The sequence below is a fragment of the Amblyraja radiata genome, chromosome 1 (assembly GCF_010909765.2).
Source record: "Amblyraja radiata isolate CabotCenter1 chromosome 1, sAmbRad1.1.pri, whole genome shotgun sequence".
Classification (NCBI taxonomy): Eukaryota; Metazoa; Chordata; class Chondrichthyes; order Rajiformes; family Rajidae; genus Amblyraja; species Amblyraja radiata.
Genome location: NC_045956.1, coordinates 61,903,674 through 61,974,263, shown reverse-complemented (window position 1 = coordinate 61,974,263; position 70,590 = coordinate 61,903,674). Strand labels below are relative to the sequence as shown.

Sequence of the window (70,590 nt, the reverse complement as noted above, 5' to 3'; positions counted from 1 at the left end):
CTTTTCCCAGGGACACATTCAGAGGCTGACATCGAGTGCTGCTGGAGGTTCATCAACTCGGTGAAAGACGCTCTTTGGTCTGCCCGAGCGTTGCTCACCACCCAGCAGAGCGAGATGTCCGTCAGGGAATGTTGCTGACTGGCCCACTGCAGACTGCAGGAGTACGTGCTAAGGGACTCGCTGAAGCTTGGTGCAGCCAACGCCAAGGCTCGGTGGGGGAGGGCCACAGTCTAGGGTCCTTCCGCTGCTGGACATGGGGGGCACGGTATGGTGGAGACGCCCCTCAAATTAAAAATTAAATTAAGGGAAGGTATCCCACGCCAGGGGGCCACATGAGTGGCACGGGTGGGGGACATTTTTGTGGAACTTAAGTGACTTATAAACGGTAACGGTATTGAACAATCTATAGCCGACGAAAATGTCAGATGGAATTTTCGCACTGTGTACACATTGTATATATTTATTACTTGGACAGGGGCCACAGAGTGGCACGGGTGGGGGACTGTTTGGTGAAATTTGACAAATGTTAAAAAATTGTATAGTCTCTGAAAATGTCGGATGAATTTTGTTTGAATGGTTCAGGAATTGTATATATTTATCAATTGAATAAAGTCTATTTTGAAATAAAAAAAAGGAGACGTGAAACATTATGAGAAGCATAGATAGGATAGACAGTCACTACCTTTTTCCTAGCGTGGAAATATCCAATGCTAAAGAGAATAGGGAGGTTGCGCGGCAGTCGAGGTCATGACCCGTGACCCATACTGTTGCTATGCAACGCCGTCTGGAGTACAAGCGGTAAATGTCAGGTAAGCACATACTATGGCTGTCAGTACAGCCGGCCCTTCTTCTGCCCCAGCATCCGGACTCCACACTCTTGCTCCAAACTCGCGGATCCCAGGTCATCTTTCCCCGTGGTCGGGGGGGGGGGGGGGGGGGGAGTAGGTTGGCGGGGGGTAGGGTCGGGGGGGTAGGTTCAGGGGGGGTAGGGTCGGGGGGGTAGGTTCGGGGGGGTAAGGTTGGGGAGGTAGGGTCGGGGGGCTAGGGTCTGGGGAGGGGGGTAGGGTCGGGGGGGGGGGTCGGCGGAGAGGATCGGGGGGTGGTCGTGGGGATGCCGGTGGGGGGGTGAGCGGTGCCGGTGCAGCACGGTCAGTGACTCTGGGTGGGTAGAGAGACCAGACTGTCCCCAACTCTGCTGCCGGACGTTGCCGGGTTTTCGTCCACGTGTATCTGCAGCTCCGCTCCACCCGGCCCCGTGTGTGGGCGCTGCCGACCCACAGCCAGTGACACTGCGGCCGCAGAGGGAGACGGGGCGGAAGGTGGACGTGGCTGGACAGCGCTGACCCCCGTGGTGCTTACACCTTGCTCTGGTTCAGAGCAAAGATACTAGAGCGCTCAGTCCCCCCCCCATAATTATTTACAGCGCAAAAATTGATCATTTCGGTGTTTTTTAACAGGTAAGAGAGTACACGTTTCGTGTTCTTTAGTAACTTGTCAGTTTCTTTGTTGAACTAAATTAAGGCGCATGTTGCAATCAAAAGCGCTTGAACAATTGGTTGGGAAGAAAGCCAAACTGTAAGAAAGACGACTGCGCCTCCTTTTCAAGAGCAGCCAGCTCTTGCACGGTCGGTGCCAAAGTCGGTGTGTATGTCGGAAGCTGCCTTGTCCTCCAGGCGGATTGAGCTGCTCCGTGCGTCACGCACTTTGACCCGATGACCTTACGTGCAACCCCTCTACAGTTACAAGGTGACGGGGAAAGTTTAAAGGAGATGTGCGGGCAAGCTTATTACACAGAGTGTAATGGGGGCCTAGAATGCACTGCCAAGGGTGACGTTGGAGGCAGATAGATATTGGCATTTGAGGCTTTTAGATAAGCGCATGGATCATGTACAGATCAGTTTAACGTGGCATAATGTCCGGCTGAAACATTGTGAGCCAATGGGCTTGTTGCAGTGCTGTACTGTTCTATGTTCTCTTTACACTGGCATCAGCCAATCTTCCCTGTCCCGCCTGCAACTGGTCCAAAACGCCGCAGCGAGACTCCTAACAGGCTCCCGAAAAAGGGACCACATCACCCCGATCCTGGCCTCTCTCCACTGGCTCCCTGTGCGGTTCCGTATAGGGGGGTTGCACGTAAGGTCATTGGGTCATAGGGCTCGACGCACGGAGCCGCTAAATCTAACGTGAAACCTCCCTATACATTTCAAGAACCTCCTCTATGTCTACAAAGCCCTCAATGGGCTTGCCCCCTCCTACATTAAAAGTCTTCTCACCCACCACTCCACCTCCAGGTCCCTCAGATCGGCCGACTTGGGGCTGCTGAATATTTCAATTCAACTTTAATGTCATTGCACAAATACTGAGTATCGGTACAACGAAATGCAGTTTTGCGTCAGTCCGTAGTAGTGCAATATAGAAATTTAAAAAAAAAAAAAAAAAAAAAAAAAAAAAAAAAAACCAGCCTGCCATAATGACTTTCGACCAGTGGCTCTAACACCCATAGCAATGAAGTGTTTTGAGCGACTGGTTATGCAGCACATCAAAAAGAGTCTACCTGCCGACCTAGACCCACTGCAGTTCGCCTACAGAGCCAACCGATCCAGAGGACGCAGTCTCAACAACACTGAACCTCGTACTGTCACACCTTGATCGGAAAAATACTTATGCCAGGATCCTCTTCATAGACTTCAGCTCTGCGTTTAACACAATCATTCCGCAGCAGCTGGTGAAGAAGTTGGAGCTATTGGGGGTTGATGCTGGCACATGTAACTGGGTCCTGAACTTTCTATCACAACGGCAGCAGTCAGGGTGGGCAGTAGGACATCAAAAACCATAGCCGTGAGCACTGGCTCGCCCCAAGGCTGTGTCCTAAGCCCCCTGCTGTTTAGTCTGCTTACACACGACTGTACTGCTAGACTCAATAACAACTTCATCAACAGGTTCGCTGATGACACAACAGTGGTGGGTCTCATCAGTGACAATGATGAGTCGGCGTACAGGATGGAGGTGGAGCTGCTCACAGGATGGTGCAAATCCCACAACCTCATTCTCAACGTGGGAAAAACGTGGTTGACTTCAGGAGGGCGGGAAAACAACACCATACACCTCTGCACATCGATGGAGCTGATGTGGAAAGGGTCAGCAGCGTGAAGTTCCTAGGACTCCACCTGTCAGATGACCTGATGTCCACAACCAACACCACAGCACTGGTCAAGAGAGCCCAGCAGCGACTACACCCTCTCCGAAGACTACGTAAAGCAGGTCTCCCCACTACACATCTACGAACTTTTTATAGGGGGACAATCGAGAGCACATTAACCAACGGCATCACTTCCTGGTTCGGGAGCTGCAAGGCGTACGAATGGCACCAACTTGACAGGATTGTGAAGACCGCCAGCAGGATTATTGGTGCTCCACTCCCTTTCTTGCTGGACATATACAGGAAGAGATGTATCAACAGAGCCATCTCCATCATCAAAGACCCCTACCACCTATCGCATCACATATTCTCCATCCTGCCATCTGGGAAGAGGTACAGGAGCATTAGCTGCAAAACCAGCAGGATGCTCCTCAGCTTCTTCCCGCAGGCTATAAGACTGTTAAACGGACTTTGCCCCCTGCCAAAGTATCGCGCACCAACCACCAACCTGGACAGAGCCACTGTCGTGCCGCTGCCGATCGGAACGCCTGTTGATGTTTAGTTGAGAGTAGTGTTAAACTTGTTCATGATATATGTATTTTTATTTCTATTTATTTTTTACTGCACACTGAATGGACACTGGTTTGAGTAACGTTTTTTTGTTTCCTCTGGGTATGTGAGTACTCAGGAAATAACAATAAAGATATACAATACAATACAATACAATATGTATGTCGTTTGTTTATACTATTCTTATAACAAATGTAAAGCACTTTGGCCAACGAGAGTTGTTTTTTAAATGTGCTATATAAATAAATGTGACTTGACTTGACTTGATGTTCTGGCCTCAGCAAGGTAGAGGTGAGTCTACAAGACCGCAATGGCATTGCCCTTGACAGCAGTTTTGATGACAATGTTGAGGTTAGAATGGAGTGTTGCAGAGCCACGTGTGGGAGGATGGAGTGGGTGGGAACTGTGGAGAAGTGTTGGAAGGAGCTGCTGGTTTACACCGGGCGGTGGTGGATATAGATCAGCTCCTCTAGTATCTTTGATCAGCTCCGCTCCGGGATCTTTGTCGGTGGAGGAGGTTTGCGGGACGGTCGCCGCTGTTGTGCGCGGGGTGATGACGCTGCTGGTGGGCCGGGCCGGGCTGGGCCGGGCTATAGGAGCTCTGGGCCCAACTGCTGCTGCTCAAAGATCTTATAGCATCTTTGCTGCTGCTGCTGCGGCTGCGGGCGGATCAACACTCACTCGCCATCCGTCCGCCCGCTTACTCGGGGTGGGTGATCGTCTCCATCGCTACTCCCGCCGCCTCGTTGTCCAAGGTAATCGCGGGGACGCGCGCTGCTGCTGCTGGGCGGCGACGGCGACGGCGGCTGCTCAACGTGGAGGGACCCGCCCTTCGGCCCATCACGTCTGTGCTGGCCCCGATGCCAGGCTGAGCTAGTGCCACCTGCCAACCCCCCGCCCCCTACCTCTTCATGTCCCTCAGGGTGGCACAACAGTTGCCGCCTTTACCTCCAGCAATCCCTTCCATTGTAGAACAGAGCCAGTTGTTACGTTAAAACAAACTATTCCTTCAACTTCAGCACAGCGGCGCAGCGGTAGAGTTGCTGCCTTACAGCCGCAGAGACCCAGGTTCGATCCTGACTACGGGTGCTGTCTGTGCGGAGTTACTATGCCCTCCCTGTGACCGCGTTGGTTTTCTCCGGGTCCCATCACACTCCAAAGACGTCCTGGTTTGCAGGTTTATTGGCTCTCTGTAAATTGCCCCCAGTGTGTAGCAAAGCTTATAGAGCAGAGCTCTGCTCTATAATCTTTGGTGTGTAGCGAGGGGATAAGAAATTGGGATAACATAGAACTAGTCTGAACAGGTTATTGATGGTTGGCATGGACCTGTTGGGCCGAAGGGCCTATTTACATGCTGGATCTGTATACTAAACTAAATTGCTGTCACATCTGCTTCCACCATCACCCCTGGTCAGTGCTATAATGCCTGTTTCCATAATACTAATTGGATTGAACCACACTGCCCAACCGTACCACTGCAACGATCACCGGGGGCAGCACAGTGGGGAAGCTGGCAGAGCTGCTATCAGGTTTTGATCCAGACCTCGATCGGTATCCTCCAGGTTCTCCTCTCTCATCCAAAAGATGTGTGGGTTTGCTGGTCAATCGCCCCCAGTGGGCAGGGAGGCGTACCTGCTTAACGTGGGCAAATGGAGTGAGCATATATTGGTATCTCGGTTGGCACAGATGTGCTGAAAGGGCCCATTTCTTAGCTGTATGTTTCTGAGGCAGGCGGCATGTGGGTCTTTATTGCAAAGAGCTTGGCATTTAAGAATAGGAATTTTTATTGCAGCTGGAGAGGGTTAAGTCACACTTGGTATACTGTGTATAGTTTTGATCCCCTATCCCACCACAAAGGGTAAAGTGGATCAGTGGTGATGGGAAAATGGCACAGAAGAATTGAAGCCAGCATAGATCAAACATGTTCATATTGAATGGAGACACGAGAGACTTTAGATGCTCTAGAATCATAAACAAAACACAGTGCTAGTCAGGCAGCCTGTAGAGGGAAATGGACAGACCATGGTTCAGATCAGGAACTTTCAGTCTATTTCCTTCCTCAGATGCTGCCTGACCCCCTGAGATTCTCCAGCACTTTGTTTTTGATTATATTGATCATACAATAGAGGGTTGTGGCGACCACATTTGAAGGGTTTCTCGGAAATGTACTAGTAATTTTTTTCCATCATAGCGTCCTACAGTAGGGAAATAGGCCCTTTGGCCCAACAAGCCCATGTCGACCAAGTTGCCCCATCTACACTAGTCCCAGCTGCCCGCTTTAGCCCATATTCCTCTAAACCTTTCCTATCCATGTACCTGTCCAAATGTCTTTTAAATGTTGTTATAGTACCTGCCTGGTCTATATCATCTCGAAACTCATAGACACAAAATGCTGGAGTAACTCAGCGGGACAGGCAGCATCTCTAGAGAGAAGGAATGGGTGACGTTTCGGGTCGAGACCGTTTTTCGAAACGTCACCCATTCTTTCTCTCCAGAGATACTGCCTGTCCCGCTGAGTTACTCCAGCGTTTTATGTCTATCTTCGGTTTAAACCAGCATCTGCAGTTACTTCCTGCACATCTGGAAACTCATTCAATATACTTCGTCTAAAAAGTTGCCACTCACGTTCCTATTAATCTTCTATCTGCAGTATATTGAATATCTGCCTGGGTGTGGGAATAGCGTGGATGGGGCATCTTGGTTGGCATGTTGTCGGGTCGAAGGGCCTGTTTCTGCATTCTGTGACAGATTTTATTTTATAATTTCTTAATTATAATTGTAAAATGTATTAATTTTCCCGTTTATTGTGATGAGGTAGCATACTGTTTTTGAAGTCCTGTCCACGATGGGATCTGAAGCACATGGCAAAGGTGTAGAATCTTCTGCAACCTTGATGGAAGATGAGAATTCGAAGGATTGCAAAGTGGAACGGAATGGAACCGGTGACTGCAAATCTATGGATGAGAAAAATCAACTGAAGGAGAATGAATGGAGCATTAGCAGAGGGGAACCCATATCAAAAAGACAGATGAAGAAGTTAATGAGGGAGAAACAATGGCATGACCAAAGAGATCAACGCAAGTATGTGTTTTCAGACAAGTATGTCTCCATTTCACATTCAGGAGTCAAGAGTGTTTAATTGTCTTATGTACCAAAACGGAACAATGGAATTCTTACATGTAACATCACAACGGGTTTGCAAGCACAGTACTCAAAAGATAATATAATAAACAAATATTTAAAAAGTTCAATACATAAAGAAAAACCCAATTTGTGCAAAACAAAAGTCCTTAGTGCAATCCAGGCAATCCGGAGTTTAGTTGGAGTTCATAGTGTTCAATAACCTGATGGTTGTAGGAGAGAAGCTGTTCCTGAACCTGGATGTTACAGTTTTCAGTCTTCTATACCTTGCCGGTTGCAGGAGTGAAATGAAAGCATGGCGAGGGTCATGCGAGTCCCTGATGATGCTGGCTGCCTTTTTGTGGCAGCACCTCCTATAGATCCCTTCAATGGTGGAGCGGATAGTGCCTGTGATGGACCAGGCAGTTTTTGCCTCAGGCCCCACGCAATTTTATCATAAACTGGACTGTGTGACCCGTTGGGGGTTGTGGGGACGGGGGGGTTGTTGTGGGGGAGGGGGGTTGTGGTGGTGTGGGCAGGGGGTTGTGTGGGGGTAGGGGGGTTGTGGTGGTGTGGGCAGGGGGATGTGTAGGTGGCGGGGTGGTTGTGGGGGCGGGGGGTTGTTGCGGGGGGGGGGGTTGTGGGGGCGGGGGCGTGTGGGCGTCAGTGTGTGTGGGGGGGGTGTATCTGGGTGGTGGGTGTGGGGGGAGAGGGGAGTGGGTGGGGGGAAGTTGTGGGTGGAGATGGTTGTGCGGGGGGGGGAGTGAGCTCGGAGAAATGACGGGGGAAGAGTCATGGGGGAGAGGGCGGCATCACTGGGGAGGGGGGAAGAGCCAGCGAGGGGGACCAGAGGGGCAGTGGCTGGAATGGGGACTCACAGCGGGCGCTGGTCGCTGGTCGTTCTCAGCCTTGATCAGAGTCTCCGCTTTCCATTTGGCGACATCTCCGACTCCGGGCTGGGTCTCTGACACTGGGCTGGGCTGAGTCTCCCATGCTGGGCTGGGCAGGGTCTCCGACGCTGGGCTGCTTGGGGCTGGGCTGAGCTGTCCGAAAGTCCGGTTGGAAACCTCCTCCGGCCATCCTCAGCTGCAGCAAAGACGCGATGGCGCAAGAAGGGGCGGACCGTCCCGGGGAGTGACGGGCAAGAGACTAATTCATGCGGCACTGTCTGGCAGGAGAAGAGATCGATCTGCGCACGCACGGTTTTTATGGTTTTTAAACCTCGCTAACTTTTATGTCATTCAACCGATCGGAACAAAACGGTGCACAGAACAGTGTTTAATACAAATTAACTAACTTCTTTCTTCTCACTCACTAACTGTAGAATTCCAGGTTTAAACTCATCACTGTTGACTGATCATTTTCTTCCTCTGGAGTTAGGCAGAGGCGAAAAGAAAAGAAACTTCAGAAGAGGCTTGAACGTCAAACTCGGAGCGAGGATGGAATTGAAGAATCTGCCGTAAAACGCCTCAAGAGGGATGTGACTCCAAGTAACATCCGTGTGGCACTGGACTGCAGCTTTGATAGTCTAATGACGTTAAAGGTGAGGAAGATTGAAAATAGCATAGTTAGAATTCACAGCTCTCCACAGCCTGGAGAGTTCACCATTGTAACATGCAGCTGTGTGAGACATTGGTTAGGCTACATTTGAGGTATTGCATGTATTTCTGATTCTCCCCCATTCCAGGAAGGATGTTGAGGCTATGGAGAGGGTGCAAAAGAAGTTTACCAGACTGTTGCTTGGATTCATAAGTTCTAGGAGTAGAATTAGGCAATTCAGCCCATCAAGTCTACTCCGCCATTCAACGATCCATCTTTCCCTCTAAATCCCATTCTTCTGCCATCTCCCCATAACCCCGGACACCCTTACTAATCAAGAATCTGTCAATCTCCATCTTAAACATATCCATTAACTTGGGCTCCACATCCTTCTGTAACAATGAATTCCACAGATTCAGCACTCTCTGACTAAAGAAATTCCTCCTTGTCTCCTTTCTAAAGGTATGTCCTTTTATTCTGAGATTTGGATTGTTTTGTGGAATGTACAAGGTTCAGGTGAGACCTAATAGAAGTACCTGTATATACAATTATGAGAGGCATAGATAGGGTAGACAGTCAGAACCTTTTTCCCCCATGGTGGAAGTGTCAAAGACTAGAGGGCATAGCTTTAATGTGAGGAGGGCAAAGTTTGAAGATGTGGGGCAAGTTTTTTACACAGAGGGTGATGGATGCAAGGAACACGCTGCCAGGGGTGGTGGTGTAGGCAGATGTAATTGTGGCGTTTAAGAACTTTTAGATAGGCACATTGAGTCCGAAGAAGGATCCCGACCCAAAACGTCAGGTATCAATGTTCTCCAGAGATCCTGCCTGGCCAGCTGAGTTACTCCAGCACTACGTGTCTATTTTGGTAAACGGGCGTCTGCAGTTCCTTGTTTTCAAAAAAATGTTTGATGTCTTGTGAAAGGAATAGTCAGAAATTAAAAAATCTCACTCTCTGCTCTTTTTCTCTTACCATTCATCATTGCACTATCCTATTCTCCATTGCAAGGATAATATCTCAGTGTTGCCTTTTGTCTGTTTAAAAACAGTGAAGTCAACAGATGATTTTCATAAATGCACTTCATGTCTGTACCCGAGTGTGCGGTGTCATCTCATTATGTTCTCCCGGTACTGAATTAGCTTTGTCCAATGTACTGATGAAGAATGCTGTTTGAACTAATAATGTGATGTCATCTTATAATGATTTCCATATTTGTCTTATTTTGATCCCTGGATCTATTTTGTAATTCACATAAAGGTAAAGTGTGTGCACAATGGTTAAAATTGTTTTATTTAATGTAGGATGTCAAAAAGCTGCATAATCAGATTCAGAGGTGCTATGCAGAAAATCGAAAAGCAATACATCCTGTAAAGGTGAGATTCTGTAATCAATTTCCATAACTTCTCTGGAGATCAGGGAAATGTCAAGTTGAATTTCACTAATGGCTAACTAACTAGGTGGCGTAGCGGTAGAGCTTGTTTACAGACAGTGTACTGTGTTACATTAAAAACTGCATGGACACGGTCACAGTGGACAAATGCATCCGGGTCTACCCCAACCAGAAGCCCTGGATGACCCGGGAGGTACAGCGGCTGTTAAAAGAGAGGAACACCGCTTTTAGGTCTGGCGATAGGGCTTTATACAGCACGGCCCGAGCTAACCTGAAGAGAGGCATCAGAGAGGCCAAATCAGACTACAGGAGGAAGATAGAGGACCACCTGGACAGTAACAACAGCAGGCAGGTGTGGCAGGGGATCCAGTATCTCACCAACTACAAGACCAACCTTGGAGCTGCTGAAGGTGACGCCTCGTTGGCAGAGGAACTGAACCTCTTCTTTGTTCGCTTTGAAGTGGAGCCACCCGAGACAGCCACATCACACCACATGGTCCACAGCAGCCTAACCCTCAAGATAGAGGAGCATGAGGTGAGGTGCACGCTGCGGGCCATCAATCCAAGGAAGGCTACTGGACCCGACGGCGTCTCTGGACGCGTGCTGAAGCACTGCGCAGACCAGCTGGCTGGAGTCTGTACGAGGATTTTCAACCAGTCTCTGGCCCAGTCCACTGTCCCACCCTGTCTGAAGTCCGCAACCATAGTCCCCTTGCCCAAAAAACCCCACATTTCCAGCCTCAACGACTACCGGCCAGTCGCACTCACACCAGTGGTGATGAAGTGTTTTGAAAAACTGGCCCGGGGTCACATCACATCACTCCTGCCCCGAAGCTTTGACCCCCACCAGTTTGCGTACAGAACGAATAGATCTACAGAGGACGCTGTAGCCACAGCTCTCCATGCTGCACTGTCCCACCTGGAGCAGCGGGGGAGCTACGTGCGGATGCTCTTTGTGGACTACAGTTCTGCTTTTAATACCATCCTTCCCCACAAACTGGGGGCTTGGGACTTCCACACTCCACCTGCATGTGGATAAATAGCTTCCTGTCGGGTCGCAGCCAGAGAGTCAGAGTGGGCCATCACACATCCACGGCCCTCAGCCTCAGTACCGGCTCTCCACAGGGCTGCGTGCTGAGCCCCCTGCTCTACACCATCTACACACATGACTGCACCCCCGCCCACCACAGCAACACCATTGTCAAATTTGCGGATGACACTACGGTGGTGGGACTCATCTCCGGGGGGGACGAGTACGCCTACCGGGATGAGGCGGAGCAGCTGACAGTGTGGTGTGGAGAGAATAACCTGCTCCTCAACACCTTAAAGACAAAGGAAATAATAATAGACTTCAGGAAGAATAAAACGGACATGGTACCATTAATTATCAGAGGGGACTGTGTAGAGAGGGTGGCGGATTTCCGCTTCCTCGGAATCCTTATTGAGGAGGACCTGACGTGGAGCGTGAACACCTCTGCGCTGCTGAAAAAGGTCCAGCAGAGACTGCACTTCCTGAGGGTGCTCAGGAAGAATAACATCACTCAGAGACTGCTGCTGTCCTTTTATCGGTGCTCCATACTGTGTATGCGTATGGTACACCAGCTGCACAGCGGCTCAGAGGAAAGCGCTCCAGAGGGCCATTGACAACGCCCAGAGGATTGTCGGCTGCCCTCTACTTACCTTGGAGGACTTACACAGTTCCCGCTGCATCAAAAAATCCCAGAGTATTATAAAGGACATTTCCCACCCTGTTTGAACTGTTGGCGTCAGGCAGACGGTACAGATCTACAAGGACAAGGACAAACAGACTTAAAAACTGTTTTTACCCCACTGCTATAAAGACATTAAATGTAGCCGCCAAGGAACGCAGGGGCGATACATACTAAGGGACTGTGGTACACTGTGAAATCGACAGAAGGATGTAGGGTTGGGTGTTTATGCGTGCTATTTTCATGATATTTATTTTAGTTGTTTATCTTTTTTTAATATTTTACCTTGTATGTATCGTTAGCTTTTAGAAATGTTTGAATGGTGCACTGACTGGCTGACATTTTTACATTTCGTTGTACATGGTTCATGTTACAATGACAATAAAGAAACTATTCTATTCTATTCTATTCTTGTGACCTACACCCGTGACCTGTGTGAGTTTTTCCGAGATCTTCGGTTTCCTCCCACACTCCAAAGGTTTGTAGGTTAATTGGCTTGGTATAAATGTAAAATTGTCCCTAGTTTGTGTAGGATAGTGTTAATGTGCGGGGATCGCTGGTCGGTGCAGACTCAGTAGGCCGAAAGGCCTGTTTTCACGCTGTATCTCTAAATTAAACTAAAACATCCAATTGTTTCCAGTACTAGGTAACCTTTACAGTTAATTTTACGTAATGCAGGTGAGATTATGAAAGCATTTACAAATAATAACATCATATCCCAAACTCAACAGGTCAGTTAGCATCCCTGGAGAACATTGATAGGTAACATTTCAGGTGGGAATCATTCTTTCGACTGATTATGGGGGCGGAAAGAAAGCTAGTAGTGGAGATTTGCAGGACTAAGCGTGGCAGGTAATACGTGGACGCAGGCCGGGGGGTGGGTGGGAAAGGTCAGATATAAAAGTAGACGGTGTGATGCAAGATTGAAATGTTGCAAAATGTGAGTCTAGGAGAAAGAAAGTAGGAGGAAGAGAGTGGGGGGGGGGGGGGGGGGGGGGGGGGAGGGGAGGAGGAGGGAGGAGAAATTCCTCCATGCTTCTGGATTTTCTGACATAACCGTGTATTAGGGATCTCCAGAAGTTGGTGTGAGTTCCACACTGTAGCCGCTACTGCAAGTGTTGAGTTTGTAATTCTCAGGATTTCTGAACCTTGTAGGTAGGTATTAATTCTGATTTTTCCTTTTTCAATAGATGTATTTAACCAGTCATAATGGACAGCTGAAGAAGAATATGGATGAGAATGATAAAGGATGGGTCAACTGGAAGGTATAAAGACAGTACACATGGAAAATGTTGTGATTGATTGGTCTGATGACCATGAGTCATAGTTTCTATCGGACTGTGACCAGACTCCCCACCACTGACTCCATCTACACTTCACGCTGCCTCGGAAAAGCAGCCAACATAATCAAGACTTGTCCCACCCTCTGCTCCTGTCTGGCAGAAGGTACAGGAGCTTGAAAGCGCGCACCCACCAGACTCGGGAAGAGCTTCTTCCCCACTGTTATCAGACAACTGAATAAGTCCTGCCTTAAACTAGGGTACTGTCCAATTCACCTCTACCCCATTGCAGACATTGGACTTTGTCTATGGAACTGATGCACTACAATGCTGAGAATTATATTCTGTACTTCTGTATCTTCCCCTTTGCTATTGTACCTATTGTATTTATGTATGGTATTATCTGGGCAGACGGGACTAGTGTAGATGGGCATCTTGGTCGGCGTGGGCGTTGGGCTCTAGGGCCTGTTTCCACTGCAAATTGACGAGGATGAATTACTAACAGTAATGACCTGCTTTGCAATTTAATATTTTTACTATATTATTTTTTTAGGGAATCACTGTTACTCCGAACCATTTCAGTGAAGTAATACAGAAGGAAGATTTGATTTATCTCACCTCTGATTCCCCTAACGTGCTAAATGAGCTGGATGCAAGCAAAGCTTATGTGATCGGTGGCTTGGTGGACCACAATCACCACAAGGTAATCTGCACCTTCCATACCCTGAAAGCTAGCATTCTTTGACCTTCCATACCCTGAAAGCTAGCATTCTTTGAGATTGGCAGTCCTTTGCAGTACTTTTTAAAGTGGCATGATATAAATGTTTAAATCTATTCTTAATGTTACAGTCCCACTTGAACAAAACAATGAAGTGGTTTGTGCCAAAGTTAAATGATCCTTGTTGTGTTTACATGACTGCCATTCCAGGGTTTAACATATGAGAATGCACTAAAGTTGGAAATCGCACATGCCCAGCTTCCTCTTGGAAATTATGTGAAGATGAATAGTCGCAAAGTCTTGACGGTTAATCATGGTGAGTAATGTAATGGTCTGTGACAAAGACACAACATAGTAAAATAAACAGTTGATCTTACAGAGGTGTACAAAATCATAAGAGGAATACTTCAGGTAAACGCACAGTCTCCTGCTCAGAATAGGGGAATCGAGAACCAGAGGACATAAGTTTAAGGTGAGGGGGAAAGGATTTAATAGGAACCTGAGGGGTCACTTTTTTCACAAAGGGTGGTGAGTGTATGTCACAAGCTGCTAGAGGAAGTAGTTGAGGCACATACTATCGCAAAGTTAAAGAAAGATTTTGACAGGTACATGGATGGGATAGGTTTAGAGGGATATGGGTCAAATGCAGGCAGGTGGGACTAGTGTTGATAGGGCCTGTGTTGGTCGGTGTGGGCAAGTTGGGTCGAAGGGCCTGTTTCCACATTGAATAACTGACTCCACAGCACAGGACCAGGTCCTTCAGCACACAATGTTTGTGTCGAAAGCCAAGGCAAACTCATATAATCTGTTTGTGCGTGATCCATACCCTCCCCACGCCCCTCCATTCCCTGCTTATCCATGCCTGCCATTTGGTCACCCTTGCGGTATGTTCCAGGAACCCTTCACGCTCTGCGTTTTTAAAAGGAAGCCTCGGGCATCTTTAAATTTTGTCCCTCTCCAATTAAAGCAACGCTCTCTAGTCTTGGACATTTTCACCCTGGGGAAAAAAGGTTCAGACAATTCTTCTTGTATTTTTATATACTTCTATCAGGTCTCCCCTGCACTCCAGAGGAAACAATCCAAGTTTGTCCAATCTCCCCCTGTCGCCATAGCTATTACCCTGTAATCCAGGCAGCATTGGGGTAAACCTCTTCTGCACCCTCTCCAAAGCATCCACATCTTTCTGTAATGGTGCGGCCAGTTATGCACACAATACTCCATGTGCAGCCCAACCAAAGTCCTGTAGAAGTGCATCAAAATTTCCGGATTTATATACTGAATACCATGACCAATGAAGGTAAGCATTCCATAAGCCTTCTTTACCACTCTATCTACTTGTGTTGCACTTTTTTCAATAATATGTAGAACATAAGGTGCTGGAGTAGCTCAGATGGTCGGGTAGCAACTCTGGAGGACATGTTTGGGGAATGATTTGTTGACGTGAGTTTTTCCAGCACTGGCAAGATTTCAGCAGCTGCTGTTGCTTGTCTCAATCTTCATTAAAATGTTAAATTCTGTGGCTCAGTGAGATAACAAAGGGACATGATTGATAGTTTGCAATAGCAATAGTCACGTAGAAAAAAGGAACTGCAGATGCATGTTTACAAAAAAAATCACAAAGTGCTAAAGTAATTCAACAGGTCAGGCAGCATCCCTGAAGAACATGGATAGGTGAGGTCTCAGTTCACTGAAGAATGGTTCCGACCCAAAACATCCATGTTCTCCAGGGATGCTTCCTTATCCAGGGATACAACTGAGTTACTCCAGTATTTTGTGTCTTTCTTTGGTATAAACCAGGCCCTTGTTATTACATGCTGCCTGACCTGTCGAATAACTCCAACACTTTGTCTTTTATATTAAACAATAGTCACTTGCTGTTTTAAACCCCCTCCAACTGGTGTCAATAGCTTGAAGAGTAGACACGAATAAAAGTTGGCCATCCTTTTGCCCGATTGTGAAATGGGAATTATTTTTGTCTTTGCAGTATTTGAGATCATCCTTGCGTACTTGGAGAAGCAAGATTGGGATAAAGCCTTTTTCACAATCCTGCCACAGCGCAAAGGAGCAGTCCCTGCAGGAGAGAGTGATGGCACTGAACAATACTGTGTTGGTGCTGACTCCGATACTTGTGACTCCTCAGAAACCTGGACTGCTGCATCAGAGACTTGTCCACAAGAAGACAGAAATCCCATTGACTTAAATTGCGAAGAGAAAAGCACAGCAAGTAAGGAAGATCAACATGGTGAAGTGTAGACCTTTCTCAAGTTGATTCGATATTTGACAATTGCTTTGTAATTTTATTTATTTGCGGACATTTGTATGGTTTAATGATGCAAACCAAGTCTTTCCATTTGGCTTCATAATCCATCTATTATCACATGTGATGTTTAAATCACAGTGAGTTCGGAGAAATATTTTTAGTAAACAAATTAAATGAATCCAAAGTATGTAGTCAAGATTCATCATTGTTTCTTTGAGTCCCCACAGAAATCTGTAAATCATTGTTGCAGTTATTGAAATGTTACATAGAACACAGAACAGTACATCACAGCAACTGGAATGCATTGAGTTCATCAGAGAGGGACTCGCTGTTGCCAACAATACTGTGTGCCTTCGCATTGTAGCTTGTTGTAGCGTGCAAGCCTTGTCTACAGATATCTATCTGTGTCATAGGCTCAAGACCTCAGCACCGTTCTCTTGGCATTCTTAATCGAATGATTGAATTTACCTCGATGGACTTTTTGCGTTGTTTGGGATGATTTGACTTGAATGCTGCAGTCCTGGCCTTCACCCGGGAATGGAGCTCACGGTTCATGCATGGTTTCTCGTTGAGGAATACACACATCGTCTTCTTTGCTACGCAGTCCTCTACACACGTGCCGATAAAGTCTGTGACAGCAGCGGACCCAATCTGAAGGAGGGTCCCAACTAAAAATTGTTTTGACTTGAGAATTAAGGGACTGAAGTTTAGGGGTAACATGAGGGGGAACTTCTTTACTCAGAGAGTGGTAGCTGTGTGGAATGAGCTTCCAGTGAAGGTGGTGGAGGCAGGTTCGTTTTTATCATTTAAAAATAAATTGGATAGTTATATGGATGGGAAAGGAATGGAGGGTTATGGTCTGAGCGCAGGTATATGGGACTAGGGGAGACTATGTGTTCGGCACGGACTAGAGGGGTCGAGATGGCCTGTTTCCGTGCTGTAATTGTTATATGGTTATTATATGGTTAAAAATGTCACCTATCCATGTTCTCCAGGAATGCCGCCTGACCCACTGGGTTACTCCAGCACGTTGGGTCCTCTTGTGTAAACCAGCATCTGCAGTTCTTTATTTCTACAGCAGTGACTTATTCATCTAGGTTAGCCACAAATTCCTTAAATATTAAACCAGTCCACTGACACAAAGCAGGCACGGAGGATGGACGTCCTCTGTTTCCCCAGATCAGCGCTGCACTGCACAGCTCTCCCCAACAGCACAAGGGAAACCTCCATGCAACAATGCTGGACCCATTCCAGTTCAAAAGTTCACCTTTGCCAGAACGTTCCTGGTCCCTCATTAGCCACACATTCTCCTGCTCAGTCCCACGTGGCACTAGAATTATTCCAGAGATTGAAATCATGGAGGTTCTGATCATGGAGGAGCTTCCGACAGGCGGCGCGCGGCAGAAGGACTCCCGACGGGCCGCTGCCAAACCCCAGCAGCAGGCCTGGCTGGACCGCCGTGGAACGGGGAAGCCTGCCTGGAGTGGGAGCTTCGTCTGACGTTTGCCCCCGGGGACTGGGAACCAAAGAGGAGAGTGGAGGGAGTTAGCAACGGCAGTGGACGCTGGACAAAGGGCCAGTAAGAAGAACCGGGGATCTTACCTTCAAAGTCAGCTGTGGGAGGCAACCCCTGGAGCACAAAGGCCGAGCGAAAAGAGAGATGATGGATTGCAGGATGATCCAAATGGAGGTGACTCCTACAACTGTGGCCAGCTGCAGCTGCGACTGAAAATGGCACCAAAACTCTTGCATGTGGACTCTGGGCTGATTCTATGCATTCTGTACTTAATCGGGGATTGTACTTATGTATGGCAATAATCTTACAGATCTGCAAAAAAAAGAATTTCACTGTACCTTGTTACATGTAATATTAAAGAACCATTCAACCTGTTGTCCTGAATTGCAAAGTCCTCCATCTGTCTCCTTGGCCACATTCTCCTCGTCTTCTGCGCAGTCCCACGTGACACTAGAAGTATTCCAGAAATTGAAAAACATGGAGGTCCTACCCTTTAATTTGCTGGAGACACAAGGACCTGTAGATGTTGGAATCTTGAGCAAAACACAAAGTGACTGGAGGAACTCAGTGGGTCAACAACATCTGTGGATGGAAATGATCAGTCTGGAAAAGGGTCCCTACCTGAAATCTTGTCTGTCCATTCCCTCCACAGAAAGTTCCTCAGAGTTCCTGCTGGAAATGTCAGCTTAGACGGTGAGAGTGGCTGGCCGAGAACTTGATGTAGTGTGTTGCGGTGACATTGCTCATGGCTGGTACTAAAATTATGGTTAGCATCCGTGCTTACTTTAGTTTAGTTCAGAGATACAGCATGGAAATAGGTCATTTGGCCCATCGAGTCTGCGCCGGCTAGCGATCGCCCATACACTAGTTCTATCCTCCACCCAAGGGACAATTTACAGATGCACAATTAACCTGCAACCCTGCATGTCTTTGGAATGTGGGAGGAAACCGAAGCACCTGGAGAAAACCCACGTGGTTACAGGGAGAACGTACACATTCAGCTCTTTGTGAAAAATGCATAATGTCTGGTTTAACACCCCCGGCACCAGCAACAACATCCACCACATAAGCTGAGGAGGAGGAGGATTTGAGACAATATTTACCTGGCAAAGTGACCTTGAGACCACCAGAGGAAGCAGGCACTCCAGAGCATCAGCCACTGAACGTTTTAGAATAAGGGATGGAACAAGTTCAAAAGTCTTAAAAGCAGTATTAGGCAATTTGGCCCATTTAGTCTATTCTGCCATTAAATCACGGCTGAGAAGAATTACCTTTGTTACATGCCAGTTTTAACTCCTGCTGCAACTTACACCCTACATCCGGGCTACTATTTGGGGGTCTGTAAATAACACCAATTAGTGTCTTCTTGCCTTTACAATTCCTCAAATCAATCCACAGTGACTCTACCTCGTCAGTCCCTATGTCTTCCCTCGCAAGGGACTGAATTCCCTCCCTCACCAGCAGAGCTACCCTCCTCCTCTGCCCACCTGCCTGTCCTTTCTATAGGATGTATAACCCTGAATATTAAGTTCCCAGGCCTGATCCTCCTGCAGCCACGTCTCAGTAATCCCCACAATGTCATATCTACCAACCTCTAACTGAGCCTCAAGCTCATCTACTTTACTTCTTATACTTCGCGTATTCATATACAATACTTTTAATTCCTTACGCATCTCACCTTTCACATCGATCCCTATTGCACTTGGCCATACGCTCCTATCCCTTTGTGAGCTTCCTTTCCTGTTAATTCTGAGGTCTTCTTGTGCTTTTTCTTCACCCTTGCTCTTCCCCTTCCGCCTTCCTTAAAAGGCTGCTGAAGCAAAAGGGCTACTGCAAACAGCAGTAAAACGTACATGGTAGAAGCCAGTCTTCAAACATAGTCGAAGAAGGTCGAAGGAGTTCTTCTTCATAGTCGTGGGAGGTCTTCAACATAGTCGTAGGAGGTCGTGCACATAGTCCTGGAAGGTCGTAGGAGGTCGTAGGTTACCACAACCTTGATTTTGTTTAGGTCGTTTAAGGTCGTCAGAGGTCGCGAATTAGGTCGTGAAAGTGAGACAGGGGCTTAAATCATAGCCTTCTCAAAGGCTTTCTGTTAAATGGGAAACAAGACTTATTTCAATGGGAAACAAGACTTAGATGGACTTCATCGACTTCACCACCAATTTTTATCCTGCACTCAAATTTACTTGGACCATCTCTGACACCTCCCTCCCCTTTCTTGATCTCACAGTCTCCATCACAGGAAATAGACCATTGACTGATGCCTATTACAAACCCACTGACTTCCACAACTATCTTGACTACACTTCTTCCCACCCTACTTCCTGCAAAGATTCTTTCCGCTACTCCCAATTCCTGCATCTATGCCACATCTGCATCCAAGATGAGGTGTTCCATACTTGGACATCCGAGATGTCCTCATTCTTTAGGGAATGGAGTTCCTATCTCCCATCATATGTGAGGCCCTCACTCGTGTTTCCTCAGTACCCCGCATCTCCGCCCTTGCTCCCCCTCCCCTAGTCACAACAGAGACAGTCACCTTAGTCCTTACCTTCCACCCCACCAACGTCGCACATAACACATGGTCCGCCACCTCCAACGGGATCCCACCACAAGCCACATTTTCCCATCTCCACCCCTTTCTGCCTTCCGCAGAGACCGTTCCCTCCGCACCTCTCTGGTTAACTCATCCCCACCCACCCCACCCCCTACCCAGATGCAACACCTGTCCCTATACCTCTTCCCTTGATTCTGTCCAGGGATCCCGACAGCCCTTTCAGGTTAGGCAGAGGTTCACTTGCACCTCCTCCAACCACATCTACTGTATCCGTTATTCAAGATGTGGACTCTTATACATCGGCGAGACCAAACACAGACTGGGCGATCGTTTCACGGAACACCTTCACTCAGCCAGCATGAACCTACCTGATCTCCCGGTTGCTGGACACTTTAATTCTCCTTCCCATTCCTACACAGACCTTTCTGTCCTCGGTCTCCTCCATTGTCAGAATGAGGATGATGCAAATTGGAGGAACAACATCTCATAGTTCACTTGGGCAGCTTACAGCCCAGGGGTATGAATTATGATTTCTCTCACTTCAGGTAGCCCCGGCATTCCCTCGCTCTCTATCCCTCCCTCACCCAAGCCACACTAGCTTCTCATTTTCACCCTAAAAACAGCTGACAATGGCCTGTTTCCTTTATCATCGTCACTTTTTTGCATATATTTTATTCATTGTTCTTTATCTCTCCACATCACCGTCTATATCTCTCGTTTCCTTTATCCCTAACAAGTCTGAAGAAGGGTCTCGACCCGAAACATCACCTGTTTACTCCAACTTTTTGTGTCTATCTTCAGTTTAAACCAGTATCTGCAGTTCCTTCTGACACTAGACTTAGATTTTTTTTTAGTTAATGTTGATAATGGAAAGATTTTGATATGTTGAATTCAATTTCTCACTGCAGTAAGATATAGCTTTAAGATTAACAAACCTGTTGAATGATGGATGGCGGCAATCAGTGCCGTTCTGTCAGAGTTCCAGCATCCTGACCTCCAGTGCTGCCTGTGTGGAGTATGCAAGTTTTCCCCATGAACACTTGGGGTTTCCTCCTGGTTTCCCCTCATCCCAAAGACATGCTGAGGGGCAAGTTAATGACTAATTGTACATTTCCCCTATTGTGGCAATGGCCTGATGGGCCGAATACCCTAATTCTGCTCCTATAAACTTATGAATGTCTGAGCGTGCGGGTGGTGTGAGGGGGGGGGGTTAAAGCTGATGGGTATGCCAGAGAGAATTTGTTAAGGGCTCAACAGGCTGAAGGGTGGCCTCTGTTTATGAACAATATGAAAAATGATGATCAAAGAATGTCAACTTAACTGCTTCACTAATATCCAACAATGATGGAGCCCCCTATCCCTATTTGGTCCACGTCGACCAGCGATCGTCCCATGCTCTAGCACTATCCTACACACTAGGGACAATTCACAATTTTACCGAAGCCAATTAACCTACTAAACCTCACATCTTTGGGATATGGGAGGAAATCGGAGCACCCAGGGAAGACCCGTGCGGTCACAGGGAGAACGCACAAACTCCGTACACACAGCACCCATAGTCAGGATTGAACCTGGGTCTCTCTCTCTCTCTCTCTCTCTCTCTCTCTCTCTCTCTCTGTATAGTAACAACTCTACAACTGTGCCACGTGCCACTGTGGACTCTTATCCAGCAAGTAAGTAGAGATAGTCAATGAATGCTGGTTCACCAGTACCATTCTCAATAACATGAACAAATTATTTAAGATTATTCTGAAGGTTGACAAAAGCAAGGACTTCCAAAGTAATTCCTGGCAAATTGTTTATTATATTGATATGTTCAAATAAGTAGGAACAAAAAATAAGTTTAATAATAAAGGAGAAATTAGTCAGAACCTTAAGGAATGTAGGAAGTCCACTGAAGTTGTTGCAGTAGTTGGTTTCATGTGATTAGTTTAGTTTATAGTTTAGAGATACAGCATGGAAACAGGCCCTTCAGTCCACCAAGTTCATGCTGACCATTGATCACCCGTTCACACTAGTTCTATGTTATCCCACTTTCTCATCCACTTTATACACACTAGGGGCAATTTAAAGAGGGCCAATTAACTTACAAACCCACAAGTCTTTGGAATGTGGGAGGAAACCAGAGCACCCGGAGGAAAACCGCGCAGTCACGGGGAGAATGTGCAAACTCCGCACAGACAGCACCCGAGGTCAGGATCGAACCCAAGTCTCTGTGAGGCAGCGGCTCTACCAGCTGTGCCACGGTGCCACCCACAAAGGGATATTTCCCACAGAGATTGTGTTAAGGAACACCAGATGTATCTTAGCAAGAACCATACATAGGAATTGTAATCCCTTTTGGTTTCTTAAGATGTATTAAAACATATAGGGCTAATGGACTTTGAACTGGAGTACTGAGGTTTAGTGATTAAATCAGTGAAAATCCAAATCCTTAAAATAATAATCCGAAGACACTGATTCAAATTCCAAAACAGTTATTGGGTGATTGAAATTCAGTGAACAATTGGAGTTACAAGTTTATATCAGTTGTGCTGATTATGATGATAATCTGATTGGAATACCAAGAAACATCTTGCCTTTAAGGAAATAAATCTGATGCCGTTTTAGATCTGGCTCCTGACCCAAAGCATAGAGAGTGAATATCCAATGAAATGCCCAAATGGATTGTCAGGATGGCTGCCAGCAATATCTTGCAACGTATAGGGATCGATATCTTATACCATGTAAGGATAGATAATAGATGCTAACAGCAATACCTTGAAAGAAAACTTTAACGTTAAGTGAAAAAAGACACAAAGTGCTGGAGTAACTCAGCGAGTCAAGCAGCATCTCTAGAGAACATGGATAGGTGACATTTAGTTTAGTATAGTTTACTTCATCGTCACTTGTACCAAGATACAGTGAAATGTCTCTGTTGTGTGCTAACCAGTCAGCGGGAAGACTATACATGATTACGATTGAACCACCCACCCTTGTTAAGACTGATTGTGGTGGTGGGGGAAAGAGGAGGGGCCAGGACAAAGTCTGGCAAGTGATAGGTGAAACCCCTCCTCACCTGTATCCACCTATCACTCATCAGGCTTTGTCCTGCACCTCCTCTCTTCCAATTTTCTCACCCCACTAATCAGGCTGAAGAAGGATCACTTCCCCATGTTCTCCAGAGATGCTGCCTGGCCCGCGGAATCCAGCACTTTGTGCCTTTCTTTTATAAACCAGCTTCTGCAGTTCCTTGTGTCTACATTTAACATTAATTAAGTGCTTGTGTTCCTGGAGCTGTGAGCAAGACATGCCATCTTTAATGACACAGTCTTGCTACGAGTACATAAGATGGTAACTACATTGCTATTTAAACATCAGAATTAAGATGCTTAAGGTATTTAAAATTCCTGCATTTCCATAGTACGGCAGAACATGCTTGCACCAATCCGTATTTTGATTTGGGAAGTTGGATGACATAATCCACATCAATGTTTCCATTATCTTCAAAAACAAAATTTACTGATAACAACTCTGTGAGCTTATTTGTTGCAACCAACTGAATTGGTGTGTTCTTTTTCTTCTATGTTTTATATAAATCAGTTCTACTATGACATAACTTCCCTTCCATTATAGGTGAAGAAGGCACATTGAGTACTTTCCTCATAGTTCCAAGTGCTTTTGGCTTCTTTGCAGCTTTGGGCGGCGTGCCTCGTGGGCAGGAACACGGTGACTTCGTTGTCTCCAGTACTTTCAAATCTTTTTTATCTGAAATATCACAAGTATAATAAATGGGTTACATAGTGATGGGTTACGTAGTGAGTCATAGAGAGAGAGTCATACAGTGTGGAAACAGGCCCTTTGACCCAACTTTCCCCACACCGTCCAACATGTCCCATCTATACTTGTCCCACCTGCCTGCGTTTGGCCCATATCCCTCTAAACTTGTCTTATCCATCTACCTGTCAAATTATTTCTTAAACGTTGCAATAGTTCCTGCCTCAACTACATCCTTTGACTGATCATTCCAGTCACCCACCATCCTTTGTGTGAAAAAGTTACCCCTCAGATTCCTATTAAATCTTTCCCCCTTCACCTTAAACATGTCCTCTGGTTCTCGATTCCCCTACTCTGGGCAAGAGACTCTGTGCGTCCACCCGATCTATTTCTCTCATGATTTTATAGGGCGGCACGGTGTCGCAGCAGTAGAGCTACTGCCTTGCAGCGCCAGAGACCTGGGTTCGAATCCTGACTATGGGTGCTGTCTGTACGGAGTTTGTACATCCTCCCTGTGACAGCGTGGGTTTTCTCCGAGATCTTCGGTTTCCTCCCACACTCCAAAGGCATACAGGTTTGTAGGCTAATTGGCTTAGTATAAATGTAAAATTGTCCTGATTGTGACTAGGATAGTGTTAGAGTGCGAGGATAGCTGGTTGGCGCAGACTCAGTGGGCTGAAGGGCCTGTTTCCGCACTGTATCTTTAAACTAAACTAAACTAAACTTCTATAAGATTACCCCTCATCATCCTGCACTCCAAGGAATAAAGTCCTAGTTTACTCAACCTCTCCCTACAACTCAGACCTTTGAGTCCTAGCAACATCCTCGTAAATCTTCTCTGTGTCCTTTCCAACATCAGCATCTTTCCTATAACATGGTGCTCAGAACTTTATTTTTTTTTTAATTGATTAACAAATTGGAAAATTTAAGACAGGGTAGTCGAAAAGGAGTTACCCAGTTGAATCCCAACATCCTAAACTGGGTGCGTAGTCCTAGGAGGACAAGGCTCTTTAAATACACATCCATGTTCAAAGGGCGAAGGATTCTAATACCCTTTTATGCAGTGTGATTTGTTTTGTCCCCCTCTCTCCAATACTTCTTCCAATTACTTTAAATCTATGAACCCTATTTTCTATTAGCTGTTCTGGAAAGAAAAGTACAGTAGATTTAAAGTTAGATCTTCAGAATAAAAGGACATATCTTCAGAATGGAGATAAGAATTAATTTAGCCAGAGGTTGGTGAATTCCACAGATGGATGTGGAGGCCAAGTTATTGGGTATTTTTAAGGCAGAGATTCTTGATTAGTAAGGGTGTCAAAGATTATGGGGAGAAGGCAGGAAAATTGAGTTGCGAGGGAAAAATAGATCAGCCATGATCAAATGGCGGAGTAGACTCAATGGGCTGAATGGCCTAATTCTGCACCAAAGTTTGGTTTAGTTCCGAGATACAACGTGGAAACAGGCCCTTTGGCCCACCAAGTTCACGCCGACCAACGATCACCTGTTCACCCTGGTTCTATCCTACACACTAGGGGCAATTTATAGAAGCCAATTAACCTACAAACCAGGATGTTTTTGGAGTATGGGAGGAAACTGGAGCACCCGGAGAAAACTCCGAGAAAACAGACAGCGCCTGTAGTCTGGATTGAACCCGGGTCTCTGGCGCTGTAGGGTAGCAACTCTAACGCTGCACCACTGTGCTGCCCTAAATAGTCGACTTGTCCTATAGTCTATATGGATTCTTCCCATTCACCCTGTTTAAGCCTTTCAAATGTGTATAATTCTGTCGCACCTCAGCCTCCTCCAATGAGAAATCTTTAAAGTCATAGCATAACTATCCCCAACCCCTCATTCCCACCATACACATACAGTATGCACACAATCCCCCAATCCCCTGCTCCTATTTTCAGTCCTTTAACTAATAAACAAAAGCATTCTAGATGCCCTTTTAATCACCTGCCATGCTACTTTGAGAATCCATGGACATCAGCTCAAGGATCTCTCCAAGGTTCCACTCATTATCTTCCTATTTATCATATTTTCCCTAGCGTGTTTTACCTTTTCAGAATGCAATTCCCCAGATCAAATTATATTTTAAATCTTCCACTAAACTGACTCAACCATCCATTTCTTCCTGTGATCTTGAGCTTCACAAATAATCCTTGCTTGTAAGTGATCCATATACAGTGCATTCAGAAAGTATTCAGACCCCTTCACTTGTTCCACATTTTGTTACGTTACAGCCTTATTCTAAAATGGATTAATTTGTTTTTATCATCAATCTACACACTATACCCCATAATAAAAAAAGCGAAAACAGGTGTGTAGAAATTTCTTTTAAGTAATTAAAAAGAAATAATTGAAATATCACATTTACATAAGTATTCAGACCCTTTACAGTACTTTGTTGAGGCACCTTTGGCAGTGATTACAGCCTCAAGCCTTCTTGGGTATGATGCGACAAGCTTGGCACACCTGTATTTGGGTAATTTCTCCCATTCTTCTCTGCAGATCCTCACAAGCTCTGTGTCAGGTTGGATGGGGAGCGTCGATGCACAGCTATTTTCAGATCCCTCCAGAGATATTCGATCGGGTTCAAGTCCGGGCTCTGGCTGGGCCACTCAAGGACATTCACAGACTTGTCACAAAGCCACTCCTGCATTGTCTTGGCTGTGTGATTAGGGTCGTTGTCCTGTTGGAAGGTGAACCTCTGCCCCTGTCTGAGGTCCTGGATGTTCTGGAGCAGGTTTTCATCAAGGATCTCTCTGTACTTTCCTCCGTTCATCTTTCCCTCGATCCTGACTAGTCTCCCAGTTCCTGCCGCTGAAAAACATCTCCACAGCATGATGCTGCCACCACCATGATGCCTGGTTTCCTCCAGACGTGACACTTGGCATTCAGGCCAAAGAGTTCAATCTTGGTTTCATCAGACCAGAAAATCTTGTTTAGGTGCCTTTTGGCAAACTCCAAGCGGGCTGTCATGTGCCTTTTACTGAGGAGTGGCTTCCGTCTGGCCACTCTACCATAAAGGCCTGATTGGTGGAGTGCTGCAGATATAGTTGTACTTCTGGAAAGTTCTCCCACCTCCACAGAGAAACTCTGGAGCTGTCAGAGTGACCATCGGGTTCTTGGTCACCTCCCTGACCAAGGCCCTTCTCCGCCTATTGCTCAGTTTGGCCAGGTGGCCAGCTCTATGAAGTTACAAAGTTTTTCCATTTAAGAATAAAATGGAGGCCACTGTGCTCTTTGGGACCTGCATTGCTGCAGAAATTGTTTTATAACCTTCCCCAGATCTGTGTCTTGACACAATCCTGTCTCGGAGGTCTACGGACAATTCCTTCGTCTTCATGGCTTGGTTTTTGCTCTGACATACCAGTCTATATAAGGTCCGGCAGTTGACAGTGTGTGTGCCTTTCCAAATCGTGTACAATCAATTTAATTTACCAAAGGGGGACTCTAATCAAGTTGTAGAAATATCTCAAGGATAATCAATGGAAACAGGATGCACCCAAGTTCAATTTTGAGTGTCATAGCAAAGGGTCTGAATACTTATGTAAATGTGATATTTCAGTTATTTCTTGTTAATTACTTTGTAAATTACACATGTTTTCGTTTTTTTATTATGAGGCATTGTGTGTAGATTGATTATAAAAAAAAAAGAATTTAATCCATTTTAGAATAAGGCTGTAACGTAACTAAATGTGGAAAAAGTGAAGGGGTCTGGATACTTTCTGAATGCACTGTATCTGCATGCCCTGCATATCCATGCACATAAACACCACGATTGTAGCTGCCTCCATCACCACCACCACCACCATTGACAGCGTGTTCCAGACACTCACCACTCTGTGCAAAAACATTTGCCCTGCACATCTCCTCTAAACGTTCCCCCTCTGACTTTCATCTTTGTCTAGTCTTTAACATTTCTACCCTGGGGAAAAGATCTCCCCTAAATTACTGAAGTTCCAGAGAAAACAATCCAAGTTTGTCCAAGTTTGTCTGAAGAAGGGTCCCGACATGAAACGTCACCCACCCTTTTTCTCCAGAGATGATGCCTGACCCGCTGAGTTACTCCAGCACTTTGTGTCTATCAAGTTTGTCCAACCGTTTTTTATAGCCAATTTCCTCTAATCCAAGCAGAATACCTCATAGAAACATAGAAACATAGAAATTAGGTGCAGGAGTAGGCCATTCACCCTTCGAGCCTGCATCGCCATTCAATATGATCATGGCTGATCATCCAACTCAGTATCCCGTACCTGCCTTCTCTCCATACCCCCTGATCCCTTTAGCCACAAGGGCCACATCTAACTCCCTCTTAAATATAGCTAATGAACTAGCCTCAACTACCTTTTTGTGGTAGAGAATTCCAGAGATTCACCACTCTCTGTGTGAAAAATGTTTTTCTCATCTCGGTCCTAAAAGATTTCCCCCTTATCCTTAAACTGTGACCCCTTGTTCTGGACTTTCTTCATATGAAAGTCCTGACATCCTCGTACCTTGTCTGCACACTCTCCAAAGCCTCCAATTTTTCCTGTTAAGGGTTAGGAGTAGGGGAAGCTGATATATACATGATGGATAAAGGAATATAAATGACTGTGAGCTAAAAAGTGGCTGGACAAGGCTTGTACGCAACCTAAACATCATCACGATGAGTCTGTTGGACAACATGGACTATTCTATGCATTTTAAATTAATCCACGAATAACACGGTCTCTGGAAGCAACCCATTAGTTGTTCTGGTTGACTTTAAATTACTCTGCCTTTCAGAGGGAAAATCGTATATGTGTCAGTGCTGAGACAGCTGTTCCACCAGGAACCTGGCGACATTTTAAGTTCATGATGTTGAAGATTGCAGATGTTAAGACCTCATCTGACAGGAGAATTTGTCCTGTTGCAAGAGAAAATGTACTCTCTCCTTTATAACTCAACCTCTAAACTAGTAAACGGTTACAAAAAAATTATATGGATTTTAGTAAAGCATTTGACAAAGTCCCTCATGCTACAGAAGATTAAAGTGCATGGGATCCACGGTGATTTGCAGTTTGGATTCAGAACTGGTTTACCCAATAGAAGGCACTGGGTCGTGGGAAGGGTGTTATTCTGGCTGGAAGGCTGTGAGCGGTGGTGTTCCGCAGGGATTTGTGCTGGGAACTCTGTTGTTTGAATCTTCAGGCACCTTGCTTTTTATACCTGTTTGACTTATGCATTTTGGAAATAGCGTGCTTGTTTAATTAATACCAAAACCTAATTTACGTGGTGTATTTTTGAAATAACGAGCTCAAATTTATACGTTTAAATTTATACGTTTAATTTGCTCATTTTTTAATCACGCGCTGCTTTTCCAGAATGTAACCCCCCACGTAAAACGCGAGGTGCCTATATGTATACATACATGACTTGTATATCAATGGAGAAGGATTGGTAAGTAAGTTTGGACACAGCACCAACATTGGTGAAGGTGCTGACAGTGAGAAACGCTGTCAGCTACAATAGTGGTGTGTAAGAAGCTTCTAGATAGGCACATGGAGATGCAGGGAATGGAGGGATATGGAGCATGTGCAGGCAGATGAGATTAGTTTGGCTTGGCATCATGTCGGGCACAGACATTGTTGGGCCTGTTCCTGCGCTGTTCTGTTCCATGCTCTATATCTGTCTCCATTCAAAAAAATCATAAGACAATAATTTGCATTTTAAAAGTTTAGGTTTGCAAATTCTAGGCCATTCAACCATTGTCCCTTTGTTGGCACTTTGAAAGCGTTTACAATGAGCCACATTACCTCTCACCCACTTCCATTGCCCTACATTTTCTCCCCGCAATTTAAAGGCAACCTGTTCATCTCTGTGTGATCAACCTTTTGTGCAGCATTCCGTGAATGATTGAATGTGTTGCTGTGCGTTACAACTAATTCAACTTAAGCCCCTATTTACATAGAGCTAAGAACAGTACTGCACTGGAACAGGCTCCCCGGCCCACAGTATCGGTGCCGATCATGATGCTGAGGTAAATTAAAGTCCTCTGCCTGCACGTAATCCATATCCCATCAGCAAGGAGAGGGGCGACAGGCCTTTGTGGCCAGCTGCAGTTGCGACTGTGAAATGGCACCAAAACTTGGCAACTATTACATATGGACTCAGTGGGCTGTTTCTATGCATTATATGCCTAACTGGGGACTGTTCTTATGGATGGCAATAATCTTATTCAACTGTATGCAAAAAAGAATCTCACTGTAGCATGATACATGTGATAATAAAGGAACCACTGATCCTGCATATCCATGTGCCTATCTAAAAGCCTCTTCAACACCACTTGAGATTGCAGCAATGGAAAGAAACTCTTATTGGTCATATTGTTTGGACAATCTGCATACCTACCTATGTCTTTCTCCAAGATTGCCTCCAATCTTTGCAGCTGTGACCTGCAAAATAGTAAATTATAATTTTAGTGCTAATCTTTGATTTAAAAAAAACAACAGTAATTTGTGTATGTGTATCTTCTTTATTGACCTCAAAGTTTATTGTACGCAATTAAGAACTTTCCCCTTTAAATAGAGATACTGTAGTAAATGTAGTATAATGTAGTAAACAAGGACAAGTTAATGCACAGCAAATTCCCGCAGACAATTGTGACCAATCAATCAGTATAATGTGGTGTCCAACATTTTCTGTCTGCATGTCTGACCATCAGAACGATAACAAAGGTGTGAATGGAAAAATACATTCTATTGGCACAATAGATTGGTTTTATAGAGCTTATTGATCTTATAGAGGTGTATAAAATCACGAGAGGAATAGATTGGGTAGACGCACAGTCTCTTGCCCAATCAAGAACCAGAGGACATAGCTTTAAGGTCAAGGGGGAAAGATTTTATAGGAATCTGAGGGGTAACATTTTGACACAAAGGGTGCTGGGTGTATGGAACAAGCTACCAGAGGAGGTACGTGAGGCAGGGACTACTGCAATACTTAAGAAGCAATTAGGCAGGTACATGGATAGGGCAGGTTTAGAGGGATATGAACCAAACACAGGCAGTGGGACTAGTGGAGATAGGGCATGTTGGTCGGCATAGGAAAGTTGGGCCGTAGAGCCTGTTTAGAACGCTGTATGATCACTTCTGTCAGTGGGAGTTTGTTGTACACTAACTTACCACTGTCTGGTAAGTCTGCATCGTATATGTGGGGCTAACGGGTGGTACTGACCTTGCACGACGCCTCTCACAAGCAGACGGTGCTCGGAATATCGCCTCTGGCTCTTCAGATGCTTGCCGCGAACATAAACCTTCCTTGGGCATGGTGCCAACCGGCACATTCAGATTGCCCAGCTTCATATTAGCCACTGCCATCCGAATCGTATCCAACACCACCTCTTTGTCTAAAGGGAGATGAAATGTGGTAGGAGATAAAATCAGCCAAAAGTGTAATTTGATCAAACTTTCATATTCATGTCAAAGGAGCAGAATTAGGCCATTCGACCCATCGTCTACTCCGCCATTCAATCATGTCTGATCTATCTTTCCCTGTCAATAGACAATAGGTGCAGGCGTAAGCCATTCGGCCCTTCCAGCCAGCACCGCCATTCAATGTGATCATGGCTGATCATCCCCAATCAGTACCCCGTTCCTGCCTTTCCCCCATATCCCCTGACTACGCTATCTTTAAGAGCCCTATCTAGCTCTCTCTTGAAAGTATCCAGAAAACCGACCTCCACCGCCCTCTGAGGCAGAGAATTCCACAGACTCACAACTCGCTGCGAGAAAAAGTGTTTCCTCGTCTTTGTTCTAAATTGCTTACCCCTTATTCTTAAACTGTGACCCCTGGTTCTGGACTCCCGCAACATCGGGAACATGTTTCCTGCCTCTAGCTTGTCCGAGCCCTTAATAATCTTATATGTTTCAATGAGATTCCCTCTCATCCTTCTAAACTCCAGAGTGTACAAGCCCAGCCGCTCCATTCTCTCAGCATACGGCAGTCCTGCCATCCCGGGAATTAAGCTTGTAAACCTACGCTGCACTCCCTCAATAGCAAGAATGTCCTTCCTCAAATTAGGGGACCAAAACTGCACACAATACTCCAGGTGTGGTCTCACTAGGGCTCTGTACAAGTGCAGAAGGACCTCTTTGCTCCTATATTCGATACCTCTTGTTATGAAGGCGAACATGCCATTCGCTTTCTTCACTGCCTGCTGTACCTGCATGCTCACTTTCATAGACTGATGAACAAGGAACCCCCCGACCCCTCTCAACCCCATTCTCCTGCATTCTCCCCATAACTCCCGACTCCCTTACCAATCAAAGGTCGGCTGCAAACCTTTCTCGGGAAGGAAACTGGAAATGTCGGCCACTTGTCAAAAGTCAAGTCAAGAGTGTTTAATTGTCATACGTCCTGAAACGGGGCAATTAAATTCTTACCTGGTTAAATCATGTGAGGAAAATCACAACACTTGCATTTACAGTGGTTCTATTGTAATAAAGCGTCCTGGTTGCTTCAGATTTCTACTGATCTTCTACAGACCTTCTACCGATGCGCCGTAGAAAGCATTTTATCGGGATGCATCACAGCATGGTGTGGGAACTGCTCCGTCCAAGACAGCAAGAAATTGCAGAGAGTTGTGGACGTAGCCCAGACCATCAGACAAATCGATCTCCCTTCCGTTGACTCCATTTATACCTCACGCTGCCTCAGCAAGGCCACCAGCATTATGAAGGATGCATCGCACCACAGCCACTCCCTTTTCTCCCCACTCTCATCGGGCGAAATGAACAGAAATGTGAAAACGCACACCTCCAGATTCAGGGACAGTTTCTTCCCAGCTGTTATTGGGCAACCGAACCATCCTACCAACAAGTGGAGAGCAGTCCTGAGCTACTATCTACCTCACTCGAGACCTTCGGACTCTCTTTGATCAGATTTTACTGGCTTTATCTTGCACAAAACATTATTCATGTTATCTCCATTATCATGTTTCTGTACACTGTGGATGGCTCGATTGTAACCATGTATTGTCTTTCCGCTGACTGGTTAGCAAGCAACAAAAGCTTGTCACTGTACCTCGGTACACGTGACAATAAACTAAACTACATTGGCGAGACCAAGCGCAGGCTCGGCGATCGTTTCGCTGAACTCCAGCGATATGAACATTGACTTCTCTAACTTCAAATTGTACTTTGCTTTCCCTCTCTCTCCATCCCCTCCCTCTTCCCAGTTCTCCCACCAGTCTCACTGTCCCCAACTACATTGTATGTCTGTCCCATTCATCATAGTTGCTGAGGCTGTGGTTAGTATTCTACAGTGTTCAAGAGCCTGATAGTTGCTGGGAAGAAGTTGTTCTCGTCTCACCTTTCTAGGTCGTCTACTCCAACATTGCACCATAAGGTCCAACATAAAGTCGAGGAGCAACATTTCATCTTCTCTCTCGGCACGTTGCAGGCCTCAGAACTGGATGCTGAATATTGCAATTTTTGGACAATTTTTCCTCTCCACAGTGGTGGTAGTACCACAAAGCTAAATGTTTTTTTTCTCACTTCAGCTGTCAGTTTCTATAGTAAATGTTCCCTCAACAACTTTGTTCTGCACACTATCACAGGCCCCCCTCTGTCTTCTCCACACACCTGGTCTCCACAATTTAAAACGGGTGCTTTCTTACATTACCAGTTCTGATGAAGGAGCTTTCACCAGGCAGCTGCTAGAGCTGCTGTCTTACAGCCTCAGAGAACCAGGTTCGATCCTGACTACAGATACTGTCTGTGTGGAGTTTGCATGTTCTCCCTGTGACCGCGTGGGTTTTCTCTGGGTGCACTGGTTTCCCCCCACATTCCAAAATTGTGCAGGTTTGTAGGTTAATTGGCTTCTGTAAATTGCCCCTAGTGCATAGGATGGGGTAGCATTGAACTAGTGGGCTGAAGTGCCTGTTTCCATGCTAAACTAAACACACTTGTTTCACGGCCCCATAGCAGAAGCGTCACGTTGCGGGGCAGGAAACTGGAAGTATCCTGAGCTAATTCTGCTACCACCATCATCTACCGTGTCAAGTGATGGCTTCCACTGATTGTGGCTGGAAGCTTGCGTCCTTTTCAGGACGGACGATGACAGCGATGTCAACATTTGTAACAAGATGGACACGAAAAGAAGAAGACTGGTTTCACAATGTACAACAAACTTCACTCTTGAAGTTGTGAACTGCTTGGGGTTGTCTACACAAAAGGTGTTATAAGAATCCAAGTATTTCTACTGTTAACACTTGTTAGCCCCTACATTCTAAATACTGAGTGACTTCCTAAGGTGAGAGGGGCAAAGCTTAAAGAAGATGTGCAGGACAAGTTTTTTTACGCAGAGAGTGGTGGGTGCCTAGAACGTGCTGCCAGGGGTGGTGACAGTAGCAGATACGATAGTGGCATTTAAGATACTTCTGGAAAGGCACATGGATATGCAGGGAATGGATCACGTGCTGACAGACAAACATTATGTCCGGCACAGTCATTGTGGGCTGACAATAATGTACCTGTGCTGTACTGATCAATGTTCCAACCTAAACAAAGGCAGCAAATGGTAGAGGCAGAGGAACAGAAACAGTGTTGATGATTTTAGTCAAGGTTTGATTAATTGATTGATTGATTGATTGATTGATTGATTGATTTATTGAATCAAACACTTCAGTATGGAATCGGGTCTGTCAGTCCATGCTGACCAACGATCACCTGTTCACACTAGTTTTATGCTATCCCACTTTCTCATCCACTACCTACACTGATAGGGAGAATTGATACTTAAGGATTACTTGATTAGTAAGGGTGTCAAGGATTATGGGAAGAAGGCAGGAGATTGGGGTTGAGAGGGAAAGATAGATCAGCCATGATTGAATGGCGGAGTGGACTCAATTGGCAGAATGGCCTAATTCTACTCCTATGACATGATCTTATAAGAATGTGCAAACTCTGCCCAGGCAGCATCCGCAGTAAGGATCGAACTTCACAATTACAATCACATTCACAATAATACTCTATTAACCAAGTATGTTTTGCGACATACGAGGAATTTCATTTGCCAAGTCAGTCATACAAATAAAAAGCAACAGAACACACAAAACACATTTTAACATAAACATCCATCACAGTGACTTCTCCACATTCCTCTTTGTGATCGAAGGCGAAAAAAAGTTCAATCTCTTCCCTTTGCTCTCCCGCGGTCGGGGGCCTCTAATCCTCCGTTGACAGGATGTTCTTGACTCCCGTAGCCGGCAGCGGGCCCTACGCATCGAGGCGATCTGCTCCTGCATCGGGAGGATGTCAGCTCCCCCGCGTCGGACAATCGAACCTTGCGTCGGGGCTGTTTGAACTTTCCGTGATGTTGGAGCTCCCGACATCCGCGGGCTCTCCCGAGACTGCGAGCTCCCGATGTAAAGACCGCATGCCACGGTTGGAGCGATCCCAGGCAAGGGATCGACTCCGATGTAAGTCCACGCCCGCGGTGGGGTCCAAGGTCAGTCCGAGGAGGCCTCCAGCTCCATTGATGGTAGGCTGCAGAGCAACCAGAGAACGCGATCCGAAAATTAATCGCATGTTCGGCAAGGTGAGAAACTGAAAAAAAATATTTCCCCCGACTCCTCATAAAACAAACCGGAGAACATTTACTCAAACTTTTAACACAAACAATTTTTTTTTAAAAGACGAAAAAACAGACTGTTGGCAATCGTACGGCACCCCTGGTGGTGTCTGTGCCGACCTGTGTGCATTAGCATGTTTCAACAGAAAGGCATTATCTTCAGGAAGTCACAGTCTTGTAATCCTGGGTAATTTCACAAACCTTTAAGACTTGTTACAAGTAGCCATTGCTGTACAGCTTGGATTGAATCGGTCTGGAGAATCTGGCACAGTAGCTCCAGGACCTGTGTGAAGAAGCACATAATAATAATAATAATAATAATAACTTTATTTATAAAGCACTTTAAACAACTACAGTTGCCACAAAGTGCTGTACATGAGAACTCATGAACAAAAAGCTATTACAAACAATTAAAAACCATTAAAAACCGTAAAACGAAGGACTATAAAAAAACACACAAAAAATTAAAAGACATTAAAAGCACTAAAAACAGGAGCAATGCCTCAGCCAGTGTCGAAAGCCAAAGAATAAAAATGTGTTTTTAGGGAGGATTTGAAGATGGACAGTGAGGGGGCCTGTCTGATGTGCAGCGGCAAGGTGTTCCAGAGTGCCGGAGCAGCAACAGAAAAGGCTCTATCCCCTCTGAGCTTCCGCTTAGACCTTGGTACCTCAAGGAGCAGCTGATCAGCTGACCTGAGGCACCGGGCATCACATGGATCATAGTCAACTTCAATGACTCGATGGGCCGAATGACCTAAATCTGCTCCTCTGTCTTATTGTCAGTCATATCTTCCCATCTCCACTTCTTTCCTGCCTTCCACTGTCTGCTCCTTCCACAACTCCTCCCAACTCATCCCTTCGCACCCAAACCATCACCTCCCCAGATGTAACACCTGTCCCTACACCTTCTCCCTCACCTCCATCCAGGGACACCAGCAGTCCTTCCAAATGAGATTAGAGGTTCATGAGCACCTCCTCGACTGCATCCGGTATTCCCGACGTGGCCTCCTGCACATCGCCGAGACCAAGTCCATTACTGTACCATTCCTAAGCTTGCATATATTTTCATGTCACTACATGTTCTTGACAGGTGCCACTGATTATTCATCACAATCAAAAGCAGGCATGTCCAGTGATGTAGCGTTCTCTCAGTACAAGCAATCCTGATCTCCCATTTACCTCATTGGAGACCCTCGGACTATGTTTAATCGAACTTAACTGGACTTTATCTTGCACTAAAGGTTATTCCTTTTATCTTGTATCTATACACTGTGAATGGCTTGATTGTAATCATGTATAGTCTTTCCACTGATTGGATAGGCACAAAGTGCTGGAGTAACTCAGCGGGTCAGGCCGCATCTCAGGAGACAAAGGATGAGTGACATTTCAGGTCTTCACACAGGCCCCAACCCGAAACATAGCCCGTCCTTTTTCTCCAGAGATGCTGCCTGACCCACTAAGTTACTCCAGCGCTTTGTGCCTAACTTTGGTATAAACCAGCTTCTGCAGTTCCTTGTTTCTATATCTGGTCTTTTTGCTGACTGAATAGCAAGCAACAAACACTTTTGTTTCACTGTACCTCAGTACACATGACAATGAACTAAAGTAAACTAAACTAAGCTGTGCTGGGGTTGTCCGTTTGAATCTCTGGACATTGTGGTCCAGAACAAGATCTCAGATCACAGAGATTGAGCAATTGCAACATTAATGAGCTGTAACAACATAGAAACATAGAAAATAGGTGCAGGAGTAGGCCATTCGGCCCTTCGAGCCTGCACCGCCATTCAATATGATCATGGCTGATCATCCAACTCAGTATCCTGTACCTGCCTTCTCTCCATACCCCCTGATCCCTTTAGCCACAAGGGCCACATCTAACTCCCTCTTAAATATAGCCAATGAACTGGCCTCAACTACCTTCTGTGGCAGAGAATTCCACAGATTCACCACTCTCTGTGTGAAAAAAGTTTTCCTCATCTCGGTCTTAAAAGATTTCCCCCTTATCCTTAAACTGTGATCCCTTGTTCTGGACTTCCCCAACATCGGGAACAATCTTCCTGCATCTAGCCTGTCCAACCCCTTAAGAATTTTGTAAGTTTCTATAAGATCCCCCCTCAATCTTCTAAATTCTAGCGAATTTCCTCACACCAAGACAAAATAAGCAGTGATGTATTTTACGAGACACAAGGAACTGCAGATGCTGGTTTACAAAAGAAAGACACAAAATACCTAAGAAGGAACTGCAGATGCTGGAAAGTCGAAGGTATGCTGGAGAAACTCAGAGGGTGAGGCAGCATCTATGGAGCGAAGGAAATAGGCAACGTTTCGGGATGAAACCTTTCTTCAGACACATGAAGGGTCTCGACCCGAAACGTTGCCTATTTCCTTCGCTCCATAGATGCTGCCTCACCCGCTGAGTTTCTCCAGCATTTTTGTCTACCCACAAAAAGCCTAAGTAATTTTGCAGGTGTGGCAGCATCTCTGGAGAACATGGGTAGGTGACGTTTAGGGTCTGAACTTTAGACTTTAGCAGTCAATCTGTACACTAGCACTATCCTACAAACTTGGGACAATTCACAAATAAGAGAAACCAATTAACCTATAAACCTGTATGCCTTTGGAATATGAAAGGAAACCTGAGCACCCGGAGAAAACCCATGGAACAAACTCCGTACAGACTGTACCCGTAGTCAGAATCGATCCCGCGTCTCTGGCACTGTAAGGCAGCAACTCTACCGCTGCGCCACTGAGCAGCCCCTGAAGATGCGTTCCGATGCAAAATGTCATCTATCCATGTTCTCTGGAGATGCTGCCTGACCTGCTGAGTTACTCTGGCATTTCTCCGCCCATTTCTCCACGGGATGTTCAGATTGCTGGTAAGGCCAGTGCTTGGTGTTCATCCCCCAACAATTGTCCTTAGACTTTGGTCCTCAGAGATGCAGCATGGAAACAGGCTATTTGGCCCACCGAGTCTGCGCCGACCACCAATCACCCCATACACTAATATCATCCTCCACACAGTGGGGACAATTTACAATTAACAAGCCAATTAACCTACACCTGCTTGGTTTTAACCATCTGCCATTTCTCCGCCAATTTTTCTCCAAGATGTTCAGATCTCTGGTAGGACCGGTGCTTAGTTGTCCATCCTCAATTGACCTTGAGATGTCTTTACCAGCAGCTGCCGTCTGTGTGGTGAAGACACTCTCACAGAGCAATGTGGTGTAAAAGTGCAGGATTTAGATCCAGTGATGAAGGAGGACATGACCAGGGCAGGATGGTGAATGATTTGACCATGATGGTGTTCCCATGGGCCTGTTGACTACTTTTTAATAAGTACCGGTAATGGATTTGGGAGGAGATAACAGAAAAATGTCTGGAACTATAATTTGAATTTAACAATTATGAAAGGCATATATAAGGTAAGACAGTCAGAAGCTTTTATCCAGGATATAAAAAGCATGGGTGGGTGCCGGAGGTCGTTCGAGGACACATTGCCGAGAACAAAGAGGGACCATATGGGACATTGGAATACTTTGCAACTTTGTTGGTGCCCTCTATGTGGTGACTCTTTGCATACGTGTATGCAAAACAAAGAATCTCACTCCGACACGCCACATGTGACATTCATTCATTCAGTTACTAGTGGGCATAGCTGCAAGATGAAAGGGACAAAGTGTCGCCAAAACGTGGCAACACAGGTATTGCCTAGGTGAGGTCTGCTATATGATTGTAACGGGTTGTATGCAGAACAAAGCATTTCAGTGCACCTAGGTACATGTGACATTAAAGTATAAATGAATCATTGAATTGAATTTGAGGGAGACTACACCAAGTGCAGACCCGTTGCGTCTGCTCCCCCAACGCAAGCTTCCACCACTCACCCGTTCCCCGATGCAATATTGCACCACTCATGCATAGCCCCCAACTGCGCAGGCGCTCCTCATCCCCAGCACTCCCTCCCCTCCTCTTCACCCTCCCTTTTCAATCCCTAGAGAGGGAGGGGGCATAGAGAGGAAGGGGTGGGAGAGAGGGGGGGGGGGGTAGATAGGGAGGGTGGGTAGAGAGGGAGGGGGGGTAGGGAGGGCGGGGGGGGGGGGGGTAGAGAGAGAGGGGGTAGAGAGGGAGAGGGATAGAGAGAGAGGGAGGGGGTAGAGAGGGAGGGTGGGTTAGAGAGGGAGGGGGATGGGGGTAGAGAGAGAGAGGGAGGGGGTAGAGAGGGAGAGGGAGGGGGTAGAGAGGTAGGGGATGGGTAGAGAGCAAGAGGGGCAGAGAGGGAGGGGAGTAGAGGGAGAGGGAGGGGGAAGAGAGGGAGGGTTGAGAGGGAAAGGGCGAGGGAGGGAGAGGGAGGGAGGTAGAGAGGGAGGGGGGTAGAGAGGGATGGGGTAGAGAGGGTGGGAGTGAGGGTAGATAGGGAGGGGGTATCTCTATCCATCCCTCCCCATCTCTCTCCTCCACACCCCCCCCCTCCCCCAATCTCCCTCTACTACCCCACTCCCCACCCCATCTCCCTCATCCTCCTCCCATCACTCCCATACTCTGCCCCAGGACGCACCCAGGCGGTAGAGCAGCGCCAGGGCCTGAAACTCGGCCTGGTTCTCGTACTCGGCCCGGCCCTGACTGTAGACTCCATCCGTCAGCTTGGCCACCGCCTGAGCTGCAGTGGAGGCCCCGATTTCATCTCCGGGCTCGTCCCTTAGTTCCAGCGGCGGCTTCTTTTTCGGCCCCGGTCATGGCCCCCATCCCAAGCCCCAGGCTCGGCCCTCACTCCAGCTCCAGCACCACCCTCCCCACCGGGTGTCGGGTGCCAACAGCCTCCCAGAGTGTCACGCCCTGCCTAGCGAGTGCATTGTGACGTCACTAGGGCTGTTTTTAAAACTTTAAACAATTAAAAAGTTCAGAAATATATATAGGTGGGAATGCGACGGGAAGATGTTTATCGCCTCGACGGGAAAAATGTGAGTAGGATGTGTGTAAATGGGAAGGCTGTGGCCTAGCGTTTGGAAGAAAATAGGAATGAACCAGAATGAACCAGATTGACACACACACAGCCACAAACAAGACGAAGACTTTTAGTATTATAGAGATAGATGTGTAAGGCAAGCTTTTTTACACAGAGAGTGGTGGGTGCCTGGAACGTGCTGCCAGGGATGGTGGTGAAGACAGATACGATAGTGGTGTTTAAGAGGCTTTTGGATCAACACATGGATATGCAGGGAACGGAGGGATACGGGCTCAGTGTAGGCAGGTAAGAGTTGGTCTTGGCATCATGTTCGGCACAGATATTGTGGGCCAAAGGGTTGATCAATGACCTGTAGTGTTGTACGTTCTCTCTTCTATGTAATAACCAGGGCAATACTCACGAGGATTTCACGTTCAGGCGTTGAGAGGACGGGTCGCACATACTCGCCGCTTCCAGCTCGGGAGCTCGGTCGGGGGGAACTACGTGACACTGGGCGTGATGGTGATTGACACTGACTCCCCCTCTCTCCAGAGTACGGGGAGGCCCACCTCTCGTCCTATTTTAAAAGTAATTACATTTTAACTTTGTTCACAAACGTAACAGGTCGTGAATGATCTGCATGAAAATGTGTCAGCAATTGAAAAGTACGGTTCCTTTCTGAATGAGCTCAGAAAGGCTGGGTGTCTTGAGAACGCATTTAGACCATAAGACCATAGACATAGGAGCATAATCTGGCCATTTGGCCCATCTAGTCTGCACCGCCATTGGATCTTGGCTGATCTATTTTTCCCACTGAACCCCATTCTCCTGCCTTCTTCTCATAATTTGGTGACTAATTGCAGACATAGGTCAACAGGAAATCATTTGACAAAACCACAGGGATTTATCCAGGTGGAGTGGCGACCATGGTGCCTGTAGTGAGAGAGCTCAATTCCCACCACTGACGCCCCTCACCTGAAAGAACATAAAGCTTCCCTCCCAAAGTGGGCACAGAAAACAAGTTTAAAGATAGATACATAGTGCTGGAATAACTCAGCGGGTAAGGCAGCATCTCTGGAGAGAAATAATGAATGATGTTTGGGATCGGGACCCTTCTTCAGACATTTTCAGGGTCCCGACCCGAAACGTCAACCATCCTTTTTCTCCAGAGATGTTGCCTGACCCACTGAGTTACTCCAACACATTGTGTCTACCTATGCTGTAAAACACCACCTGCAGTTCCTTGTTTCTTCAAAAAATAGTTGGCCATTGTTTTATAAATTAATCACTGAATCCTAGCTCTGGCGCAGAGTTGTTTACCAGAATGTTGCCTGGATGAGGGGGTATTAGCTACACGTAGAGGTTGGATAGATTGAATAGATTTCTCTGTAACATTGGTCGCTGAGGAAAGACCTGATAGAGGTATAATGTTGTGAGAGGCATAGACAGGCATAGAGGGCATAACTTTAAGGTGAGAGGGGCAAGGCTTATAGGAGAGGTGCAGGGAAAGTATTTAAACATGGGGAGGGGGGAAGGGGGGGAGGTGGGGGGGGGGGAGTGCCAGGAATGCTGGTAGATAGTGTTTAAGAGATTTTTGGAGAGGCACATGGATATGGAAGGAATGGAGGGATATGGATCACGTGCAGGCTGAGGAGTAACTCTGCAAGTGATGCTCATGAACAGATACAAACATGTAGTTTTGGTCACCTCATTATAGTAGGGATGTGGAGGGTTTCAAAAGGGTGCAGATAATATGGATTATATGCAGGTAGATAAGAAGTGGTCTTGGCATCATGTCCTGCACAGACATTGTGGGCCTAAGGGCCTGTTCCTGTGCTGCACTGCTCAATGCTCTATGCTAGGTTTAATGGCAGATTTAAAAAAGGGAAAAGTGTCTTTAAATGGGTTGAGGCTCTGCGAGTGATGTTTACCGTGAGCAGTGAAAACCATCACCTCTTTCGCTGGTTCCCCGAAGAATTCAACTCTGGCCGTCAGATCCTTCAGTGCATCCCTCCAGGCCTGGGAGTCTGGACGGAAGAAGTAAATGAAATGAAATGAAACAAAACAATCGTTGAAACTTACTAAAGAAATTCCTTGAAATTCCACTGATTTGGGCAAAATAATGATTCAATGATACTTTATTGTCACGTGTACATAGGTACAGTGAAATACTTAGTTTTTGCACACTATCTTGTAAAATCATACAGCAGACTTCACCCAGGCAGCACACAACGACACGCCACATTTCTAGCATTGACAACATTTCAAAAGTTCTTAGTATGCTATTATCTCATGGTGGCCCCCCTGCTGAGTTCCTCTTTTCTCTCGGGGCCCCCCCCCCCCAAAAAAAAACAAAATCAGTTCTCCAGGGATACTGCCTGACCTGCTGAGTCACTCCAACACTTTGTGTCTTTTTTTTGTAAACCGGCAACTGCAGTTCCTTGTATCCAAAACAAAATTGGTACCTGGTACAAAGTTCACTGGGACCATCCAAAGAGATTTGTCCGGAAATAAAATACTGCAGATGCTGCATGTCCGAATTATAGCTAGCCAGACAGCATGTCTTTGGACATCTGCGGAAGGTCATGTTTGACTAATCTTCTTAAATTTTTTGAAGAGGTTACTAGGGAAATTGATGAGGGTAAAGCAGTGGATGTTGTCTATATGGACTTCAGTAAGGCCTTTGACAAGGTTCCTCATGGAAGGTTGGTTAAGAAGGTTCAATTGTTGAGTATTAATGGTGGAGTAGCAAGATGGATTCAACAGTGGCTGAATGGGAGATGCCAGAGACTAATGGTGGATGGCTGTTTGTCAGATTGGAGGCCGGTGACTAGTGGGGTGCCACAGGGATCTGTGTTGGGTCCACTGTTGTTTGTCATGTACATCAATGATCTGGATGATGGTGTGGTAAATTGGATTAGTAAGTATGCAGATGATACTAAGATAGGTGGTGTTGTGGATAATGAAGTAGATTTTCAAAGTCTACAGAGAGATTTAGGCCAATTGGAAGAGTGGGCTGAAAGATGGCAGATGGAGTTTAATGCTGATAAGTGTGAGGTGCTACATCTTGGCAGGCAAATCAAAATAGGACGTACATGGTAAATGGTAGCGAATTGAGGAATGCAGTTGAACAGAGGGATCTAGGAATAACTGTGCATAGTTCCCTGAAGGTGGAATCTCATGTAAATAGGGTGGTAAAGAAAGCTTTTGGTGTGCTGGCCTTTATAAATCAGAGCATTGTGTATATGAGTTGGGATGTAATGTTAAAATTGTACAAGGCATTGGTGAGGCCAATTCTGGAGTATGGTGTACAATTTTGGTCGCCTAATTATAGGAAGGATGTCAACAAAATAGAGAGAGTACAGAGGAGATTTACTAGAATGTTGCCTGGGTTTCCGCAACTAAGTTACAGAGAAAGGTTGAACAAGTTAGGTCTTTATTCTTTGGAGCGCAGAAGGTTAAGGGGGGACTTGATAGAGGTCTTTAAAATGATGAGAGGGATAGACAGAGTTGACGTGGATAAGCTTTTCCCATTGAGAGTAGGGAAGATTCAAACAAGAGGACATGACTTGAGAATTAAGGGACAGAAGTTTAGGGGTAACATGAGGGGGACTTCTTTACTCAGAGAGTGGTAGCTGTGTGGAATGAGCTTCCAGTGCAAGTGGTGGAGGCAGGTTCGATTTTATCATTTAAAAATAAATTGGATAGGTATATGGACAGGAAAGGAATGGAGGGTTATGGTCTGAGTGCAGGTAGGGGAAAATAAGAGCGGCACTGACTTGAAGGGTCGAGATGGCCTGTTTCCGTTCTGTAATTGTTATATGGTTATATGGTGTGACCTTTAACTAAAACATTTCTGAAACTTTATTAACTGCTCCATTGGAAGCTAATTAATCTTCCATTCTGGAATTACTTTCCAGAACAATGTTGCTTTACGATTTTGCCTTTATTTTTAGTCAGCTCTACAAATTGGTGACTTGTCATTCTTTGGCTAAGTGATTGACTTCCACAAATTCAAAATCCCTCTTGTCACATAGAACAGTATAGCACGGGAACAGGCCCTTCAGCCCACAATGTCCATGCTGAACATGATGCTTTAAACTAATCTCCCCTGCCTGCACGTGATCCATATCCCTCCATTCCCTGCATATCCATGTGCCTATCCAAATCCACTTAAATGCCACTATTGTATCTGCCTCCACCACTCCCCGTGGCAGTGCATTCCAGGCACCCACCACCCTCTGTGTAAATAAACGACCTCCCGCCCTCACAATTCCTTTAAACTTTTCCCCTCTCACCTTAAAGCTATGTCCTCTAGAGTTGGACATTTCCATCCCGCAAAAAAAAGGTTCAGACTGTCTGCCCTTTCCATGTCTCTAATATTTGAATATACTTTCTATCAGGTCCCCTCAACCTACAATGTTCCAGAGAAAACTATCCAAAGTTTCTTGGATCTAGAAACAATTCAACAATCCTATTCCCTCTCACAAGCCCATCAAGTCCCCTCTGTTTTTCCCACCACACACATCCAAACCCACGGCAGGGGAATTTTTGCAGCAGCCAATTAACCTGCCAGCAAGTCTTTGGGATGTGGGGAGAAACAAGAGGAAATCCACAGGAAGAACATGCAAACTCCACACAGACAGCAGCAGAGGTCAGGATCAAATCCGAGTGGCTGGCGCTGCGAGGCAGCGGCACTACCTGCTGACTGATGCATCTCATCCCTTCCAGTTCTTTCCTCTCCCATTGAACTAGAAGTTGCCCCTGTACACTTCAGAACCCATCAATACTCACACAATAAGTTGAGGTCTGGCTGCAATTCATCTTTACATGGGGCGAGTGGTAGTCCTGTGATGATATGCGCCGGGTAAGGAGGTGTGGTGGGAATATTAGCCGTGATTGGCCTCTTGTATTTGGAGAGGTCTTGTTGAGATGGTGCTGTCCTGGCCGGGAGTCTGTCACAGACCCGATCATCATCCACTTTACACACCAGGGCATTGTTCAGACCTGCAATAAAGTCAATAGAGGCATCTGAACAGACGTTTCAGTTGACTGAAATAGATTGGTTTAGGTTTAGTGTGTAGGAAGCAACTGCAGATGCTGGTTCAGCTCAATAGGCCCTGACCACGGGTGAACAAGAGGAAGATGACTGAACTTTGTTGCCTTCCCTCACAGTGGGAAACGTTGATTCCGCTGTGGGGGATGTTTTTATGTTTAATGCTAAATTCTATAGTGTTGTGTTTATCTTATTTGTGTGTTGCAATTGTGTGTAACTCAAATTTCACTGCACCAATTGGTGTACGTGACAATAAATGGCCTTTGTCCTTTGGTTTACACCGAAGATAGACACAAAATGCTGGAGTAACTCAGCGGGTCAGGCAGCATCTCTGGAGTAAAGGAATGGGTGACGTTTCGGGTCGAGACCCTTCGTCAGACTGAGAGTTGGGGAAAGGGCAACTAGAGGCATGAAAAGGTACAGAACAAATCAGAGCAGGTGCGATGGCCAAGGAGCCCACAATGATCCATTGTTGGATGTGGAGGAGGTGATAATGAAGGGATATCAACAGTGAAACTAGCAGGTAGACAAAAATACTGGAGAAACCCAGCGGGTGAGGCAGCATCTATGGAGCGAAGGAAATAGGCAACGTTTCGTGCCGAAACCCTTCTTCAGACTGATGTGAGGGTGGGAAGAAGAAAGGAAGAGTGAAACTAGCAGAATGACTAGGGTGGGTGAAGGACAGAGAGAGCAGGAATACAAGGGTTACCTGAAATTAGAGCAATCAATATTCATACCATTGGGTAGTAGGCTGGCTTGTTATTGTCATGTGTACCGAGGTACAGTGAAAAACATAGTTTTGCAAGTTATCCAAACAGATGAGATATACCATACATAAATACAATCAATTTAAACTCAAGTACAATAGGTAGAGCAAAGGGGAAGATGCAGAGTACAGAATATAGTTCTCAGAATCATAGCATTGAAACATAGAAACATAGAAAATAGGTGCAGTAGGCCATTCGGCCCTTTGATCATGGCTGATCATCCAAAATCAGTACCCTGTTCTTGCTTTTTCCCAATATCCCTTGATTCCGTTAGCCTAAGAGCTATATCTAACTCTCTCTTAAAAACATCCAGTGAATTGGCCTTTGCGCACGAGTTCCAAAGTCAAAAATCAAGAGAATTAAGAGTGTTTAATTGTCATATGTACAAAAATGAAACAATAAAATTCTTAATTGTTATTTTGAATATCCTCTTTGACTGTCTTATCAAATGCCTTGTGGTTTTGCTCTTCCCCACAAGAGACATTTTTCTATTTTATCATCAGAGTCTTGCAGAATCTTGGACCTAATCAGTCACTCCTCAGCAGTTACTTTACAAGTTAGAAAAAAATAGCTTGTATTTTATTGATAACCACACATTTCTGCAAACCGTCTTGTGAATCATTATTTCACCATCTTTAGCAGCACTGTTAGTGAATTATATATTTGTATTCTGCACCCCGTTTCTCAGACGCATTTAATTTTCAACTGCAATAGGTAGAGCACAGAGGGAGGTACGGAGTGCAGATTGTTGTTTTCAGCATTGTAGCACATTAGTTCCATAGACAAAGTCGAGAATCAAGAGTCATGTGTCCTGAAACACAACAATTACATTCTTACTAGGTGGACAAAAGTGCTGGAGAAACTCAGCGAGTGAGGCAGCATCTATGGAGCGAAGGAAATAGGCAACGTTTCGGGCCGAAACCCTTCTACAGGTATGTCCAATGTTCTCAATGGACTGGAGGTGAATTGAAAGATAGAGTAGGAGTTATAGAGACCAACTGTTATCTGTTTAACCTTTTACTTTTTCGTGTCTGTCTGCCACCCGAAAGACGCAGATCCGTGAGCCCACCGGGTCCATGCCAGCTATCACTTTAGCTTTATGTTTTCCCACCTTCTCATCCACTCCCTATAAACCTGGGACAATTCGCAGAGGCCAATTAACCTACAAACCTACGTCTTTAGGATGTGGGAGGAAACCAAAGTAAACCCACGCAGTCACAGGGAGAACGTGCAAACTCCACACAGACAGCAACCGAGGCCAAGATCGAACCCAGGTCTCTGGCACAGCGAGGCAGCAGCTGCTCCAGCTATGACACTGTGCTTTGTAAAGTTGAAACATAACGTTCCATTACTTAAGAGTTCCAGTCTATTTAATCCCATCATAATTGCTTTCTCCCATAACCCTTTGATGGCTGGAAAGGTTTTGAGTAATTAGTGTGCACGTGCGTAGGTTACCTTTGATGTGATAGACCCGTTTGGGGTGAGGGTTGTTGCGGGTGTAGAAGGACGTGTCTGCAGCATACTTGCAGCTGTTGGTTGTTGAATGTCTACCGCTGTTGAGCAATGGTAATGGCAGCCCGTTCCTGCTTCGCGACATTTCATTTCGAAACTCATTTTCAAAATTGCTGGAAGATAAACTTTATCGTTAGCCACCAGCGATGGCAATATAGAACTTTACAAAAGGCCAGAAACACTCAGAATGTCATAGTCATACAGCGTGGAAACAGGCCCTTCAGCCCAACTTGCCCATGCCGATCAACATGCCCCATCTACACTGGTCCTGTGTTTCATATCCCTCTAAACTTGTCTTATCCATGTACCTATCTAAATGTTTTTCTAAACATGTGATAGTACCTGCCTCAACTGCCTCATCTAACAGCTCATTCCATACACCCACCACCCTTTGTGTAAAAAGGTTGCATCTCAGGGGCCTCATAAAGTCATACAGCATGGAAACAGGCCATTCAGCCCATCATGCCCTGTCTACACTGGTCCCACCTGCCTGCTTTTGGCCCATAACCCCCTAAACCTGTCCTATCCATGTAGTTGTGCAAATGTCTTTTAAATGTTGTGTAGCACCTGTCTCAATTACCTCCTCCAGCAACTTGTTCCATACAGCTACCACCCTTTGTGTAAAAATGTTGCCCCTCAGGTTCGCATTAAACTTTCCCCACCCCACCCCTCATCTTAAAAGGTCAGTCAATGTATTTGGAGCAAGATGCTTTAAATGTATTTTTACCTAGAGTAGGGGAATCAAGAACCAGAGGACTTAGTTTAAGGTGAGAGGGGAAGGACAGGACTTAATAGGATTCTGAGGGGCAGTTTTTTTACCCAAAGGGTGGTGGGTAAATGGAACGAGCTGCCGGAGGAGATAGCTGAGGCAGGTGCCATCACACCGTTTAAGAAATATTTGGACAAGTACATGGATAGGATAAGTTTAGAGGGATATATATACCAAACGCAGGCAGGTGGGACTAGTGTAGATGGGGCATCTTGGTTGGTGTGGGCAAGTTGGGCCCAAGGGCCTGCTCCACACTCTATGATGTGTTTCGGGTCAAAAACTCATCATCTGAACACTTTGTCATTCAGTTTTACATCTACAGTATGTTGAATTTTATAATTAGAGTCATAGTGCAGCACGGAAACAAGCCCCTTCAGCTCAGCCTGCCCACGCCGACCAACATATCCCATCTACACTAGTCCCACATGCCTGCATTTGACCCATATCTCTCCAAACCGTTTCTATCCATGTACCTGTCCAAATGCCTTTTAAATCTTGTTATAAATGTGCTCCCTTTAAAAAGTGTGCCTTTATATAGCATGCTACAATGCTGAGAACTATATTCTTCACCCTGCTCTCTTCACTTTACTGTTTGTAGTTCTTGAGGACACAAAGTGCTGGAGTAACTCAGCGGGTAAGGCAGCATGTCTGGAGAACATGGATAATACAATACAATACAATACAATTCAATTTATTGTCATTTGGACCCCTTGAGGTCCAAACGAAATGTTGTTTCTGCAGCCATACATTACAAAACAAAAAGACCCGAGACACAACACAGTTTACACAAACATCCATCACATCGTTGTGATGGAAGGCAAAAAAACTTATCTCTCCACTGCACTCTCCCCCCCGATGTCAGGGTCAGAGTCAAAGTCAAAGCCCCCGGCTGGCGATGGCGATTGTCCCGCGGCCATTAAAGCCACGCCGGGTGATGCAAGGTCGCACACCGGGTCTTGGTGTTAGAGCCCCCGGCGTGCGCTCGCAGAGTCCCGCGGCCATTCCAAGCCACGCGGGGCGATGGTGTAAGGCCCCGCTCCAGGTGCTCTTCAACCCCGCAACTCGGGCGGGAGAAGTCGCCGTTGCGGAAGCCCCGAAAAGCGGTCTCCCAGCAGGGACCCGCGGGCTCCCGGTGCCGCCGTCCGCCAGACCCGCAGTTGCAGCCTCCGAAACTCCGGAGGTCGAGTGGCAGCAGCGCTCAATCACAGCTCCACCCGCTCCGGACTCGGCCAGCTCCGCGACGGTGAGTAGTCGGCAGCTCCGCAGCTGGAACCCCAGGTCGTTCCTGTTGGAGGCCGCTCCACGTTGCAGCCCCAACGACAACGGAGACCCGACTAAGAAAAGGTCGGGTCTCCCGTGCAGGGGAAAGATTTTAAAGTTACCCCCTCCCCCCCACACCACCCCCACCCCCCACACACATACCCCAACAAAAAAAATAACAAAAATTACATAAAAACGAGACAAAAAAATAATAAAACACAGACGGACTGCAGAGGCCGCTGCTGACGAGAGTCGCGCCGCCCACCAATAAGTGACGTTTCAGGTCGGGACCCTTCTTCAGACCAGCAATCATGTTGTACTTGATTGCATTCATGTAGACTATTATCTGATTTGATTGGTTAGCACACACTGCACCTTGGTACATGTGACAATAATAAAACTAAATGAATGTCAAGGGAAAAAGTTGTCTTAACGGAATTCACAGAGCATGATCTTAGTCAAGTCAAGAGAGTTTATTGTCATGTGTCCCAGATAGGACAATGAAATTCTTGCTTTGCATCAGCACAACGGAATATAGTAGGCACGAATACAGAACATATCATATCAGTGTGTCCATGCACCATTATATAAATATATACACACATCAATAAAGTGCAAATAAACAGATAATGGTCCATTAGTGTTCAGAGATTTGTTTCAGTTGAGTTTAATAGCCTGATGGCTGTGGGGAAGTAGTTATTTCTGAACCTGGACGTTGCAGTCTTCAGGCTCCTGTACCTTCTACCTGAAAGTAGCGGGGAGATGGGTGTGTGGCCAGGAAGGTGTGGGTCTTTGATGATGCTGCCAGCCTTTTTGAGGAAGCGACTGCGATAGATCCCCTCGATGGAAGGGAGGTCAGAGCCGATGATGGACTGGGCAGTGTTTACTACCTTTTGTAGTCTTTTCCGCTCCTGGGCGCTCAAGTTGCCGAACCAAGCCACGATGCAACCGGTCAACATGCTCTCTACTGTACACCTGTAGAAGTTAGAGAGAGTCCTCCTTGACAAACCGACTCTCCGTAATCTTCTCAGGAAGTAGCGTCGCTGATGTGCTTTCTTAATAATTGCATCAGTGTTCTCGGACCAGGAAAGATCTTCAGAAATATGCACGCCCAGGAATTTGAAGCTCTTGACCCTCTCCACCATCGACCTATTGATATAAACGGAACTGTGGGTCCCCATCCTACCCCTTCCAAAATCCACAATCAGTTCCTTGGTTTTGCTGGTGTTGAGGGCCAGGTTATTGTGTTGGCACCATTTGGTCAATCGGTCGATCTCACTTCAATACTCTGACTCATCCCCATCAGTGATACGTCCCACAACAGTGGTGTCGTCAGCGAACGTGATGATGGAGTTGCACTATGACCGGCTACGCAGTCATGAGTATAGACTGAGTACAGCAGGGGGCTAAGCACGCAGCCTTGAGGTGCTCCCATGCTGATTGTTATCGAGACTCACACAGTTCCACCAATATGAACAGTCTGTGGTTCTTGAATGAGGAAGTCGAGGATCCAATTGCAGAGACCCAGTTCTGCGAGTTTGGTAACCAGCTTGGAGGGGATGATTGTATTAAATGCCATGCTGTAATCAATGAATAACAGCCTGACATATGAGTTTTTGTTGTCCAAATTGTCCAGAGCGGAGTGGAGAGCCAGCGAGATCGCTTCCACATTTGATCTGTTGTGGCGGTAAGCGAACTGCAGTGGGTCCAGGTTTTTGATGAGGTAAGAGTTGATTTGCGCCATGATCAGCCTCTCAAAGCACTTCATCACCACCGACGTTAGTGCCACTGGTCGATAGTCGTTGAGGCAAGTCACCTTGCTCTTCTTGGGAACCGGTATAATTGATGCCCTTTTAAAGCAGGTGGGAACCTCAGACCTCAGGTGTGAGAGGTTGAAAATGTCCGCAAAAACTCCAGCCAGTTGGTCCGCACAGGTTTTTAGAACACGACCAGGTATACCAGGCGCTTTCGAGGGTTCACCTCTCTGAAGGATTTCCTGATGTCGGCCTCTGTGACTGAGACTGAAATACCATCACAGCGAATGGGGTCTCGAGAAGGCACATCAGTGTTCGCCCTATCAAAGCGTGCGTTAAACACATTGAGCTCATCAGGGAGTGATGTTTCGTCGACATTCGAGCTGCCTCTTGATTTCGCCTTGTAAGAGGTGATTGCATTGGGGCCCCACCACAGCTGCCGAACATCTGTCTCATCCACCAGTTTGGAGCAGAAGTCCCTTTTGGCCTTTTTGATGGCCTTACCAAGGTCGTATCTGGATTTCTTGTAGACCTCTGCATGTCCAGACCTGAATGCCCGATGTCTGGTCTTCAGAAGAGTGTGGATTTCAAAGTTCATCCAAGGTTTCTGATTGGGAAACGCTCGGAAGGTTTTTGTGGGGATGCAGTCCTCCACACATTTCTTAATGAAGTCTATAACGACTGTTGCCGAGTCCTTGAACATTTCCCAGTCTACAGACTCCAAACAGTCCTGGAGCTGTCCCTCGCCCCCCCCCCCCCCCCCCCCCCCCCCCCCCCGACCAGCTCTGTACTGTCCTCACCTCTGGGGGTGCGCTCTTTAATTGCTGCCTGTAGGCAGGAAGAAGCAGCACCGCGGTGTGGTCGAATTTACCGAAGTGAGGGCGAGGGATAGATCGAAAGGCATCCTTAATGGTGGTATAGCAGTGGTCGAGGGTGTTTGGTCCTCTGGTGCTGCAGGAGACATGTTGGTGAAAGTTAGGGAGTGATTTATTTAGGTTTACCTTATTGAAGTCCCCAGCAATGGTGGTAAATGCCTCGGGGTAAGACGTCTGGTGTTTGTTGACTATGGCGTGCAGCTCCTCCAGTGCCAGACGGACGTCTGCCTGGGGTGGGATGTAGACCGCGGTCAGGATGATGGAGGTGAATTCCCTTGGGAGGTAGAAGGGGCGGCTGCTGGCAACTGTCATAGTCGTAGCTGGTCGCCGAAAAACCGACGACTGGACCCCACTTCGACATAACATTTGAAATAGAATCATTTCTTTAACAACAAAAAAAACGAAGGCAGCACCGGCGACAACCTACGTCACCTGGCGACAACCTACGTTAATCTGGCAACAACTACGACAACACCTACGTCAGGAGAAGTCAAGCTACGCTCATTGGCGTCAAACCCACTGTCATTGACTGTCTCCGAAAATTTTTCAACGTGTTGAAAATCCAGCGGCGGCCAGAAAGACGCTTCGACTCTTTGGGCGACTGAGGAGACGACTCACGACCATACAGGCGACACCCCGGCGACCATGTGGCGACAGCCTAGTTGCCTGTAGTCGCCTAAAAAATCGCCTAAGTGGGACAGCCCCTTAATAAGGTGAGAGGGGGAAGATTTAATAAAAACCTGAGAGGCAAATTTTTCACACGGAGAGTGGTGGATATATGGAACAGGTTGCCAGAGAAGGTGGTTGAGGCAGGCATATAACAGCAGTTGTAAGACACTTGGAAAGGCACATGAATAGGAAAGGTTAAGAAGGATATAGCCCGTTTGGAAGGAATAGAAACACGAAACCGATGATGCTGGTTTACACAAAAGGGCACAAAGTGCTGGAGTAACAGCATGCCAGGCTGCATCTCTGGAGAACATGGTTAGGTGATGTGAAGGAAGGAATTGCAGATGCTGTTTCATACCAAAGATAGACACAAAGTGCAGGAGTAACTCAGCAGGTCGGCTGCTTCTCTGGAGAAAAATGATGGGTAACGTTTCGAGTAGGAACCCTTCTTCAGACTCAGGTGATGTTCTAGGTCTGAAGAAGTGTCCCAACCGAAACGTCACCTATCGATCATCTCCAGACCAGCTGCCGGACCCGCTGAGTTACCCCAACTCTTTAAGTCCTTATGTGTAAACCAACATCTGCAGTTCTTTATTTCTACATTTGCATTTATGTTTGGCTTGATTGTATTCATTTAGAGTATTATCTGACTTGATTGGATAGCTTGCAAACAAAGCTTTTCACTGTACCTCGGTACATGTGACAATAATAAAACTAAACGATTGTCAAGGGAAAAAGTCGTCCTGAGGGAATTCACAGAGCATTATCTTTGTGTCTATTTAGTTTCGAAGGGGCATCTTGGTCAGCCTGTTTCCATGCTGTACCACTCTATTCGGGACCCAGGAGGTAACTCCAAAGCCTAGAACATCACAACCAAAGATGGAAATCAAGGAGACTCAACGATCACCACTAATATGATCTTGAAAGTCAAAGGAATTAAACAAAAGTGTAGGGAATAGTAAAGCAGTCACTAACATCTATGGTGATGAAGTGCATGTAATCATTGACAACAGGTTACGGAGGATCATCTGAAGCCAATGGAACGTGTCAGTGTTATTATGATTGTCAGGGTGATATCTGGAGCTTCACAGATTTACTGGACTTCTTTAAGGGGGTAATTTAAATTAGTGATTGATTTGTGTGAATTTCTTGCAAAGTTACGAGAAGCCCAGAAAGGTGGCTGGTATATAACTATTTCCCTGAGCAGCAAGGCCAATGAGCGAGGGAAGTATACACAAGATAACTGGTTAAAGAATTATGATGGAATGGAGGGAAAATGCTGCCAAGAGTCAAGAGGGTTTAATTGTCATATGTACTGACAACAGCACAATGAAATTCATATTTGCAGGACTGTATACAATAACACGCAAATATATAATAATCCAAAGTGTCATAAATTGATAACTGTAATAGTAGATAAAGTTAATAATACAAAAGCCAAAGTCCGTAGTGCAACCAAAGACACAGTGCATAGAAGATCACAGTTGTTGAGGTTAGTGTTGTGCAGTGTTTAAGAGCCTGATGTTTGTTGGGAAGAAGCTGTTCTTCAACGTGGAGGTCACGGTTTTCAGGCTTCTATACCTTCTTCCTGATGGTAGCAGCGAGATGAGAGCGTGGCCAGGCTGGTACGGGTCTTTGATGATGCTGGCAGCCTTTCTACTATAGCACTTTGTCACTTTCTTTGTAAACCAGCATCTGCAGTTTCTTGTAGTTTGAAGAAGGGTCCCGACCCAAAACATCACCAATCCACGCTCTCCAGAGGTGCTGCCTGACCTGCTGAGTTACTCCAGCACTTTGTGTCATTTTTTAATAAACTGGCATCTGCAGATCCTTGTGTCTGCACTCAGAAGTCTTACTCGTTCATGGTTTCAGTGGCTGATCCAGGCTATGATGCCACCATCACTGATGACAGGGAGCTCCCTGCTTCAATGATTCGATGATACGATGATACTTGCCACGTGTACCCAGGTAGTGTGATGCTTTGTTTTGCATACAACCCGGTAAAATCGTACAGCAGACCTTACCTAGGCAGTACACAAGCGTCACCACGTGTCTGTCCCCGACAGAGGTACAAAGAGTTTATTGAACAATCTTATATAGACTTCCGGTGGCGACGCGAGCAGATGGCTGCTTAATTTCGAGCTCCCGATAGCAAGTTTAAAACTAGCCTCCCTTAATTCACTAATTGCTACATAATTCACAGTTTTCTGTTTTGGAATGAGTGGGGGAGCGACAACTAGAAGTCAAAAGAAACGTGACGGACGAGAAAGAAAGAATTCACCGGAGATGGACAAAGCTCAAAGCTCAATATGGTCATGAATCATAATTTGGATACAACAAGTCTAAAAAAACCCAAGATGCATCTGACCAAGTTTATTAACACATCAGTACAGGAAATGGGCCTAATTGATGTTTGGAGAGAACTTCACCCTTTAGAAAGGGACTACACACACTATTCAGTACCTCACTCAGTCTACTCCAGGATTGACTACTTTTTAATGAATACGGGTGAAAGTCACAGGATCACAGAGTGTAAAATCTGGGTGGCAGATATATCTGATCACAGTGCGATCAGCTTGACAGTACACCTGAATAGTAGAAAAAGAAATACTGTTTGGAGGCTCAATGTGGGTATTTTGAATAATAAGGCAAATGTGGAACAAATAAGGGAAGAGATAAAAAGGTACATAGAAGAGAATGATAACGGGGATGTGGATCCTGTAATACTGTGGGATGCTATGAAGGCAGTTATACGTGGAAAGCTGATCGCCCTGACATCATCACAAAAAAAGGCCCGGCTAGCTACGTTTGAACATAAAGTAGAAAAACTGAAAGAATTGGAGAAAAAACATACAGGATCAGTTGGTACTAAAACAGATTAAGGAAAAAAGGGGGAAGATAAATGAGATCCTCAGGGGAGATATGGAAAAATGGGCAAGATTCGTAAAGCAGACCTATTATGAAGCAGGTCCAAAAGCAACTAGACTCCTGGCCAGACGCCTGCGTAAACAGCAGGCCTCTAATACAATTCATAAAATAAGAGATCCTAAAACCAATCAATTATCACATGAGCCAGATGAGATTGAAAGAATATTTGAAGAATACTATAAGAAACTCTATTCTAAACCACCATCAGCTGATGAAAGGACAATGAGAAGTTTTCTTAACTCACTTGATCTGCCATCCATTGGTGAGATACAAAATAATACCATTACGTCACAATTTACGGTTAAGGAGCTGGAAGCTGCAATCAGTAGACTCAAGGCTAGTAAATCATCAGGCAGCGATGGGTTTCCACCAGAATGGTACAAGGCCTTTAAGAAAGAGCTAACACCTCTGCTCCTGTCTTGCTTTAACTGGACCCTTAAAGAGGGCAGGGCTCCCCCATCATGGAAGGAAGCAATTATTACCATTTTACACAAGGAAGGCAAAGACAAAGAGCAATGTAAAAATTTCAGGCCAATCTCAATTTTAAATGTAGACTACAAACTATTTACCTCAATCATTTGCAAAAGACTCGAGACTTTTGTACCAGATCTGATTAATGAAGACCAAACTGGATTTATTCGGGGGCGTCAAACACAGGATAATATTAGAAGAACCCTCCACATTGTGGATAATGCTCAAAAAAAGGATACAAATATGGTCCTGGTCAGTTTAGATGCAGAAAAAGCCTTTGATAGTGTTAGTTGGGTATTTTAATATGAAGGCAAGGCAAGGCAAGGCAACTTTATTTATATAGCACATTTCATACACGAGGCAGACTCAAAGTGCTTCACATAAAAACATGTCATACAATAAATGAAATAATAAAATGAAATAAAATAGAAGAACTAAAAGAAAAGAAAAGCAAAATTAAAAATGCATTATAAAAAGTGAAAAAGTTAAAAGTGCAATGTAGTTAAGATTTAGCTGAAAGCTAAAGTAAACATAAAAGTTTTCAGTCTTGTTTTAAAAGTGGTCAAAGTTGAGGCAAGTCTTAGGAGATTTGGTTTCAATGAAGATGCAATTTGGTGTATTAAAACAATATATCAGGAGCCTACAGCTAGGATTAAGGTAAATGGAAACATATCAAAAAGGATCCAGTTAGAGAGGGGCACAAGGCAAGGATGCTGTCTTTCTCCTACTCTCTTCGTTTTGTATATCGAACCCTTAGCACAAGCAATAAGGCAGAGAGAAGACCTGCAGCGGGTCAAAATAGGGGGGAAAGAACATATAATTGGTCTTTTCGCTGATGATGTCATTATTTTTCTTGAACGACCAGATATATGTCTCCCAAATCTAATGAATCTATTTGAAACATATGGATACTACTCAGGGTATAAATTGAATATAACAAAAACACAAATTCTTTCATTCAATTATTCTCCATCCCAACAAATCAGAGATGCATATAATCTGAAATGGAACTCTAAAATGATGCAGTATCTTGGTGTAACTATAACCAAAACACTTTCCAACTTGTTTGAAACTAATTATAACAAAATTGAAGAAAACATAAAAAAGGCTGTTGAGAGGTGGTCGACCCTTCCTCTAGACTTCAGTGCCAGAATACAAACGGTAAAAATGAATATCCTACCTAAACTACTATATTTATTCCAATCTCTCCCAATTAATGTTCCCCGAGATAAATTCATAGCCTGGGATAAAATGATCTCTAGGTTCATTTGGAATAGCAAAAAACCAAGAATAAAACTAACAACACTTCAACTGCCGAAAAGCAATTGGCAAAAAATGGCTTTACCAAATCTGAAGAAATACTTTTATGCAGCTCAACTCAGACCTCTGGCTTGTTGGTGTAGACCTGATTATGAATCTCGATGGAAAGAAATGGAAAGGGAGATACAGGGTTACCAGACCCAGATTTTGGTGAGAGACAAAAATCTGAGAGGGGCTTTGAGACATGCTATGGATCCAATAGTAGCATTTACGTTAGAAATATGGAATGTTATAGTGGAAAAATACAAATTAAAAAGAGGGGTTCACGCATTGAAGTGGTTCGCATATGACTCAAAGTTTAAACCAGGGGTGTATGATTCAAGATTCAAAGAATGGGCACAAAAAGGCATAACGGCAATGTATACAGTTTCAGAAAATGGCGAGTTTATGAGCTTCCAAGATTTAAAATCAAAGTATGGTCTCGAAAACAAAGATTTTTTTAGATACTTGCAATTAAGAGACTACTTTATAAAAGAGATAAGGCCAAAACTAGATGAAACTTCAAATAATGTGATCAAGGTGATTGTGGATGCATACAAACAGAAGGGGTATCAGGTCATCTCTGCTTTCTACCAAGCTCTGGTGGAAAGCGGGGGAGAATCAACGCTCTACATAAAAACAAAATAGGAAGCAGAATTAAAGATTCAAATAACAGAAGAAGAATGGTATCAAATGTGTGAAACACAATGTTCATCCACAAGCTCACTAGTATGGAGAGAATTTTGCTGGAAGAATCTATCTCGCTTTTTTATAACAACCAAAATAAAAAGCAGACAACTTGCTGTCCAACAACACTGTTGGAGGCTGTGTGGGAGTACGGAGGCAGACCACTCGCATATTTTCTGGAACTGTGTAAAGATAAGGCCATACCGGGAAAATGTTAATGCAGCTGTAAAAAATATCTTGGGGTATAAAATCCCAAATACCTGCCGTGATGTATCTGGGGCGTATTAAAGATAGTGTAAAAATAGAAGATACATATTTGATTAAAGTTTTGCTTGCAGCAAGTAAGAAGGCCATTACCAGGCAGTGGCTTAATGAAAAAAGTCCAAAACAGGAACAGTGGTTAGAAAGTGTGCGAGACATCTGGAGACATATGGAGAAATTGGAGAAATATGGAGAAATTGACATATTCCTTGACGGTCAAGGAGAATTCATTTGAGAAGATCTGGGAAAAATGGACTGTTTATTTGAGCCATGACACCAATTAGATAAATGCCGAGCTAGATATGGGAAGATTGCGTTATATAGAACTAGATGGTGTGTTTGTATGAATGTTGAATTATCTCCAGATAACTAATCAATGTAATGGTTTTTCTTTTTTTAATTTGGTAAGTGAACCACACGGTCTTATTCCAATTTTTTTAATTTATTTACTTCTTTTTTTTTTTTTCCCCCCAGCTACTTATTTTTTTTATTTTGATTGCTGTTTTTCTTACTTTGTTTTATTTATGGTGATGGTGTTGCACTGGTTTGAAAATATCTCTTAAAAATCAATAAACATTTAAGTGAAAAAAAAAGAAAAAAGAACAGTCTTATATACTGCTCGCAACGACAGGCCTGCTATCACACGTGGCAGCAGGCAGCCCCCCGCCAGGTCCCCTCTTCATTCTCAGCGCCCCCTCCACTGGGTCCCCCCGGCTTGAAGAGGAGGAACAGGTAGAAACACTGATAGCATTTAGTATGTGGGAGCACCTGGCTGCACTTTTAAACACAGATTTGACCCATGCAATGGAAATCTACAAAGCCATGGACAGCAAGGTGGCACATCAGTCATTGCTGCCGCCTCATGGCTTCAGGGACCTCGTTCGATCCCGACCCTGGGTGCTGTCTGTGTGGAGTTTGTCCATTCTCCTTGTCACTGTACGAGCTCCTAGTGTATGCTCCCGTTTCCCAAAGATGTTGCTCTTATGTAAGGGGAAAGAAAATATATAATTAATGGCATGACCCTCAACGGCATTGGTGTACAGGGGGATCTTGTGCTCAATGGACGTGGCTAGCGAGGAGCGGGGCCGGTGGGAGAGGAGAGGGAACCGGAGTCTGGTCTACCGCGCCCTCGAGGTCGGCTGCAGGAGGCGCCTCCAGGGCACAAAGGTGAACTGGCGAGGGGAGGGACGTGGCGTCCTAGGGAGGCGATGGCTGGAGGCCCGCAGCGCCCTGGAACTCGCCTGGATCGGGCACCGCTCATAAGATCTAGAGCACAGACTAGACTTTGAAAATGGCCCCAAAACATGGAGCCTCTTGCATGCGGTCTCACTAGACTATTTCTGTACACTTGCAAATTGAGGATATGCTTCAGTATATCAGGGTTTGTTTGCACATGTGATAATAAAGCATCATTGACCCATTGAACAGGTAGAAAGAATGGTAAAGAAGGCATATGGTATGCTTGCCTTCATCACAGGGCAGAGTGTATATGAATCAGGATATCATGATGCAGCTTTATAGGGCTTTGGTTTGGCCACATTTGGAGTACTGCATGCAGTTCTGGTTGTCCCATTACAGGAAGGCTGGAGAGGGGGTAGAGGAGGTTTACCAGAATGCTGCCTGGACTAAGGAGTTTCAGCTATAGGGAGAAGTATGACATACTTGGATTGCTTTCTCTGGAACACTAGAGGTTGTGGGAAGACCTGATAGAAGTATTTAAAATTATGAGAGGAATAGATCAGGTTGAACCATTTTCCCAGCATGGAAAAGTATAATACCAGAGGCCAAAGCTTTAAGGTGAGGTGGGGGAGGGGGTAAAGTGGAAAGGAGATGTGGAGGGCAAGTGTTTATTTTTGTGCAGAGGATGGTGGGTGACTGTAACATGCTGCCGGGGGTGGTGGTGGAGGCATTGAGGTTTTTCGATAGGTACTTGGATATGCAGGGAATGGAGGAAAATGGATCATGTAGATAAGAGCTGGTCTTGATCACATGTTTGGCACAGACATTGTGGGGTGAAGGGTGGGTTCTTGTGCTGTACTGTTCAGTGTTCTATGTGCTGGTTGGTAAGTTAATCGGGCTGCTGTAAATTGCCCCTAATATTGGATGTCATTTGGCGGAGGGTGGATGGGAATTCAAGGAGAATAAAAAATAGGATTAAGATAAAATTAGTGTAAGTGGATGGTTGATGGTTGGTGTGGACTCAGTGGTCTGAAGGGGAATGTCCATGTCCTAATAAAGACAATCGTGGAATACTTTGACAGGAGAGATCGAGGGAACATATTAAAAGGAGAAACCAAGACCAGTGTCCGTAATCATACAAGAGTCATTTATTAATCCAACCGTTAAACCTCTTTAACTAGAGGTTGTTAACAAGAAATGTTTAAAGGGAAACTGAAGCCACACACGAGGAAGAGAGAAATATTCAATTCAATGATTCACTGATTGTCACATGTACCTAGGTACTGTGAAATGCTTTGTTTTGCACACAACCTGGTAAAATCATACAGCAGACAAAATCAGTGTACAAAATCATGAGAGGAACAGAGTCTCTTGCTCAGAATAGGGGAATCGAAGACCAGAGGACATAGCTTCAAGGTGAAGGGGAAAAGATTTAATCTGAATCAGAAGGGTAACTTTTTCACACAAAGGGTGGTGGGTGTATGGAACAAGCTGCCAGAGGAGGTAGTTGAGGCTGGGACTATCCCATCGTTTAAGAAACAGACATGTACATGGATAGGACAGGTATGGAGGGATATGGACCAAGTGTCGGCAGGTGGGACTAGTGTAGCTGGGACATGTTGGCCGGTGTGGGTGAGTTGGGCCGAAGGGCTTGTTACCACACTGTATCACTCTATGACTCTATGACAGACTTCACCTCGCAGTAAACAGGAGCCGCTACGTTTATGGCGCAAACAAAATTACAAAAGTTCATCAAACATTTCTGTCTACCTACCACCCCCACCCCCCCCCCCTCCCCCCTCGCTGGGTCACCCTTCATTCTCGGCAGCCCCACACCAGGCAGCTTTTGACAGCTCTCCTCACTCTCGCTATCCAGGTGTTTTTGTGTTACAGGAGCCCGAGAACCATGACCCTCACATCCAAGAACAGCTTCTTCTCATCAACTATCAGGCTCATGAACCACCTTGCACAACCCTGACCACAACCCTACGTTAGCAATGTACATCTGCGGCGTTAGCTTTGGTTACACTATGTACTTGCGTTTATGGTCTAATTACACACCATTATTTCTTTATTGCATTATTGGTGATTGCACTTTTATTTGTTGCGTTATTGCATAAATGGGCTTGTAAAGCTGCAGCACGTACTGGAGACACAAGAATGTGCACATAATAGAATCTTGAGCAAACCACAAAGTGCTGGAACTCAGCAGGTCAGGCAGCTACTGTGGAGGGAATGGGCAAATGACATTTCAAGTTAGGCCTCTTCTTCAGACTTCAGTTGTAGTGGAAAGAAAGCTGGAAAAGGCAGGTGGAGCAGGACAAAGCCTGAATGTGGATGCTTCCAGTGGTGGGAGAGTCTAAGACCAGAATTAAGGTCTCAGAATTAAAAGGTTCCAGCCTCAGAATTAAAGGACGTACCTTTAGAATGGAGACGAGGAGGAATTTCTTTAGCCAGAGGGTGGTCAATTAATTGCCACAGATGGCTGTGGAGGCCAAGCCATTGAGTATTTTTGAAGCAGTGATTGATAGGTACTTGATTAGTAAGGGTGTTAAAGGTTACAGGGAGATGGCAGAAGAATGGGGTTGAGAGGGAAATATAGATCAGCCATGATTCAATGGCGGAGCAGACTGAAAGGGCCAAATGGCCTAATGCTGCTCTTATGTCTTATGGTGTAAGTGATAGGTGGAGACACAGGCGAGGTAGTGATTGGCAGATGGTTGGAGTAAGTGACAGAGGCTGGAGGTGTAAAGGAGACAAAATGGTGTCAGATAAAGAAAGAAGAGGAGGCGTGAAATGTAAAGCCACAGGGAGAGGTGTAGAAGGAAGGGGACATTTTGGTGAGCATGGCAATTAAACACTGTTGACTTGACTCATGCAATAGCAATCTTTACATAAAAAGATGTGCAGGAAAAAGTTCAAACTTACTTCATTTTGAAACTGGTGGGCCCCACTTGAAAATTCATTGACGGCATCATGACATCCTCAGACATGGTTCACACCACTACAGAAGAGCAAGAGGAAGCAAAAGGTGAATTCGCAGCTAAAGACAATTCCGGTGCTGGATGGAGAAACTTTTGGACAGGTACATGGATGGGAAAGGGTTAGATGGATATGAGTCAAAGCTGAGCAGGTGGGACTAGTACAAATGGGCCATCTTGGTCGGCATGGGAAAGTTGGGCTGAAGAGCCTATTCCAGTGGTGCATGACTCTATGCCTCTAAGCCTGATGTCTACTAACCAGGTGGTGTTCTTGTATAATCTCCAGAGTTTATACTACAATGCGTGGTCTAAAGGTGACATCCTTCAGGTTTGTCTCTGTTGCTAATTGCTAAAACAAGGAATGGATGAGGGGAATCCTAAAGATTGGCAGCAACTTCGTCTAAACAGTTAGACAGCATTAGATCTACTGTGTGTGCGCCCATGTCTTACTATCCTGCCTCTTAACCCACCCACCCTGTCCCCTTCCACCTATATCCATCCCTTTGGTGTACATTTCACCTCTCCTTATCTGACGTCCCTTTTGTCTCCTTTTCACCTCAAGCATTTGTAACTTACTGCACCCATCTCTGAATCAAAATCTCCTCTCGCCAGTATCCACCTATTACTTGTGTCAGAAGGAACTGCAGATGCTGGTTTAAACCGAAGATAGACACAAAAAGCTGGAGTAACTCAGCGGGACAGGCAGCATCTCTGGAGGGTTGAGACCCCTCACGTCACCCATTCCTTCCCTCCAGAGATGCTGCCTGTCCCGCTAAATTACTCCAGCTTTTTGTGTCTATCTTCCACCTATTACTTACCAGATAGAAACAAAGAACTGCAGATGCTGGTTTACTAAAGAAGCCACAAAGTGTTGGAGTAACTCAGCGGGTCAGGCAGCATCTCTGAAGAACATGGATAGGTGACATTTTTGGGTTGGGACCCTTCTTCAGACTGATTGTGGGGGGGGGGGGGGGAAGAAAGCTGGAAGGAGGAAGGGGCAGCTGAAAGTGTGGCAGGTAATGGATGAACACAGGCGAGGGGGATTTTTGATCGGCAGATGTTTGGAACAAAGACCAGAGATTAAAACAGGAAGTGCGGGACTAAAAGGATTGACGTGTTGCGAATTGTGAAGCCTGAGGGAGGAATGTGGGTGGATGCTTTGCCATGAAACTTGTTGGGCTGAAGGGCCTGTTTCTGTGTTGTATGACTGTATGACAAAGGATTAGCAAAAGCCAAAATGTTAACTCTATGCCTCTCTCTCCTTGGCCTTTTGAGTTTTTAGACTTTAGACCCTGGAGATACGGCGTGGAACAATTTGAACACACTAGGGACAATTTCCAATATTATCCAAAGCCATTTACCTACAAACCTGTACGTATCTAGAGTATGGGAGGAAATTGGAGCGCCCGGGAAAAAAACCACGTGGTCACAGGGAGAACGTACAACCTCTGTACAGACTGCACCCGCAGTCAGGATCAAACTCTGGAGCTGTAAGGCAGCAACTCTACTGAAACAGCACTGTGCCGCCCCAATTTCCGACCTTCTTTGCTTTTATTTCAGCTTTGTGTGATTAAGAGAGAATAGGTTTATGAGGGGAAGGGTTTTTGAGGAGATTATTTTTTTTGTTCATTGAGAATGGTTGATTTCTAGATATCCTGCTGCCAGAGGAGTTGGTGGAGTCAGATACAATCGCTATATTTAAGATATTTGGACTGACACTGAATATGCAAAGCTTGGAGGGATGATGATCTAGAGGGGGAAACAGGATGGGCAAAAAGGTCAGCATGTACATGATGGGCTGAAGGGCCAGTTTCTGAGCTGTACGACTCTATAATGTGGGGGGTGGCACAGTGGTGCAGCGGTAGAGTTGCTGACTTAAGGGCCTGTCCCACGAGCATGCGACCTGCATGCGGCAAGCATGACCAAACCGGAAGCGGGGGCCGCGCGGAGGTCGAGTGATCCCCGTACAGGGCTGGTCCCACCAGCATGCGACCTGCATGCGGCGAGCACGACCAAACCAGAAGCGGGGGCCGCGCGGAGGTCGAGTGAGTGACGTGAAGTTCGAGCGAAGTCCGCGGGGAAGTTCGCGCATGACGTAAGGCATCAAGATGCTGCGTACGGCGTCGAGACGCTGCGTATGCCCGTCGAGGTGGTGCGTACGGCTTCAAGGCGGCTGCAGGCCGGCAGGCCGTTGCTGCGCGGAATTTTTGAACACGGTCAGTTTTTCGGAGCCCCGCGTGATGTCGGGACTAGCTCCGCTCAACTCCATACGGCTCCGGCGATCGAAGTGGGACCGGCCCCGCGAGGTTGTACGGCTCAAGCAACCACGTTAGGTCGCGCTTGCCACATGGAGTTGCATGCTCGTGGGACAGGCCCTTTACAGCGCCAGAGACCCGGGTTCAATCCTGACTGTGGGTGCTGTCTGTATGGAGCTTGTACATTCTCCCTGTGACCATGTAGATTTTTTCTGGTTTCCTCCCACACTCCAAAAACGTGGTCTGCACTTAAATTTGTTTCGGTAAACTGTCCCTAGTGTATAGGATGCCAAACTGGACTAGTGTACGAATGATTGTTGGTCAGTGTGGACTCGGTGGGCCGAGGGGCCTGTTTCCACGCTGTATCTTTAAACTAAACTAAACCCTTGTTTCCTACGAATTGTTGTTGTGATAAAGCCAAGGTTAAAGATAAGACTATGACATTGCGCACTATCAAACTGTTCATAGGTCATGGACAGTACAAGATAGAGAAGCCTTAAGTTTGAGCTTGCGGCTCACACTGCAACAATTATACAACTTGTGTGCCAATAAACTCACTGCTATTTTATCAACAATTTCAGATATTATAATTGAAGGCTCTCAATAACCAAGAGTTTTGCTGACAATGCACTGACCAAACCTCCAGATTAGCATCATTGAACATGGAACAGTACAGCACAGAAAACAGTTTAGTTTAGTTTAGTTTTGGGATACAACAAGGAAACAGGCCCTTAACCCACCGAGTCCACGTTATCTATCCCTGCGCATTACTTCTATGTTATCCCACTTTCTCATCTACTCCCTACATACTAGGGGGTGATTGACAAAGGCCAATTAGCCTACAAACTCGCATGTCTTTGGGATGTGGGAGGAAACCAGAGCAACCGGAGGAAACCTACGTGGTCACAGGGAGAATATGCAAACTCCACACAGACAGCACTGAGGTCAGGATGGAACCCGGGTCTCTGGTTCTGTGAGGCAGCGGATCTACCAGCTGCGCACTGTGCCACCTTCTGATTGAGAGTTGTAACAGTTTGACACAAGGAACTGCAGATGCTGGAACCTTGCGTAGAACACAGAGTGTTGGAGTAACTCAGCATCTCTTTAGGGCATGGATAGGCGATGTTTCGGGCCGGGACCCTTCTTCAGCTGTAACAGCAGGTGGGGAGCACATTGGTTAACGTATCAGACTAACCTTCCAGGACCTTGGACATAGTATCCAAAGACCCAACTGTAAATTCCACCATCACAGCAGACGGAAATTAAATAAATCTGGAATGAAATGGGGACCATCAGGATCACTAAAAAGGATCACAAAATGATGGAAAAACTCAGCTGTCAGGTTGCATCTTTGGAGAACATTGTCAGGCGACGTTTTGGGTTGGGACCCTTCTTCCGACTGATTGTAAAGGGGGAGGGGAAGAATGATTGGAGAGAGGAGGGGCAGGACAAGACAAAGCATGGCAGGTGATAGGTAGACACAATTGAAGGAGATTCCTGATAGGCAGATATTTGGACAAAGGCCAGAGATGAAAACAGAAGGTGTGAGAGAAAATAATTGAAGAGTTGCAAATTGTGAAGCCAGAGGAAGGAAGGAAGGAACAAGTGTCGCAGTGGTAGAGTTGCTGCCTTACAGTGCCAGACACCCGGGTTCAATCCTGACTCCGTGTGCTGCCTACATGGAATTTGTACGTTCTTCATGTTACTGCATGGATTTTCTCCAAGAGCTCCGGTTTCCTCTCACACTCCAAAGACACACAGGTTTGTAGGTCAATTGGCTTCTGTAAATTGCAAATTGCCCTTAGTGTGTAGGATAGAACTGGCATACGGGGTGATCGCTGGTCGGTGCGGATTCCGTGGGTCGAAGGGCCCATTTCTACGCTGTATCTCTAAAAAAGATACTTTTCTATGCTATATCTCTAAAGTCTAAAGAATGTGGGTGGAGGGGGAGGGGAGAAATAGGTACATGTTCAGGTAGGAGCAAGGGGGAGAAAGGGGGAGGGAGGCTGGTGGTGTGAGGGAGAAAGGGTAGGGCGATGGGGAGAGGGAGTTGGAGGGGTGATCTAAAATTGGAGAATTCAATGTTCATAGGGTTGGGTGGGACCACTAACTTCCTTCAGTAAATGGAAACCCTACTAGAAACACATCAGAAACTTGGCCCAATAATTTAGTTGACTCTTTACTCTCTCAGTTCTGCCCCGATATCAAAGCCATAACTCGTGAATAGACATGTTATGTATGAAGGGTGGGCCAGTAGGAATTAAAAACTTCCATACCTTGGAAAGCAAACCTTGCTAACTAATTTCTAGAATCACACCACACCAGACATAACAACTCTCTTGTCTGTGGCCTCCAAGCTCCTCTGGTCAAGCCTCACTGTCGGGGTTTATGATGTAATTGAAACCGTCCGAAAGATTTCACGCCTATTTCATGCCTTAGTGTATAGTCCCTCAACCCTCCTGCACTCTTCCAAGCCGGCAACAGCAATGTCTATCTACCATGGTCTATCTCACCTCTGAGGAGATGCCAGACTCGGACCATGAATATAACACGGTGTCAACCATAAATCTGGTCACCAATCAATCTAGTCATCTCTTTTAATGGCCTTGGAATTTATATGGTTTAAAACAAATTTTTAGAAGGAAAAAAGTATGAACAATTTTTGTCCTGTTAATGTTTAACCCTCATCTGTCGAAAGGAAAAAATGTTTGAATACTCGCCCGAAACAATCCCCCTCGCCATTCTGCAGAGGCACGGATAACGCGGAGTTCAGTGTACAGATACTGTCCACCCAGGGCACAAAATAGTCGAAGAAAGAGCGATTGTTACGAAATAGTTTTGGGGGGAGGAGGGGTGGGGGGGAGGGGGGGAGGAGGAGGGGAAACTTCTCTTTCATTACATATGCCCCAGGCGCTTCCCTCCGGCAGTGAGAAAGAGGTCAGTGCTTTGGAATCGCTTCGAGCCTAATTTTAGGAACACACTCTATCTCATTCACACACACATGATCCAACATTAAATCAGGATGTGTTGGAAGGAACTGCAGATGCTGATTTAAAACCGAAGGTAGACTCACACAACGCGCTGGAGTTACTCAGCATCTATGGAGAAAAGGAATAGGCGACGTTTCGGGTGGGGGCGCTTCTTCAGACTCAAATCAGGATGCATTGCGTGTGTGAAGGTAGAACGTTGTTCCGTTGATGATGGTGTGAGAGAAAATGATACAACTGAGGCGCTAATACAATAATTCCACTCACTTCATTTATCGCCAGCTTGCATTATTGTGTGGACACAAGGAACTCCACTTACCGATACGAACCAAAACACAAAGCGCTGGAGTAACTCAGCGGGTCAGGCAGCAATTCTGGAGAACATGGATAGGTGATGTTTCAGGATGAGACGGAAGATGGGTCCCCATCTGAAACATCGCCTAGCTATGTTCTCCAGAGAGTTCCCGCTGAGTCACTCCAGCGCTATGTTAAGAATCAGTCCGAGGAAGAGACCCGACCCTTGTATTCGTCAATGTCAGTGATTTGGAACCCCTTGGTACACAAAAATGCTGGAGAAACTCAGCGGGTGCAGCAGCATTTATGGAGCGAAGGAAATAGGCAACCTTTCGGGCCGAAACCCTTCTTCAGACCTTTGGAACGCCTTGGAGCCTAATCTTAAAACGATACTCAATCTTTTTCACCCACATATCGTAAACCAATATTAAATGTGTGTATGTGTGAGTGAGAGAGGGGGGGGGGGGGGGGGGGGGAGAGAGTGTGGGGGAGAGTGTGGGAGAGGGAGTGTGTGGGAGAGAGTGTGGGGGAGAGAGTGTGTGGGAGAGAGAGTGTGGGAGAGGGAGTGTGGGAGAGAGAGTGTGTGGGAGAGAGAGTGGGAGAGAGTGTGGGTGGGAGAGTGTGGGGGGTGTGGGAGAGAGAGTGTGTGGGGGAGTGTGTGTGGGAGAGTGTGTGGGAGAGGTGTGTGGTGTGGGAGTGTGTGTGGGGTGTGGGATTGTGAGAGTGTGGGGGGGAGAGAGTGTGGGAGAGAGTGTGTGGGGGAGAGAGTGTGTGGGGGAGTGTGTGGGTGGGAGAGTGTGGGGGAGTGTGTGTGGGGGAGAAGACGTGAGAGAGTGTGTGGGAGAGAGATCGTGTGGGGGGGAGAGAGTGTGTGGGGGAGTGAGAGAGATCGTGAGAGTGTGTGGGGAGAGTGTGGGGAGAGTGGGTGGAGAGTGGGGGGGGGGAGAGTGTGTGTGTGGGGAGAGATAGAGAGCGTGTGGGGAGAGAGAGTGTGGGTTAGAGATAGTGTGGGGGAGAGAGTGTGGGGGAGAGAGAGTGTGGGAGAGCGAAGGCACAATATTATTCAATTGATGTTTTCCACAATAAAACGTTGGCGCCAATTCAATACATCCACTCACTTTATTACCGTCAACCCGTGACAGTATTGATCTGCATTGATTTCTCCCAACCTATTATTATGAATCAGTCTGAAGGGTCCGGACCCGAAACGTTCCCCGCCCGCTCGCTCCCTCCATAGATGCTGCCTGAGCCGCTGAGTTCCTCCAGCACTGTGTCCAGCTATCGTTACCTTGGGTCTTGCAGAGGCGTCGCCTCTCCTTGTGCGAGGGGCGGCTGTCGGTCGCCTTGTTTGTTAACCTGTTGGGTACAACACGCAGACCCGATCATAAACCTTTGTTTCCCCTCAGTCTCCGCCCTCGGAACTAGTCAGACGTAGAGAGAGTGGGAGGGAGGGTGGGTGGGGAGAGGATTATACAAACTGCTACCCCACCTGTGAGTTCAGGATGACACCTTTGAAGTATTAGGTTGGAATCAGGCGATAACCAACCGCGCCCACTAACCCACATCACTGTACTCGACGTCTCAACAACCTCACAATGACACTGGCAACAGCTTGAAGTAACAGTGAGCGCCATCACTGTTCCTGTAACTTAGGGTCAAGACAATATCTGTCTCAACAGGCAAACTGTCCGTTTGGTCACCGTGTTATAGGAAAGATGTTGTCAAACTTGAAAGGGGTTCAAAGAAGATTTACCAGGATGTTGCCAGGACTGGAGGGCCTGAGCTATAGGGAGAGATTGGGCAGGCTACGAAATGTATTCCTGGGAGCTAGCGCAGGAGGATGAGGGATCTTATAGAGGCGTACACAATCATGAGAGGAATAGATTGAACACACAGACGTTTTTGCCCAGAGTCAGGGAATCGAGAACCAGAAGACATAGGTTGAAGGTAAGGGGAGGAAAATTTAATGGGAACCTGAGGGGTAACTTTTTTTACACAAAGGGTGGTGGGTGTATGGAACAAGCTGCCGGAGGAGGTAGTTGAGGCAGATACTATCGCAACATTTAACAAATCTCTTTGGACAGGTACATGGATAGGATAGATTTAGAGGGATATGAGCCATACGCATGCAGGTGGGACTAGTGTAAATGGGGCGTGTTGGTTGGCATGGGCAAGTTGGGTCGAAGGGCCTGTTTCCAAGCTGTATGACTATGATAAAGTTCTGGATTAACTCAATGGGTCAGGCAGCACCTCTGGGTAATATGGATAGATAACGTTTTGGTTCGAAACCCTTCCTCGGACTGATTGTAGATAGGGAGAGAAACAATTATTTCCCCTTCCACCTACATCTGTTCCTTCACATTTCAAAACTCTTCTTTCCTTATCTCACAGCCTCTTGTCTTCTTCCTGTCTCTGGACATCCATCTATCTGCCAATCAAACCTCTCCCTCAATTGCCCTGTCCCTGCCCTTCACCCAGGCACAACAGTGGT

The 70,590-nt window shown here is 45.9% G+C and overlaps 2 protein-coding genes across 6 annotated transcripts; one reads left to right on the top strand and one right to left on the bottom strand.

The window, feature by feature from the left end:
* The first annotated feature begins 3,122 nt into the window (after positions 1–3,122).
* On the top strand, positions 3,123–15,922 carry trmt10a (tRNA methyltransferase 10A). Of its 5 annotated transcripts, none has more exons than XM_033022790.1 (8): positions 3,123–3,128; positions 6,528–6,790; positions 8,210–8,372; positions 9,671–9,742; positions 12,659–12,733; positions 13,302–13,451; positions 13,677–13,782; positions 15,451–15,922. In XM_033022790.1, the coding sequence occupies exons 2-8, from the start codon at positions 6,555–6,557 to the stop codon at positions 15,717–15,719; spliced, it is 1,071 nt and encodes a 356-aa protein (XP_032878681.1). In that variant the 5' UTR covers positions 3,123–3,128; positions 6,528–6,554; the 3' UTR covers positions 15,720–15,922. The 5 variants fall into 5 exon arrangements, with proteins under 5 accessions (XP_032878681.1, XP_032878663.1, XP_032878671.1 ...); XM_033022772.1 differs by lacking the exon at positions 3,123–3,128 and adding an exon at positions 4,354–4,464 and having other exon boundaries at positions 6,524–6,790; XM_033022780.1 differs by lacking the exon at positions 3,123–3,128 and adding an exon at positions 4,363–4,418.
* Positions 15,923–22,963: 7,041 nt separating this feature from the next.
* Positions 22,964–69,518, bottom strand: LOC116974372 (protein TBATA-like). The gene is made up of 10 exons (XM_033022752.1): positions 69,388–69,518; positions 62,511–62,586; positions 47,374–47,543; positions 44,890–45,102; positions 42,049–42,122; positions 40,517–40,672; positions 35,355–35,436; positions 30,756–30,927; positions 29,931–29,974; positions 22,964–23,546 (listed from the first exon to the last, which is right to left on the bottom strand). Exons 2-10 carry the CDS (start codon positions 62,573–62,575, stop codon positions 23,362–23,364), a joined length of 1,161 nt encoding a protein of 386 aa, XP_032878643.1. The 5' UTR covers positions 62,576–62,586; positions 69,388–69,518; the 3' UTR covers positions 22,964–23,361.
* Between the last annotated feature and the right edge of the window lie 1,072 nt (positions 69,519–70,590).

What these genes read in the sequence shown, in the direction of transcription:
- trmt10a (XM_033022790.1), top strand. Translation starts at nt 6,555, where the DNA reads ATGGGATCTGAAGCACATGGCAAAGGTGTAGAATCTTCTGCAACCTTG. An exon ending in GACCAAAGAGATCAACGCAA is followed by an intron (nt 6,791 to 8,209) that starts GTATGTGTTTTC and finishes CTCTGGAGTTAG; the next exon opens with GCAGAGGCGAAAAGAAAAGA. An exon ending in AAGCAATACATCCTGTAAAG is followed by an intron (nt 9,743 to 12,658) that starts GTGAGATTCTGT and finishes CTTTTTCAATAG; the next exon opens with ATGTATTTAACCAGTCATAA.
- LOC116974372 (XM_033022752.1), bottom strand. Translation starts at nt 62,575, where the DNA reads ATGTCTGAGGATGTCATGATGCCGTCAATGAATTTTCAAGTGGGGCCC. An exon ending in CGCCTGAACGTGAAATCCTC is followed by an intron (nt 35,437 to 40,516) that starts GTGAGTATTGCC and finishes TTCTTCACACAG; the next exon opens with GTCCTGGAGCTACTGTGCCA. An exon ending in TGTGAGAGGCGTCGTGCAAG is followed by an intron (nt 29,975 to 30,755) that starts GTCAGTACCACC and finishes ACTATTTTGCAG; the next exon opens with GTCACAGCTGCAAAGATTGG.